At 45.0% G+C, this 72,089-nt stretch overlaps 3 protein-coding genes across 3 annotated transcripts; 1 reads left to right on the top strand and 2 right to left on the bottom strand.

Moving 5' to 3' along the window:
- Positions 1-37,678: 37,678 nt before the first annotated feature.
- On the bottom strand, positions 37,679-45,335 carry LOC308158123 (TIMELESS-interacting protein-like; the record flags this gene model as incomplete). The annotated part of the gene is made up of 6 exons (XM_080531720.1): positions 37,679-37,908; positions 38,101-38,164; positions 38,266-38,388; positions 38,611-38,686; positions 38,938-39,037; positions 45,143-45,335. 6 exons carry the CDS (start codon positions 45,333-45,335, stop codon positions 37,679-37,681), a joined length of 786 nt encoding a protein of 261 aa, XP_080387846.1.
- Positions 45,336-59,445: 14,110 nt separating this feature from the next.
- Positions 59,446-64,893, top strand: LOC308158122 (interferon alpha-1-like; the record flags this gene model as incomplete). Its single annotated transcript, XM_080531719.1, has 5 exons — positions 59,446-59,511; positions 62,332-62,418; positions 62,885-63,028; positions 63,609-63,701; positions 64,789-64,893. 5 exons carry the CDS (start codon positions 59,446-59,448, stop codon positions 64,891-64,893), a joined length of 495 nt encoding a protein of 164 aa, XP_080387845.1.
- A 1,601-nt stretch (positions 64,894-66,494) lies between these two features.
- Positions 66,495-68,456, bottom strand: LOC308158121 (interferon a3-like; the record flags this gene model as incomplete). Its single annotated transcript, XM_080531718.1, has 4 exons — positions 66,495-66,590; positions 66,807-66,881; positions 67,308-67,457; positions 68,316-68,456. The coding sequence occupies 4 exons, from the start codon at positions 68,454-68,456 to the stop codon at positions 66,495-66,497; spliced, it is 462 nt and encodes a 153-aa protein (XP_080387844.1).
- Between the last annotated feature and the right edge of the window lie 3,633 nt (positions 68,457-72,089).

The raw sequence follows: 72,089 nt of genomic DNA, 5'->3' as shown, positions 1-72,089 counted from the left end.
CGCCAGGACGGCGCCCTGCGCTGCTATAGCCAGGCGGTTTTGCTCTGCGTCCGCTGGGGGGTCCGTTATGGCTGGTCCTTCTGTAGTGTAGTACACACACACACGCACACACACACACACACACACACATACACACACACACACACACGCAGGAACACGCACACAGGCAGTGTGAGGCCACTGGAGAACCAGTGTTCGGTGTTGTGTGTTGGATGGATGTGTGTGAGAGTGTTTGAGCAGAGAGAGAGAGAGAGAGAGAGAAAGAGAGAGAGAGAGTGAGAGAAGACAGAGAGAGAGGGCAGAAAGAGAGAGAGTGAGAGAGAGAGCAGAGAGAGAGAGAGCAGAGAGAGAGAGAGTGAGAGCAGACAGAGAGAGAGAGGGCAGAAAGAGAGAGAGAGTGAGAGAGCAGAGAGAGAGAGTGAGAGCAGAGAGAGAGAGAGTGAGAGCAGACAGAGAGAGAGAGGGCAGAAAGAGAGAGAGTGAGAGAGAGAGAGCAGAGAGAGAGAGAGCAGAGAGAGAGAGGGAGCAGGCAGAAAGAGAGAGAGAGAGCAGAGAGAGAGAGAGTGAGAGCAGAGAGAGAGTGAGAGCAGACAGAGAGAGAGGGCAGAAAGAGAGAGTGAGAGAGAGAGCAGAGAGAGAGAGAGGGAGCAGACAGAGAGAGAGAGGGCAGAAAGAGAAAGAGAGGGCCACCAAGCCCGTCACACGGACAGAACCAGAACCATGCCGAAGCCCGCCGGACACGTGTTTGAGATGGGAGGAGGAGGAGGAAAGGAGAGAGATACACAGGGCTAGCAGGGAAGAGAGAGAGAGAGGGAGGGTTAGAGAGAGAGGGAAAGAAGGATGAAGACACCCAGCAAACCGGGTCACACCAAACGATCAAGTGGATGATCCCGTCTCAGAACCAAAGCGCCCTGACAGGAAGCTGTTAGAGAACATTAAGGACACGCGCTTGACGTTATGGTGAATTTGTATGTGTATGTCTAGAAAACATGAAGATAAAGATAAGCGGGAAGTATATTATTGTTACTATTATTATAATTGTATCATGTTGTTGTTATTGATAGTAATAATGATTAATATTATTACTTGCTGATTATCGTTGATTAATGTTGCTGTTGTGAAGGCCCACAGTTTAGAGCCAGTTTAGTTTCCCCAAACCAGCCCTATTTTGCCCCAGTTATTTCCTTTGTTATTTTTCTATACTATTCATATACGTTTCGTGAAGTGTATGTATTGTTATTGTAATGTTTATGTATATGTTTGATGACGTGGTATATCCGGGGTGTGTCCGTGACCCGGATGCTAGGTTCGGTGGTGTATATATAGGAACGGAAGTGCTCAGTGAGTCAGTGTGTGATGAGAATCAGAACGAGAGAGACCAAACGAGAGAGAGTAACGAGAAGTCAATCTAAGATGGCGGATTCAGTAACACGCACACCGTGCAGCAGCTGAAGACGCCAGGAAAGTGATTATTGCGTTTACCACTGTAGCCCAGTTTAGTTGTGTTCCCGTTAGACAGCCTTGCCAGCAGCCGGCTGTTAACGTTGGACCACGCGAGACGCCAAACTGGACAGAATCGTCGCCTCCACGAGCGGACTGCGACCGAACGCTGACTCCATCGGAGCTTCGACGTGGACCACCGGACCTGGGCCCTTCACCTCGTCGTGGACCACGAAGAAGGCCCTTTCCCTCCGCGTTGCTACGTCACCCCCCCCCTTTTGTCTGCTACCTTCCTCGACGCACATGCCATCCGACCAGGCCTCAACGCGCACCACAGTCCGGGACTATAAGCCTGTTCAGGCCAGATACTATGAGTGAGTGAGTGTGTGTGTGGCCGGCGGGGAGGGAGTGTATATATCGGGGGATGTATACATCAGTTATGTAAATAAATGTGTTTGTTCATATGTGATACCGTTACCGTGTGTTAGTTGTTTGTATGCTAATGCTAATTCCAAGGCTAATGCTAATGCTAATTCCAAGGCTAATGCTAATGCTAATTCCAAGGCTAATGCTAATGCTAATTCCAATGTTAATGCTAATGCTAATTCCCATGCTAATGCTAACGATAGTAACTGCTAGTCTAACGGTTTGCTGGCGCCCCCTGCCTGTATCCTCCTACACTGCCTATTTAGCTTAGAGTTAGTTAGATAACCAGCCCCTTCCTAAATTCTACAGTCCTTTTAGCTACTCCCTGGTTACAATTGGTCCTTCGAGCCGGATAGGTAGTGTAGTGATAGCATGGCTGAGCGCAGCCAACCAGACCAGACAGTTACCCCCCCTTCTCCGCCCCCTGAGCCAGAGCCACGACCACAGAGAGTCCCGCGGTTGCCTCCGAGGTTACAGGAGTATGAGCTTGAGCTCGAAAGCTCACTGAGTGGTAGCGAGGAGCGCACTCCACGGGATACAGTGGTCGGAGAGGCCGAGGTGTCCGCCGGCGCGCGGGTGGCTAGCACTGAGACAGCCCTCAAAGAGCACCAGCCTGAGGATGAGATGGCAGAACCGCAGGGTTTTGCCGTGGAAACGGAAGAGCAGGAAGGAGAGGCCCGGTCCGACAGCGCCTGCGGGCGGAAGAGGGAGGGCCTCAGCCTTAACGATCTGCCTCCCAGTACGGCGCGCTCGAGACCTAGCTCCTGCCGCTCAGTGGCTTCCTCCCGGTCCAGGGTTTCCGTGGGCAGTTCTGCCTCTGGGGCGGATAGCCTGCACTCCAGAGGGAGTAGTGCCGCGCTGTCCGAATGTATGCGCCAACAGGCCGAGGTGGCGTTAGAGCGAGAACGCCTCCAGTTCGAGCGTGAACGAGAGAGGGAACGCATCCATTTCGAGCGCGAGCGCCTCCAGATGGAGGCGGCGGAGAGACAGCGCCAGGAGGCGCTAGAACGTGAACGCTTCCAGATGAACGGAGCGGAACGCGCGGCGGAGAGACAGCGCCAGGAGGCGCTAGAACGTGAACGCTTCCAGATGGACGGAGCGGAACGCGCGGCGGAGAGACAGCGCCAGGAGGCGCTAGAACGTGAACGCTTCCAGATGGAGCGCGACCGCCTCCAGATGGAGAGAGAGCAACTGCACGCGGAGAAGATGGAGGAAGTGATGCAGACCATGCGCGACGTGTGCATCAGCAGAGCTCCGTCGGCCCGTAGCTCCAGAGCATCATCCGCACGGCCCTCTCGAGTGCCATCTCCTGAACCCCCCGCCGATGGCTCCATGACCCCCGCCATGACTGTCCAACTACAGGCCCAGCTGACCACCTGGAAGGAAGAGGACCAGGGACCCGACCGCTACGCGGCCCAGAGGGAGCCAGCGTCGCTGCCCGGGAGGGGAGCCATCCCCCAAGAGCGTAGCACACCCCTAGGTCCTCCAGTGCACCAAAATGCATGCAGGCCGGACACCCAGACCGTCACTCCAGCCCCGATCATCCACTACAGGATGTTTCCCCAGGTGGAGGGACCCAAGTTCCCCTTCTTCAAGGACGAGGACAGGAGCCAGTATGTGGAACTGCGCATCTGCCTAGACACGCTCTTGGACGACTCCTGCTCAGAGTCCTACAAATATGCGATTCTCCTTCAGCATGTGAGGAACCCCAGAGCCCACAACATGGTTCTGGCCCATGCCTCCGCACCGACACCTTATACCAGAGCGCTCGCCGACTTGGATGCCCGCTACGGTCGTCCCTGGAACCACGCCCTTGCTGAACTGCAAGCCCTCGAACAGCAGGCCCCCATCAAGGATGACCGGGCGCTGGATGACTTCGCGCTCCGCGTGCACACCTTGGTTGGAATGCTGAAGACGCAGGGCCCAGCTGGCGCCAGCGAGATCAACAGCACCTCCAACGTAGAGCGGCTGCTCCGCAAGATCCCACGCTTCCGGCAGGAGAGGTTCCGGCGACAGCAGCGCGTTCGTAACCCCGGGAAGTTGGGTCTGAGCATGGCTGCCTTCGCGGAGTTCCTACTGGAGGAAGTGCATGACACCAACGTAGACGCCATGGGTTACGCTGAGCCGAAGAAGGAGAGGGAGAAGGGAGACCGCTGGGACGGGCCGAGCTCGAACAGAGGACGCCCAGTAGGAGTGCTGCACACGGAGGAGGAGCCTCGGAGAGAGAGGAAAGCCCGACCTGAGGGAAAGGATTCCTCTCAACCCCATCAAAAGGGACGGAGAGGTCCACCGCCATGTCCGTACTGCACCAGCGAGCACTGGTTCAATGAGTGCAGTGACTTCAACAACCTGAGTACCGAGGCCAAGCAGAGGTGGCTCGAGGAGAACAAGAGGTGCTGGAACTGTGGGCGCGACCATCTGGCTAAGAACTGCACCTTGAGGAGAAAGTGCAACCGCTGTGAGGAGGTCCACCTCAACATCTTACACGAGGTCTCCCTCGCCAGGTCCACGGAGGGCACCAGAAGCCCTAGGTCCGGTAGCGCACCGGAAGAGGCAACACCTGTCTACTACCTAGACCCAGCCCGGAGCAGCGGCTCCAAGGTCCTACTGAAGGTGGTGAAGGTCCGACTTCACCACAACAACGCTGTGTACGACACGTACGCCGTTCTAGACGACGGGTCGGAACGGACCATCCTTCTCCAGGGGCCAGTGCGCCAGTTGGGGCTCCAAGGGACTGCGGAGAAGCTGACTCTGCGCACGATACGTCGCGACCTTAAAGAGGTCACCGGGGCGAGAATCAACTTCTCTATCTCCCCGGCGGGGCGGCCGTCGGACAGATATCGGCTTCGGAATGTCTTCACCGCAGACCAGCTAGCGCTCTCCCGCTACGACTACCCCCTGGAGAGATTACGCGCAAGATATTCCCACCTACGGCGAGTAGACCTACATCCGATAGAAGGAGCGGAGCCAACCCTTCTCATCGGCTCGGACAACGCTGAACTGATCGTGTCGCTCCGTCCTCCGCTGAGAGGACCACGAGGCTGCCCGATGGCTGTTAAGACTGCGCTTGGGTGGGCCCTCCAAGGCGCTACCGAGTGGAGAGATAGAGACGGGAGAGCTACGTCATCCCTCCATGTCCGAACCGAAGAAGTGCAGACCATCAACTGCCTTCACACCAGGGTGGACTCCATGAATGCGGCGCTACGGGATAACGTCCAGAAACCCGAGGGAGAGGGGAACAGCTTTGATTCCCTGCAGAAGGAATTCCAGGAGGTCCTCGATGAGCTGGTCGGAGAGAAGAGCCTGGATAAGTTCAGGGTTGAATATGAGAAGCTGACTAGTGCCCTGTTGAAGTCCCACGTGAGTGAGAAGCGGCTGATGACAAAATGCAGAGAGCTGAATGCGGAGACGGTGACCAACTCAGTGAAGGTTGCCTCTGCACTAAAGCTATCCCAGGAAGACCAGACTACTATCACGTCTCTGGAGAAGGAAGTGAAGCAGCTGCACACGGAGCTGGACGCCAAGCAGTCGGACATCAAAGTGCTGAACCAGCCGGGCCAGCGAAGCAGAAAGGAGCAGCAGAGGCTGGAGCAGCAGCTGCGGGAGCAGAAGATCAACAATGAGAGAACCACAAAGGAGCTGGAGCAGCTGCCAGTCAGAAACACCAAACTCCAGCAGGAGAACGAGCACAACGCCTTGAGTATGGAGCAACAGTCCCTGGACAATCAGCAAAGGGCATCTGACCTCAGGATTAAAGAGGAGGAGGTGAATCAGATGCGTCAGGAGATTGCCAAGCAAACGAAGTTGAGAGAGGCCACCCAGAGGAAGTTCCGACATATGGAGGATCAGAAGTTGGATGTGGAGCAGCAAAGGGACATGCTGAAAACCCAGATAGCTGGGCTGGAGAGAGAATTGGAGTCTTCCAGAAAGCAGATGGAGATTGACAAAAGAGTCAGGCAGAAGTGGACGAGGGAGAGAGACAACTTGTCCGAAGGTGCCGTGGTACTGGTGATCGACCAGTCCCTTCCACGCGCCGCCTGGCAGACAGGCAGAGTGACCAAGGTCCTGCCGGGTCCGGATGGAAGGGTGCGGACGGCCATCGTGGACGTTGGTGGTCGCACTTACACCCGACCTGTGGCACGCCTGATTGAGCTCCCTCAAATTACGAAGGACACTATCACCTCCTACCTCACGCTGCTAGAGCAGCCTAGCCAGTGTGCCTTCCCTAGTTAACTGAAACCGAGGGTTTCATGGGGCGGCTGTTGTGAAGGCCCACAGTTTAGAGCCAGTTTAGTTTCCCCAAACCAGCCCTATTTTGCCCCAGTTATTTCCTTTGTTATTTTTCTATACTATTCATATACGTTTCGTGAAGTGTATGTATTGTTATTGTAATGTTTATGTATATGTTTGATGACGTGGTATATCCGGGGTGTGTCCGTGACCCGGATGCTAGGTTCGGTGGTGTATATATAGGAACGGAAGTGCTCAGTGAGTCAGTGTGTGATGAGAATCAGAACGAGAGAGACCAAACGAGAGAGAGTAACGAGAAGTCAATCTAAGATGGCGGATTCAGTAACACGCACACCGTGCAGCAGCTGAAGACGCCAGGAAAGTGATTATTGCGTTTACCACTGTAGCCCAGTTTAGTTGTGTTCCCGTTAGACAGCCTTGCCAGCAGCCGGCTGTTAACGTTGGACCACGCGAGACGCCAAACTGGACAGAATCGTCGCCTCCACGAGCGGACTGCGACCGAACGCTGACTCCATCGGAGCTTCGACGTGGACCACCGGACCTGGGCCCTTCACCTCGTCGTGGACCACGAAGAAGGCCCTTTCCCTCCGCGTTGCTACGTCACCCCCCCCCTTTTGTCTGCTACCTTCCTCGACGCACATGCCATCCGACCAGGCCTCAACGCGCACCACAGTCCGGGACTATAAGCCTGTTCAGGCCAGATACTATGAGTGAGTGAGTGTGTGTGTGGCCGGCGGGGAGGGAGTGTATATATCGGGGGATGTATACATCAGTTATGTAAATAAATGTGTTTGTTCATATGTGATACCGTTACCGTGTGTTAGTTGTTTGTATGCTAATGCTAATTCCAAGGCTAATGCTAATGCTAATTCCAAGGCTAATGCTAATGCTAATTCCAAGGCTAATGCTAATGCTAATTCCAATGTTAATGCTAATGCTAATTCCCATGCTAATGCTAACGATAGTAACTGCTAGTCTAACGGTTTGCTGGCGCCCCCTGCCTGTATCCTCCTACACTGCCTATTTAGCTTAGAGTTAGTTAGATAACCAGCCCCTTCCTAAATTCTACAGTCCTTTTAGCTACTCCCTGGTTACAGTTGCTATTTTTACAGTTCCAAATGTTGTTGTATTGCCGCACAAAATGGCTGCACCGGCAAAAGATACACAAAATGGCTGATGAAATAATAAGGAGTTGGGGGGGGGGGGCTTGAAGGAGTTCAAGTCCAGAGCAAAACAACAAGTGGTATCAGTACATTCCTTACCCATGAGGGGTTCCACCCAGAGATGGGTCAGCTGAAGGGTCAGCTGGGTCAGCTGTGAGAGAGGCCCAGCCGTGACAAGACAGAAAAAACAGGTGAAACTTATCACTGGCCTGGAGCCATTCAATTGAATGGGAAAGTGTGTCCAAACTTTTGACTGGTACTGTACATATGGAGATTGACTCTCCATACATCACATCAGGAATGTGACTGTATAAATGTTATGTACCGACTTGTGTCCGGCAGTTGCGCCACGGACCGACTCCGCTTTTACACAACAAAGTGTAAAATTATTCAATGAGAGGAAAGATCCCTATCCCAGCATCCTTAAAAGCGACCAGTCTAGCCCTGTGTGTGTGTGTGTGTATGTGTGTGTTCACGCGTGTGTGGCGTTGGACTCACCGATGACCAGGGTGGTGACCCGGGCAGTTCCTGACCCCAGGCGGTTCTTGACCTCGCAGACGAAGGTGGTGTTGACATCCTGGTCCACCTTCCTCACCCGCAGCCTGTTACCCTCCACCTCCACCATGGCTGGCATTGGCCCCGACATACTGTACGGGGGGGGAGAGAGACTGGAGTCAGAGAGAGAGAAAGAGAGCGAGAGAGAGACTGGAGTCAAAGAGAGAGAGAGAGAGAGAGAGAGAGAGAGAGAGAGAGAGAGAGAGAGAGAGAGAGAGAGAGAGACTGGAGTCAGAGAAAAGGAGAGAGAGAGAGAGGCTGAAGTCAGAGAGAAAAAAAGAGAGTGAGAGATCTATCTATCTGTCTGTCTGTCTGTCTGTCTGCATGCCTGTCTGTCCATCTGTCTGTTTATCTATTAATCTATCGTCCAAAACCATCTTTAAACCTTTTCCAACACCAAAATAAAAAGGAAGGAAGGGTGGAAGGAGGAGGGGGGTGAGGGTGAGGGGGGGGGGGGGGGGGATTGGAGGGGGAGGGGGGGGTGAGGGTTGGAGGGCGGAGGGTGGGGAGAGAGAGTAAAAAAGAATGACTTAAACCCAGTGGAAAAGAATCCACCGAAACTCAAAGCAAACTGGAATGCTGTCTGAAGCTTCATCCTTCTGAGAGGATCCTGAAGAGGAGGAGAAGGAGAGGAGGAGAGGAGGAGAAGGCACTGAAGAGACGAGAGCCTTCCTTCCGCGACACCGCCGCCATCCGGCGGGGAGAACGCCGTTAGTCACCTCCGCTGCACAGAGGAGGAAGAAGAAAAGACAAAAAGGCGGGAAAAACAGCCGCCGGCTGCTCACCCAGCATCAGCAGGGAGGTGGTGCCTTGCTCGTTGCCTGAGGGGTAGGTGGCGTACTCGCAGGTGTAGCGGCCCTCGTCGGCCATCTTGAGCTGGCTGATGTGGATGGCGGGGTTCTCCAGCGTGCCCTGGATGAACGCCACCCGGCCGGACAAGGGCGAGTCCGGGAAGTTCTGGCCGAACACGGGGTGGAAGACGGCGATGTTGTCCCTCTGGCCCCCTGTGGGCTCCCAGATCCATGACACCTTGGGGAGGGAGGGGAGGGGAGGGAGGGAGGGAGAGAGGGAGGGAAAGGAGGGAGGGGAGGGGAGGGAGGGGAGGGAGGGGAGGGGAGAGGAGTTAGAGGCATCTATCTATCTATCTATCTATCTATCTATCTATCTATCTATCAATCCATCCATCCTGTGGTAGCGTACCTGGGTGAGCTGGATGTGGCCTCTGTCCACAAACTGACAGTGCAGGTCCACAGACTCGGTGGAGTACGCCCCCACCTCTGTCTCCATCCTCACCCGCTGACACAGCACCACTATGGGAGGGGGAGAGAGAGGGAGGGAGGAAGGAAGGGAAGGAGGGAAGGAGGGAGTAAGGGAGAGAGGGAGAGAGGGAGGGAGGGAGGTAGGGAGGGAGGGAGGAAAGGAGGGAAGGAGGGAGGGAAGGAGGGAGGGAGGGAGAATTAAACCAAATGAAATGATGAGAAAACAAAAAATGAATGACTTGACCCATTGAATCAAACGAAAAACAAAGCAAACTTGAATACTGTCTGGGCCTCACTCACCCATTCATTCCAGGAATACCAGGAACATTCTACTAGTCAACAAGGAGAATATAATAAACACAACACCACCCACTCGAAACAAGCAATGTTTGCTAACAAATTATAGGTATTTAGCAGTGGCGGGCGGTGCATTTCACACCTAGGCCTTCAGTGATGTCCTACCTGAATTATTCCACCTCTTAATACCATCATTATGACGCCATGGCTCTAGAAACTATACATTTAGACAGAAATGCAGTATAACCGGGCGTTGCCATTGTTATTATTGCGGCACCTTGTCTGGGTGTATTCAATTCATTGCATGAAAACGAAAGCGTCAGTTATTTCCCGAACTTTGCGGTCTGTCGATCTCGATAGGAGAACCGTTTCGAGGTTCCATTTAAGGATGGTTATCTTCCTCGTATTCATACGGTCACGGGGTGTGTCGTTTTCCATGGTAGCAGCCCGGGAAGTGGTTAGAAGATCGCATTGAAGCCCCACTTACTCACACAACTGAGCCAGGCAACACAACACACATATCTATGGACCCCAGGGTCGCTCCGTATGTCTACATCTCTTGCAGAAAACATTAAATGCTTTGTACTCACCAAAACAACTGATTATTTGAACACAAAATCCATCCTCCTTTCTTTCCTCAAGAAGACTTCAATGTCTCTGTTGTACAGTTGATCAGTTCCACCAATAAGTCATTTTCTACATGGATAGCGTCGCTAACGTCGCGGTTGGCCGTTCTCTTCTGATTTATGTCTACTTTTCTTAGAAGGTTCTTCTTTGTTGTTATAATATCTGCCACCAAATCTACCTCTTCTCCTCCTTCAGCCATTGTGGCTGCTTGTAGGCTCCGCCTCCCAATAGTTTGTATCCAATCAAAAGATGTGCAGGTGCTGATCAGGTGCTCCGCCATCCAGCAGGCCCCTTCGTCGGATTTGCTTGGATTTGCTCGCCAACTCGAGATCTGACTACGGCACGCCACAGTTCTTCTCTCGTTCACTTTAAATTACAATCTGTACTCGCGCCACTGTTGAATCTGCAGGCGGGCAGATGTCTTGGTACCCTGGCAACACAGGCTGAAATTATATGATTGGATAAAAGCTAAAGGCCAGCCCTCCAAATGTCTGGAAGCAGCGCAACCAAGAGGAAAGCTATGAAATGAAGAGAATAGACTACGGGAATAATGTAATACATATTTGTAGAAAAAATATATCAAAATTAAATGTATATTCTGATTATGTTTAGGCCAGCAGAGAAGGCCTTGCTGGCCCTGACGGCACACCACTGGTATTTAGTGATCCTACAACTGTTGTTTGTGATATTGAGTGGGCTCTTCAACACTTCAACTTTCGTAATATGTGACACATGGGTACTTTAAAACTTCATGTTGGTGTTATGAAAAAAAACTAAAACTAGATATTGTTGAGACAATCATTTTCACTTTCACTTTTCGACCCCTTCGAGTGAGTGTGTGGTTCGCACGTTCGCCAGCTGCCGTCACATAATTATGCAACAAAACTGGAAAACTATTTTTTCCCAAAAAAATATGTGTTTTCCTGATTTGCGGAGATTGAGAATTGCCCAGTTGCTGCCCAAATCACCAGACCATGTCACATACTACTGTATAAACATCACATAATAGCCTGGCCAAGGTTGATCAGTCCACCAGACCTGACACATGAGAGAGGACAGAACAGCTATAGACAGAACAGTTATAGACAGAACAGCTATAGACAGAACAGCTATAGACAGAACAGCTATAGACAGAACAGCTATAGACAGAACAGCTATAGACAGAACAGTTATAGACAGAACAGCTATAGACAGAACAGTTATAGACAGAACAGTTATAGACAGAACAGCTATAGAACAGTTATAGACAGAACAGTTATAGACAGAACAGTTATAGACAGAACAGCTATAGAACAGCTATAGACAGAACAGCTATAGAACAGTTATAGACAGAACAGCTATAGAACAGTTATAGACAGAACAGTTATAGACAGAACAGCTATAGAACAGCTATAGACAGAACAGTTATAGAACAGTTATAGACAGAACAGCTATAGAACAGTTATAGACAGAACAGTTATAGACAGAACAGTTATAGACAGAACAGTTATAGACAGAACAGCTATAGAACAGTTATAGACAGAACAGTTATAGAACAGCTATAGACAGAACAGCTATAGACAGAACAGTTAGACAGAACAGCTATAGAACAGTTATAGACAGAACAGCTATAGAACAGTTATAGACAGAACAGTTATAGACAGAACAGCTATAGAACAGTTATAGACAGAACAGCTATAGAACAGTTATAGACAGAACAGTTATAGACAGAACAGCTATAGACAGAACAGTTATAGACAGAACAGTTATAGACAGAACAGTTATAGACAGAACAGTTATAGACAGAACAGTTATAGACAGAACAGCTATAGAACAGCTATAGACAGAACAGTTAGGCCTATAGACAGAACAGTTAGGCCTATAGACAGAACAGTTAGGCCTATAGACAGAACAGTTAGGCCTATAGACAGAACAGCTATAGACAGAACAGTTAGGCCTATAGACAGAACAGTTAGGCCTATAGACAGAACAGCTATAGACAGAACAGTTATAGAACACTTATAGACAGAACAGCTATAGAACAGTTATAGAACAGCTATAGAGAGAACAGTTAGGCCTATAGACAGAACAGTTATAGACAGAACAGTTAGGCCTATAGACAGAACAGCTATAGACAGAACAGCTATAGACAGAACAGTTATAGAACACTTAGCCTATAGACAGAATAGTTAGACAGAACAGCTACAGAACAGAGAGAACAGTTATAGAACAGCTATAGACAAAACAGTTATAGACAGAACAGTTATAGACAGAACAGCAGGCACGTGCCGTGAGCTTTTAGATTGGGTAAGCATAAGATATAGAAATACACATAATTACACATACACGCTATCAGTGAACGCAGTTTCAAGGAAATGCAATTTTGATGCCCTAGAACCCGCTAATAAACTGTAGGGTCACTTTGTGATCAGATTACCAAAAACAAAAAAAACAGTTGCCAGTTTCGACTATATCAGGGGTGCTCATTGTTCAATCTTTTTTGAACCAAGATCTTTTCAAGTAGCCAGCCTGCTGAAATCTACAAGTCCAGTTTCAACATCGCAAACGCACACATGCACAACACAGACACACACCGTTTCCATCCTCCATAGTAAACTCACAACACACTTTCTTTTCACACTTTGTCACACAGGCACTTGACATCACATCACAAACCCTCCCTCTCAAAGTACTCAAACCATATAAACAAGCACAGATCGCCACCAGGAGGGGCAGATTTAGGATTGTAGGTGATCCGGGGCTTAGCCCAGAGGGATAATATAATGTGCGCGCGGAGCGCGCCGGAAATATTTGCCTTCAACCTTCAACTTACCACCACCTTAAAGCGGACAAAAGAGACTGGCACTGGAGAACACATATACATTCACACCCTTTAATGAAGCAAACTAATTGTGGTGGTTCTGGGCACAGAGAGAGATCAGCACACGTAGCTCCCCCTGCAGGCCAGAACGCGCCATGTCCCCCACACTAATGCTTTAACTCACTCAAATACAGTCAGCAGCTGGTTGAAGTGATTTCAGATCACTGATCCAGGGAACATGCCTCACATCCACTGAAAGAAGAACATATAAAACAAAAGGGGTATTAAGACTGACCATATCATGATATATAATATATATAATAACTATATCATGTAAAACAATAAAATAAAATGCATCTTATTCTCTTACAGTACATGTGATCCTGGCAGGCACCTCATAAACTTCAGATGTAAAAAACAAACATGAAATGCATCTTATTCTCTTACATGTGATCCTGGCTGGCACCTCTGCTGTCTTTTACTGCTGTGTTCTTCACTCCTTTCTTCTCACCCTGTTTTCATCTCTTCCTCTAGTTGTATCTCCTCCATTCTTTTCCTCACTGTGTTCTCTCTTCCTCACTCATTATACAGACTTTCAAACTATAACTATACAAACTATTAAACATCAACCTTATATCCATTCACGTTTTCTCATTTCTTCTTCAAGTTCTTCATTGCACTCCTTTCCAACTGCTATCCCCCCCACCCCTCTCTCCCATCCATTCTACTTTTCTTGTGGTGGCAAAATAAGGCTGTGCCGACGTGGCTTTAATTGAGCAAACCTGTCAATAATTTTGTCAGGTGTTATGGCATCGAGGTTGTTCTTCTCAGTTGACATGATTGCCAGGTCATTGAGCCTGTCTTGGCCCATCGTGCTCCTTAGCCATGTGTGCAGACGGCGTAAGGCGCTGAAGGAGCGTTCACAGCTGCAGCTGCTAACTGGCATTGTCAGGGCCACTTGGAGGACAGCCTTCAGGGTTGGGAACATGTCTCTGTCAAGACTCTGGAACACAGTGACTATGTAAGGGAATTTATTCTCTTTCTCCAGCGATATCTGGAAGAAACTTCTAGCCACCAGGAGTTCTTCTGGCTTCAGTTTTATTTTGTAATGCCTAGCAAGGCTTTTGAGAGCATATTCGGAGAGAAAAGTCGCTGAGGTTGGGTTGCAGGCTTGAATGCCTGACATCAGCTCTGCTCCCACATCTGAAAACCGATGGGTGAGTTCCTGTATCATCCTGTCCAGGCACGGATAAAAAAGCTGACCTCTGAAATCACCTGGGGTGGTCAGATTGGAGGTTGCTCCACAGGCTGACTCCACCACAAAACCATCCAATCTTTTTTGTTTCTGCCTGGGACCAACAGGTAGCTGAATGTGATGTTCCTCACATATGGTCATGGCGCTCTTGAAAACATCTTCAGCCCCAGGGTCTGTGCGGAGATCTGTCAATGTTTTAACAATTGCCATCTTGTACTGCGCTGCTCTGCCCAAGTCCAAACTTTCCCCCTGCAGGTACCGGTGAAGCCCTTCAGTTATCCCGAGGAGTTTGGCAAACATCACCAGCATGTAGACCGTCTTCGGCTTGCAGAGATTTGACAGGATCCCTTGGGCCGTGGCTGTCTTCATGGTCCTGAGACATGCAAGGATGGCAGGAAGGTTGTTCACAACAGCTTTTACAGACCTCACCTGGCTTGCCCATCGTGTTGTTGAGAGCTGCACTAGTTCAGATGGCTTTAATCCCAGTTGGTTCTGTATTTCTATGAACTTGTTATGATTAACAAGGGATTTGCTGAAAATTTTATACATGTTTTCCAGAAGGTCGAAGAATGCGGCAGCTTCCGGTATGGCTTTGCATGTGTGGCACAGGACTAGGTTGAGCTCATGTGCATAACAGTGTACATACACTGCTTCAGGGTGTCGCTCTCTGAAGCGGGCCTGGACACCCCCCACTGCTCCACTCATCACTGCTGCTCCATCATATGTTTGTGCAACACACATGAGGTCCCCTAGTTTGTGAGACTGCAGCACTGCCTCTATTCCATCTGCAATGGACTTCGCATCAAATTTGTCTAGCTTGTGTAGCCCAAGAAAAGCCTCTCTTGGGGTACCTTCCATTGTGACATAACGAACACAGACTGCCAGCTGCTCTGTGTGGTGATCTCTGGCTTCATCTGCCATCACAGAGTACATCTTGGAGGATGTAATTTATTTTGTGACATTTTCTGTTATTTCTTGTGCAATGCTGGTAATCATTTCGTTTTGGGACGTATGGGAGAGGTAGGTGGCATTTTTAGAAGGTGTATATTTTTGGAGAAATGGGTCAAATTGTTTGAGGAGTTTCATGCATTCATGGAAGTTGCCTGGATTCTGGCTAGCCTCCTGCTCATCATGCCCACGGAATGGGATTGATTGATTGATTGAAAACTTTATTAGAAGATTTGCAGAAGTAGGTACATGAAAGTACATATTACATACAAGGTCAACTAACAGGATAAAAACCCAAGAAAGCCACTGGCTTATTTCAATTGGGGTCCTTGATGCCAATTCTGGTCCCATTCTATGTCAGAGGGAGTTAGTGTCGACAAGTTTGTGACTGAACTCCGCCAGAAATGCAGAGACTGTGAGTTTGGTGCAGGTGAGAATGACACATTGAGAGACAAAATGGTGTTTAGCCTAACTGATCCTCGCATGAAAGAGAGACTATTGAGAGAGACATACCTAACCCTGGACAGAGCACTAACCATATGCAGAGCTGCAGAAGCTGACAAATCACAGCTGCAAGCTATGGGGACAGGGCACGCAGACGCCCCAGTTCAAGCACTGTCCAGAGGAACTACTAGCTACTCTGAGATGAGAAGAGGATACAGAAAACAAAGATCGTCAGGAAGAGCAAATGAGCAGACGGACAGCACAAACACATGCGGGAAGTGTGGAGGGACACACCCGCCCCGCCAATGTCCTGCCTTCGGGACCACATGCCACAAATGCAATAAGAGAAACCATTGGTCCAGTGTGTCCCATGCTGTGGCGCACCACAGCATGGGACAGTCACAGCAAGGGACGTCAGTCAACTTGAGAGCGAGGTAGATTCTTTATTTGTAGGCTCAGTGTTCTGTGTTAGGGTAGATAAGATCACGCAGCAGACAGACAACGCGTGGTACACCACAGTCAACCTCAGAGACACCCCGGTCAGATTCAAGCTGGACACGGGGGCGGAGGCGAACGTGCTTCCAATGTGCATTTTCGAGGAGATACCGGGGCCCCCACGACTAGAGCCTACACAGACACTTCTCATTGCCTATGGAGGAGCACGCCTGAAACCGAAAGGAACAGTGACATTCACGTGTGAGACACCCAATAGAGCAAGAGCAAATCTAAATTGTTTTGTGACTGCACAGTCCATATCATGGATGGAGACATCGAAGGAGTCCATATCATCGCAGACGATATGATTATCGCCGCCGCCACAGAAGAGGAACATGATGGCATCCTTCACAAGGTCATGGAGAGGGCACAGAGAGCCAACGTCAAGTTCAACAAGGAAAAAAATCCAGTACAAAATCAACACCGTCAGATACATGGGCCACGTCATTACACCAGAGGGAGTGAAACCGGATGACACAAAGGTGACGGCCATCAACAACATGCCGCCACCAGAGGACAAGACAGGGCTGCAGAGGCTGTTGGGGATGACGAGGTATTTGGCTCAGTATATCCCTGATGAAGCTTCAGTGACTGCCCCGCTCAGACAGCTGCTGAGGAGAGATGCAGCTTGGCAGTGGAACCATGAACATGATGATGCTTTAAACTAGGGCTGGGCAAACGATCAAAATGTCTTTTTCGATAATCGCAAGAATTAACGATCAATTATCGATTAATTGCTAAGCTTTTTTTTCATATAAAAAAATAATATATAAAAAATTAAAAAATAGGGCAGAAATAACAAGCATGGAACGTCGCGATGGAACAGGATATGCTGGCTTGACTATTTGCATCAGCGCACGAAATCCTCTACCCTTGACAAAACTGAGCGGCAGAATATCTGTTTCAATTAATTTACAGATGGCCATCGTTATTTTCTTTTCTTGTTGTGCATCACACCTCCCGCGTATAAGATGAGACATGATGGAGGGCTGAGAAGGTAGCGAAGGAGCAATCAGGGTGTACGGTTTGCAGGTGGTATTTCATCGGGGTCGTTGTCGTGTTGTATTTATAGGTCACTGCGCAGTGTTTGCAATGAACGAGGTCGCCTTTCAGATCAAAATGCTCCCACACCAAGCTTCGTTTCGCTCGCTTCGCCATTTTCCGAGCTTGCTCTGCTAACCTTTTTTTACAACTGTGTAATAAACTTAAACTTTTTTATAAGACGCTCTCAGTGCCTCTTTGTTGAGGGGAACCTGGAATTACTGGAGGTTACACTAACGTACGGGAACTTGTCGTTGCGAAATTCAATGCGAAGGCAAATACAAAGTTCATTTCTCACACATAACGTGGACAAACTAATTTCCATTATTATTATTATTATTATTTAAAAAAATAAAAATATTAATGATTATCGAGAAAAATATTTTATTTTTTCCAAGATCCTTATCGATCAATTATCGATCGTCGATCATTGATGCCCACCCCTACTTTAAACAAGCTGAAGTCAGCCCTCACCAACGCCCCTGTGCTGAAGTTCTATGACCAAGCCATGCCTCTCACCATACAGGCTGACACGTCGAAAGATGGACTGGGAGTTTGTCTTCTCCAGGAGGGGAGACCGCTGTGCTATGCCTCACGAGCTCTCACAGAAGCTGAGAGAAACTACGCCCAAATAGAGAAGGAGTTGCTGGCGATAGTGTTCGCAGCCAAACGCTTCCACCAGTATGTTTACGGCAACACTGTCACAGTCCAATCTGATCACAAGCCACTTGAAGTGATTTTTAAGAAACACCTGAGCAAAGCCCCAGCAAGACTACAGCGCATGTTGCTCCAGCTTCAACGGTATGATTTGAAAATAACATACACGCCAGGAAAAGACATGCACGTCGCCGACACCCTTTCCCGCGCGTTTGTCACCGAACAGGCCGACGGTGGAAAAGAGGACCTCTTCGAGGAGAGAGTGATCCACACGATGGAGGCTACTGCTGCCATGAGCTCAGACATGCTCAAGATGCTCAAAGAAGCCACAGCAGCTGACGAGACACTACAGGCAGTGGCTGAGAGACACCGCAGCGGCTTGCCCCAAAGACGACGCAGTGTGCCCGCCAGTCTCTACCAATACTGGCCTCAGCGGCACATTATCCACATCAGGGACGGACTACTGATGACCGGCGACAGAATTGTGATTCCTCAAGCCGCCAGACAGGTGATACTAGAGAGACTACACCTCGCACATCAAGGTATCCAGAGGACAAAGGCACAGGCCCGACAAGTCGTGTACTGGCCGGGAATGACTCGTGACATCGACAACGCAGTGGAGAGATGCTCTCCGTGTCAACAACTCCAACCACAGAACCAGAGAGAGCCCCTCATGTCACATGATATCCCTGAGCTACCATGGCTAAAGGTCGGGGCTGACATCTTTGAGCTCCAGGGCCAGTCATACCTTGTCGTGGTGGACTATCTGTCCAAGTACCCAGAGGTGCTCCATCTACTTGACAAGACCGCCCACACAGTCATCCGCAAGATGAAAGCAGTCTACGCGAGGCACGGGATCCCAAAAGAGCTGGTAAGCGACCATGTTCCTTTTGCAAGTGCAGAGATGAGGGAGTTTGCAGCCTCCTGGGGAATACAGCTCATTCACTCCAGCCCTGCATATCCTCAATCCAACGGTTTGGCAGAGAGGATGGTGAAGACGGTCAAACATGCACTCAAGAAAGCTTTGCAGACCAACATAGACCCCCATCTAGCCCTGCTAGCATTGAGAAACACTCCAAAAACAGGCACAGATGTTTCCCCAGCTCAGGTGCTTATGGGAAGTGTACTACGAAGCACGCTGCCCTGCTCTACAGCTGTTCTACAGCCAGCTACCCCGAGAGGAGTTCATGCCAGGCTGAAAGATCTCCAAACCAGACAGGAGCACTACTACAACCGCAACTCACAGCCCTTACCTGAGTTTGCTCCTGGTGCAACGGTTCACATGGAAACGAGACGTGGATGGATGCCAGCCAGAGTCCTAAACCAACGAGAAGAGCCACGGTCATACAACGTGAGAAGCCCGTCTGGTGTTGTCTTCAGAAGGAACAGACGTCATCTCAGGCGTATTCATCCAAGTCTGCATCAAGAGAGAGATCCTGAGCCACTGGAGCAGCCTGCACCTGTGAGCCCGCTGGGAGGACCCCAGAGTCACCGGATCATCCAGCTCAGCACCCGTCCTCCTGTGAGGGCGAGAGCTCCACTCCTACCTGCCGCACCAGAAGTGGCAGAGCTGTGGCGCTTCCGGCAAGGTATCAAGACTTTGAGATGGGCCAACGCTGAAGGTTGTGCTCCACCAGGGTTAAGTACTGGTGACCTCTGACCCTTAGTTTAGTTAGTTACTAGATGATAGTTGGACACATTTAGAAAGTGTGGTATGTTTTTTTTTTTTTTTCAGATGTTATCCCCTTTTTCACCCAATTTGGTAGCCAATTGAACCCAACCTAGCATCCAATTATCCCCTGCCTATTGCGTAGGATCCGCCGCACGACCCCGTGGCCGGCAGTCCCAGAGGAGGGCGCCAGGCAGACTAGCTGACTGGCTCCTCGAGCCCAGTACCGTTACTCCAGCACCAGACGGGGGCGGTGTTGCGCGACGGATCCTTGTCCGGAACTACTCCTATACCGCCCTCGGGAGCGGCCGCCCAATATGTCGCTCCCAGTGTGTGCCCCAGCCATATCCGGATCTGGCGAGCTGGGATACGATCCCAGTCCCCGATGGGCAACTTGCACTAGTGGCCAGTGCTTAGACCGCTACACCACCGCAGGGCACCCGAAAGTGTGGTATGTTTACAAGTTTGATTTTACTCCAAGTGAAAGTTCACAAGTTACTTGACAAGTTATAGTCAGGTCTGCACTGTTATTGTCTAGATCATATACATTAGTAGTGAGTACAGTGAGTACAGTTCTTAAAGAAGAAGATCAATCCATCGACTGAAGCCATAAGGCCCAGTGACACTTATTGTCTGTTTCATCTTTTCAGAGACTAATTTTCAGTTGACCCAAGAGAGACTTTTAATGCTTAAAAGGGGGGATGTAGTATATTGCTATGTTTAGCATAGATCTGGGATTGATTGCTATTGCCTCCGTAGCATTACATCTTGACAATGTTATCATCGATTGACTAGTGTGGTCTAGTTGTTGTTGGGATGCTGAATAAAGACGCTCGTTGAACGTTGCTCCAGAGACCAGAGTTATTATTATTATAAAGTGTATCTTGTAAGTCAGAGAGAACAACAAGACACAACAGTGGTCTAGTCTATTGCAAACTAAAGCTGTTAAGTTAAAGGTGTCACTGACGGTTACAGCTCGAAGTGGCGGCGAGGTCTGGAAAAATATTGACAAGGTCTACAAAAAGTCTTAGAAAGGTATTGAAATTAACCTCAAGATTCCTGTATATACCCTGACAACCCTTATGTGTCTAAAGTAAGTCCCAAAGCCAATGTCCCAAAGCCACTCTGACATGATACTATGACACAGTCGGTTTTATTTTTCGAAAACAAATCTGTCAGCTCAAGTGTGGGAAAATGAAAATGAAGAAGAAGTTGTTCCTCTCACCATTCTAAACATAATACTTGTGGTCGTTTGAGGAAGAAATTGTTTTATGTTAGGGTTAGGGCTATCTAGGATTGGTACATACATTTTTAGGACTTTATATAGCCATTGATTCTGAAAAAAATACCTCTAAAGATCAGTGTTGGTTGAAACACTGGGAAACGTATGTCTTCTATGTTTTCTCTGTGTGGAAAAGATTCTTATTGGGGATTGGAACACGGACATGCTCAGAAATGAAGCATCCGTCTTCAAATCCTTCACTAGGTTTTCTGAATTACACGGTCTCCGCCAACAAATTACCAAACCCACTAGGGTGTGTATTTCTACTCAAACCACCATAGATCTCATTCTAACATCGGATGAGTCCAAAATCTCCAAGAGTGGGGTTATTGTATGTGGGCTAAGTGATCATTACATGATCTTTTGCACTCGTAAAAAGCATAAACCCAAGGCTGGCGGTCATAAAACTGTAACCACTAGATCCCTTAAATCCTATTCTAGTGAGGCCTTAAACCATAAACTGGAGAATCAAGACTGGTTAGATGAACTAAAAAGCACACAGGTTGAGGAGGCATGGCTAGGTTTCAAAACCAAATTCCTAAATATTATTGACAGTATAGCCCCCATGAGAACCACCAGGGTTAAAGCCCGATCGGAACCATGGATGAATTCGGACATTCTAAATGCTATGAAAGTCAGAGACCTAAAATGCTCTGAAGTTCAAAAATGCAAATCAAAATTAGTGAAACACTTAAACGAAGATCTCAAAACCCACTTTGAGAAAATTAAAAAACAATGCAACAAACTATGCAATCAGGTAATTACCATGACCAAATCTGCTAAGAAAAAATACCTCGATAACAAAATCGAAGAAAACTTAAACAAACCACGTGACCTTTGGAAGCTACTTAATAGCCAACTAGGTTGCAGTCAAAAACTCAAAACCAGGTCCACAAACATCAGCATAAAATCTGGAGATTCTCTCTTTACAGACAAGCTGGATGTGGCTAAGTGCTTAAACACTTTCTTTACAACCATAGCCACTAAATTAGTTAACAATCTACCACCCCACTCAGGGCGTTATGGTGTAGAGCACATCCGTGCGTTCTACAATAAACTGGGTGTACGCAAAGATGATTTTAAACTCTCCATGGTGTCAAACGATGAGGTGTTTAAAAAACCGGGCGCTCTACACTCAGAAAAGGCCACAGGCCATGACAATATTCCAGCCAGATTTCTAAAAGACTCAGCTGCCTCCATTACCCCAATCATCACCCACATAATAAACCTCTCCATCAAACAGGGACACGTCCCCCTTGACTTTAAAATAGCAAGGGTAACCCCACTGTATAAAAAAGGAAGCAAATTAGACCCAGGCAACTACCGACCTGTTTCTATTCTTAATTCCATCTCGAAACTTATGGAAAAAATAGTTTATGAACAGGTTGATAGGTACCTTACCGAAAAAAATCTGATGTATGAATTTCAATCAGGATTCAGAACATCCCATTCCACTGACACATGCCTTCTCTATTTGAACGACCACATCAACCTTGAGGTGGACTCGGGCAAGTACTGCGGCATGGTCATGCTGGACCTCCAGAAGGCCTTCGACACAGTAAATCACCACATATTGTTAGATAAACTGAAAGCAATTGGGTTCGATAGAACATCGGTGAGCTGGATGCAATCCTACTTAGAGGGGAGGGAACAGGTGGTTAGTGTGAACGGAACACTGTCCCCCCCCCTCCCAGTGACCTGCGGCGTTCCACAAGGAAGCATATTGGGACCTTTACTGTTCCTAATATATGTGAATGACATGTCATCAGCATGTGATTGCAATTTGTTCCTGTTCGCGGATGACTCGGCTCTGCTGGTCTCTGACAGGGACATATTGCAGGTGGAAAAAGCGCTAAGCACTGAACTGAGTAGAATCTGCATCTGGCTAGCTGACAATAAACTATCAATACACCTAGGTAAAACTGAAACCATCCTATACGGATCCCCATCTAAACTCAGAAAGGCTGTAAATTACAATATAAAAGTGGGTAACATTACTATCACAAGAAAAGAGGATATTACATACCTGGGCTCCATCTTAGAGGCAAATCTTTCCGGAGATAAAATGGCAGCAAAAGTAATCAAAAAAGTTAACCATAGAACTAGATTCTTGTACAGGATATCCTCACTTGTCAGTAAAAACACACTGAGGACCCTATCAGGAGCTCTCATTCAATGTCACTTCGACTATGCCGTAACATCATGGTACTATATAACCACAAAGGCCCTAAAAACAAGACTCCAGACAGCCCAAAATAAACTGGTTAGGCTTCTGCTAGGCCTCAACCCTAGGACACATCTAACCGCTGCTCATTTTTTGAGCCTTGATTGGCTACGAGTAGTTGACAGAGTGCAGCAGCTTGCACTGGGCCTGGTCTTCAAGATACGCTACACCACAAAGACACCCAAGTACCTGTCAACATACTTCCAAAAAGTGAACAACGTCCACACATACAATACCAGAGGAAGCTCCACGAACCACGTTCAACCGCGTTGCACCACAAACAAGGGGTTAAACTCGTTTGCAAACTATGCAGTAAAAATGTGGAACGCCCTTCCTATAATCTTAAAGGAGTGCAAAACACTGCCCACCTTCAAAACCACTCTCAAAAAACATTTACAGGAGGCTGCAATCCGTAACTGGACCCTCTAAATCAAAAATCAAATTAAAAGACTACACCCTCACCTGGACTATACCCTCTATATATTCTTGTTATTTTGTTGTTATGTCTCCCACCCCCCCCCCCCCCCCCCCCCCCCCCCCCCCCCCACCTGAAATACCCTCTGCACATACTAGTTGTTTTGTCCCACCCCCCTACCTGGTCTACACTCTGAGCAAACGCAATGTTATTATCGCCCCCCCCCCTCCCCCCCGCCTAAATCTACTGGTGTTTTTGTACCCCCCCCCCCCCCACCATGACCACACACTGTACATACTTGTTGTTTTGTCCCCCCGCCCGAACTACCCATTGTACATATTATATGTCTGTCCCCCTGCCCGAACTACCCACTGTACATACTTTGTGTTTTGTCCCCCGCCCCCACCTGTGGTGTATGTCCCCACCTGTCCTACCCGCTGTACATACCTTATGTTTTGTTGTATTGTTCTTCCCATGTTGGATGTATGTTTATCTTGTAGATAGTACTAGTTTTTTGTCTGTCTTACATGTAACGATGAATTAAGTATCAAGGACCCCAATTGAAATAAGCCAGTGGCTTTCTTGGGTTTTTATCCTGTTAGTTGACCTTGTATGTAATATGTACTTTCATGTACCTACTTCTGCAAATCTTCTAATAAAGTATTCAATCAATCAATCAAGTCCCTGCTCAGGTGAAGGAGCTGGGAGCCGTGGTGTACAACTGCAGCTGCTTGGCTGAAGACCTGGGGAAGATCTTCAAGGCCTACTGGTATCTGGGCCAGAGTGACGTCATCAGTATCCCCTCCCCCTGGCCCAGCAGCTACTCCACCGCCTACAACAAGGACACGCCCATGCAGCTGCCACTCAACGGCACGGCCTCCAGCGTCTATCTATCTGTAAGACCTGAGGGAATGGATCTATCACGAAGCCACGTGACGCACCAGAATAGAAATTGTCCAATCATATCACAGCAAAAGTCACAACAGGGAGAAAACTCGGACAAACAACTCGCTAATATCTGATGGTGAAAAGCTTCGAGACTAAATATTCTTGTCATCTTCAAAAAACATGTCTATTACTTGCTGTGGTAAATCAGAAATCAGAAATTTGCCAACTCCCGCCATTGTAAGTCATTGAATGTCATTCAGTCACGGTCGGTCAGTCAGTCAATGCCAGTGAAGCGTTGTTTGTTTGTCCGAGTTTTCAAAGGGGGCGTGGCTTAGCGATAGGTCCATTCTGTGATTTAATATTATGATATTATTAATATGTATTTACTATAGTAGGCTATGTCTCCCCAACGCTATGTGTGGGGATAGTTCTTGCAAAGAAATGTTGCTGCTGATAATGTCTGTGTCGTGTAGTGTCGTGAACTATCCCTTTAAAACTAGCCACATGCTAACAACAATATCCTGCCTCCCCAGAGCTCCCCACCATCCTTCTGTGCCGCGGGGAGGACCGAAGACCTTCAGTCCATCCTGAGTGTCATGGAGGACGCACAGCAGTTTGTCTACATTGCTGTCATGAACTATCTCCCCACCACAGAGTTTTCACACCCCAAACGGTCAGTCAGCCTCCTAGGGAACTTCACTGCCACTTTAAGTTCAGGGAGACTGGGGAATTAGCCCTTATGCAGCCATCTAAAGTCAGTTTTGCTTACCGTTTTGCTTAGGATGCCCATGAACTCATTAACAGCTTCTTTTTGCAGTAAGTAAGTTTGCAGGCCTCAGACTCAGGAATGTTTAGTCTAATAAAGCCAAAATTAATAGATTGATATAAATATAAAAATGTGTGACAAACAATTGCCTAGTAGTATTGTTCAATGATAAGTGTTCTTGGAGGTAAAGTTGAAGTTTTGGAGAGGCAAAGCTGATGGAGAGTATTATTCTAGCTCATTAGTCTTACTCTAGCTCATTGGCCAGATGGCTCTACCTACCAGCATGTCTTGTAAAAAGTTTCCTAGAGCGTTTGTCTGTTATGGAATGAACAAAGCCCCATCTCTGGGCCCTAACCCTGTGGGTCTGGCGCCCTCTGCAGGTACTGGGCCGACATTGACACTCAGCTGAGGCGAGTGGCATATGAGAAGCGTGTGCGCGTGCGTCTGCTGATCAGCTGCTGGGCCAGCACACAGCCTATCATGCTGCCCTTCCTGCGCTCCCTCGCCTCCCTGGCCTCGGTCCAGGAACCCAAGAGAAGGCTGGACATCCAGGTAGTGAGTAGGCCTAGACTTAAGAGTTGCTTTCTTATTTTGTCACTTTACTGTACATTCGTTTTTAGACATAATCCTCATGTTGATGATTCATCGACATTGTTTTGTTTATGTTGTTAATAAGCTACGTCCAGAAAGGATGGAGGTGTTTGGGTGTTGAACAGTGTCTTCTTCAGGTTGTAAGCAGAGATGTATGTGTTGGTTGCTTGGTTGAGAGTATGACACATTTATGCACAATATGGGCAAGTCATTGGGCACAGGATGTCACATTTAAAAAGAGCTTATGGTATCATTTCTGCTTCTCTATTTTCCAGAAAATCTTTGTTGTGCCAGCCAATCCCAAGCAAAAGGAAATACCCTTCGCCAGAGTTAACCACAACAAGTACATGGTGACAGACAAGGTTGCCTACATAGGTAATACACCTCTCTCCTAGACTCAACAGTAGTGAGATATATCAACATATATATCAGTGAGATCAAAGTCATCCTTAAGTCATCCTTAGGAAGCATTGTGAATCATTGTTAGACCACTGATTCACTCTCTCAAAAACAGGGTTAAGGTCAATTTGAATTAGTGAAGTGATTTGAGTTCACAATTCCAATATTTGAAAAAACTTCATTTTTTCCAATTTATTGAGAGATCACTGAAAATTAATGCCCTTTTAGCAATCATTGATTTTTAAAAATAAAATAAAATGTACTTCCTGAATCAACTGCATTGAAATTCAACTGTCCCCAACCCTATCTGAAATAAAAACCTGTTTGCTCAGATATCATTTGAAGCATCACCCATTGTATCTCTAGGCATAGCTGTTGAGGGTATTTAATGTGTCGACTTTACACAAATAGGAAATTTTCATTTCATTTTTCATTTTACGCAGATTCTTTATTGAAATCCAGTGTAACAGATCCCATCTATCAGCTCTAAGGCATCTTGTTTCCTTGTGTTCTCAAGGTACCTCTAACTGTTCTGGTCTTGTGTTCTCAAGGTACCTCTAACTGGTCTGGTCTTGTGTTCTCAAAGTACCTCTAACTGGTCTGGGGACTACTTTGTGACCACTGCCGGGTCGGGGCTGGTGGTGAACCAAACTGCGTCCCAATCGCTTGGTGGCACGTTCCAGTCACAGCTGCAGGCCGTGTTCGAAAGGGACTGGGAGTCCTCCTACAGCAGCCAACTTAACCAGCACACTGACCTCAAAGACCTCTGTTAGACACATACACGTACAGAGTTAGATGAAGTACCACCACCACCACCACCACACTTCTCCTGCCTCTAACAGTGACTCTGACCTCCAATCCAGCAGGGGGTACTTACGATGTACATTTCGTCTCTGGGACGATTTTAAAGATTATAGCATCGTGTTAATCATTATTATTTTTTGATAAATGCTGATTTTTTAAATTATTTTTTTGCCATCTATCACTTATCAATGATCAAAAACTATCAACTAGTTTCTAGAATACAATAGATGTATGGTTTAAACTTTAAAGGGTACATTTTCACAGTAGCTTTGGGAACTCTAAATCCCAGTCAATCTCAGGGAGAAATGTATAGTATCTGTAGAGTTTTTTGATTGATGTTTCTTGGCATGCTGGTTTCTTCTTTTTAAAGGTGCAATTCTTAATTGGTTTTTCAGCCACATTTCTGACAGCTTCTAGTTTGGGTATTATACAGGGGGGTGGGCACCCCTAGTCAAAATGCCTTTTACAATTAATATCTAAGTGAAAAGAAGCAAACCTCTAAATGGTACAAAGTTAAACATGACATTTTCATCACATTTTTCATCACATTTTAAAGTAAGATACATTTTTATCTTACAGTTTCAAAATAATAAAACAAGGAAAAAGGCCTTGTGCAAAGGTTTGGGAACCGTGTCAGCTAGTAGTTTGTAACTCCTCCTCGGGCAACTATAACAGCTTGCAAACACTTCCTGTAGCCTAGTAAGAGTCTTTCAATTCTTGTTTTTTGAATTCTTCCTGGCAGAACACCTCTTGCTCAGAAATATTCTTCGGCCTTCTTGCATGCACGGAATGTTTGAGATTTCTCCACAGATTTTCAATAATATATACGGATACTTTAGAAGGCATGGAGTTACTTCAGAATATATAGTTCAACCCTAGAATTATATTCACCTGACTCATTGAAGCCGAGTAAATCACCTTGGAGTAAAACGTTTTTTATTATAATAAAAAAGAAACCTTGCTTTAAAATTGGCAGAAAGGTGTCATGTTTAACTTTGTAGCATTTAGTGTTCAGGTTTGCTTTCAATCACTTGGAGATTAATTGTAACAGACATTTAAACCAGGAGTGCCCAAATCTTTGCACCCCACTGTTTGGCAGGGGAAGGGTTAGTTAACTTTTGATTTTGGATGCTATTAAGATAAGACTATTCAGGTACTACGCTCATTAGACATTTATAAGTAATATTCGGCCTAAACATTTAAATGAAAAACAAAACAAAACCCAGGTTGTGCCTTTAATGCTTCATTTGTGTTTCTTGCTTTCCAATGCAGGCTGGATAATATGGGCTTTTAATTCATTTTAAATCTTCCCTTTTAAAACAAGTGGATGTTTCCCATAGGAATACATCATGGCTGAATTTACATCCTTGAATAATAATTGAGAAAGTCCAGAAATTCCCTTTAATTTCCACCATGTGGAGTGTGTCTAAAATATAAGTACAGTGGAGATAGTTGTTGAACAGCAGTAAAAAAAAAACAAAAAAAAACGAATGTATTGCATATTTGACAGCAAGCACTGGAATTAAATTCCTACACCATCACTCCCCTCTACCCTTTTTGGGTAATGTTCTTAAATTGAATTCATAAAGTTATAAACCACTTTATTGTTAGTGGTTTTATGCAGAAGTGTGGATAATTATCTTTCCTCCAATTTGCATGAATGAATAAAAACATGAATAAAACCATGCAACCTCTTGCTAATGATGAATTGATTTATTTCCTAAACCGTATTCACTGTGCTGTCAATCAAAACAATGACAAGAACACTTGTGTACTCATGTCATCTTTGAATTATTAGCAGAGTGTCTTGTGGCGAAAACATCACGTTGGATCAGAGAGACTGCATCTATGAGTTTCAATTCATTTTCTATCACTATTTCTGTGAACATCCATTTTCATTATGTTTACCGCCGCTATTACATTGCCTATAGGCACACTCTTACACAAGCAGCCTACACCAAAAATAACGCTAATTCACAGACTTCAAACCATTAATAGTTACTAACGTTCTGAGGAAATGAAGCATGTGAGTGAGGGATTTTTTAGTCTTGTAATAATAATAATAATAATAATAACTTATTTGTATAGCACTTTTCCTATATCAATTAGACTAGGTCTGCTAAAGGCTCTTGTCCTCGACCGCATTTTGAGAATAGACTCAGACCAACTGAGGCAAATATGCTCAATGACCAGCTGATGCGCAGGTGAGTGTATGTTAGTTAATAACTGTAATTAATTAGGGAGAATCTATTCAAATGAAATTGATTTGTAGACCCATGAACCGAGCGGGGGGCGTGGTTATGTCAGAAATTGGTTGTCAAAGAAAATGACGTGTCATTATCCACTGGCGAAATTGGATTATTATGACACATTAGAATTAGAATCATATTTCTGTTCTATTGTAGCCTACTGTGTTGTTATTCTTTGAGATCACTCTGTTGCAGACGAAGATCAGTTAGAGAGATAGAAAATATACTACTACTGTGTCATTACATATCTACTACAAGAGAGAGCATCATTTCTATGCCCCCTACTTTACAAACCAAGAAGACACAGCTGCCTTAGAGGAGGTGGCCTATCATGGATACCACTCCCGTGAGTAATCAAACCTCAAACACTATAAAATGGGGGATATATTACTTAAAATAAGCTAAATTACCTGCCAACAGAACAGGACAATTTAAAACTAGTGCAGTCGGACAGAAAACAAGCATATATTGCCTTGATTTAAGATATTTCATCTTACTTAGATGTACTTTTTGCAGTGTGGGGGAGGACGGTGTCCTGTTGACGGGCAAAGCAGAGCACGTAACGCTCAAAACCACAGGAGACAAGACGGAGGTAAGCATTACACACACTACTCCTGATGAGTCTTAATTAAGCATTATCACACGAGAGGGAGTGCTGATATTCAGTATAACAGCACGACCACAAGTGTGATATTGCTTTTATACTTGTTTTATTTTTAACAGTTCTACAGCGCAATTTATTAGTTAACAGTAATAAGCGACAACAGATTATGATTTGTTTGTTTCTTTAATCATTTATTTTGGCTCCGCCAACAAAAAATTGTTCCGCAACTGAACTTCAACTGGACTGTTGCCTAGTAACCTGAACACAAACATGGCGGAGTGATACATATCCGCTTGTTAAGTCTGACGTCAAAAGTGACGTTTATCCATTTCCGGGTTCAAACCAGAAATTCCCTCCACCAGAGTACCTCTGAACTACAGCGGTAGAATGACAGTTTAATCGTTTTTTAGACTCGGATCTATTCATACAACAAGGGACACAGCACTTTCCAGTTTTCTCCATATTGTCAGGGTATTTGAGCCTCGGAAAAGCGCTATATAAATATAATTAATTATTATTATTATTTCTCCATTTCGAAGACAGCGCCTCAGCCAACTTTGGCCCCGGAAACACGTCACGACTTAACAAGCGGATAGTTAAAAGTCCCAGTACTGTTATACTGTTTATCGGCACTCATGGAATGCCTCTTGTCCAATCAAATGACTTAGTCAGAACTAACTGTTATTATAATGTATAATGATTGATACCCCCTTATCTGAAGACTGAGTATCAACCCTTTCTCTTTACAGGGAGGAACCAATGTAGCCAGACTGGTGGCATCAACCATATCTATGGTGATCATACCATCATCAACAATCATTACCATTATTATTACCCAGTGGCCCCTGGGAATGAGGTACCGTCTGGCCAGCCTACTGGTCCTTCAGTCACGCCCCAAGAGTCTGGAGGACAAGCCTCAGAACATGGAACATCAGGGTTAGGGTCGATGCAGTACTTCAATTTTCTCACCTGGCTAAACACCCTTCAAAAGGTAGTCAGATGAGTCTCATACAGGATATGTAATTTAATGTAATGTCCTAATAGCCTGACATGTCAATAACAATGTCAATAACTGAGTGTAATTATCGTGGTGGTGATATTGATAATGGTGACATTTGTATGTATTGATACATTTTCGACTTCAAAATGGCACAAGTAATGTATAAAGTAAAAAATAAGATGCTTCCAGACTGTATCCAGAGACTGTTTCAAGTTAGACAGAGTAATTACGAACTCAGAGGAATATGTATGTTTATGAAAACAAAGATTAGAACAAATGCAAAACAAAGATGTATAACAGTTAAAGGAGTTAACTTATGGAATACTTTTGAAAAGGAAATGAAAATGTGTAGTACACTAAAAGGATTAAAGAAATTACTAAAAAATAAGATGATTAACAAGTATAAAACAGAGGTATAAATATAGTTTTTGTTTTGTATTTTTGAAAACATGCGTAAGTAAAATGTTGTTTATAAATGTTTCTATGTCTTGATTATGCATTCATAAGGGGAAAACCACTAATGTAAAAAGGTTAGGCGCATTAATATAGTTTTTTGTTTGGTACTTTTGAGTTTTCTGTTAAGATGCGTAAGTGAATTTTTGTTTATAAAAGTTTCAATGTTTTGATTATGTACTCATGGGGAAAAACCCATACATGTAAAAAGGGTAGGCGCAATAAGCCATGGCTTCAGCCTACACCTTTTTGGTCCTGGTGTTACGCATTGTGACTGTGTACATTTTTAATATCTGTATTATGAATTGTATAGGGACCAAAATAAACATTCTCAATCAATACAGCATGCAAATATTGTGTGCAGGTTTTTATCATAATATGAGTGTGTCACTTACTATGATATCAACTGTATGTTTCATTGTTTTGGACTAATTGTTCTTATTTTTGACTTTGACCAAAGTCTGTCTCAAATGAGAACCACCCACAGATAATCTCTCTAGAGAGGGATGAGCTGGAGCTCTCCTCAGAGCCCCTCTCCATGGTGAGGACGCCTCCGATGACAGGTGAGGTGAAGATCCCCAGTGTCCTCGTGGAGGAAATGACTCTCCACCAGACCCTCCAGTCTGTTGATGAGGCCAAGGCAGAGCCCCAGGACATCATGACAGCCCCTGAAGTTGTACCCCCTCCTCAGAGAGAAGAGGGCCCCAGGGCCAAAGAGGCATGTACCCCTCCACAGAGGGATGAGGTGGAGCTCCTTCCAGAGGCCCTCTCCATGGTGAGGACACCTCCCATGACGGTTGAGGTGAAGATGCCCAGCGTCCTCATTGAGGAAATGACCCTCCACCAGACCCTCCAGTCTGTTGATGAGGCCAAAGAGGCATGTACCCCTCCACAGTGGGATGAGGTGGAGATTCCCAGTGTCCTTGTGGAGAAAATGACCCTCCATCGGACGATGATGAGGGATGAGGTGGAGCTCCTACCAGAGGTGGAGATTCCCAGTGTCCTCCTCTTTACCCACAGGGATGAAGACACAGCACCGGAGGTTGTTACCCCTCCCCAGAGGAAAGAGGTGGAGCTCCTCCCAAAGGCCCTGTCAGTGGTAAACACACCTCCCATGACAGGTGTCAACTCTCAGGCCAAGGCAGACAGCACGACACAGTTTGCCTTCTATACAACATTTAATCCCCAACAGAGGGACCAGGGGGACATCCTCCCTGACGCCGACCCCCCATCAAAGTGGGATCTGGAGATGGGTGCCGTGGGTGTGGCTACAGGTGTGGAGGAAATAACCCTCCACCAGACCCTCCAGTCTGTTGATGAGGCCAAGGCAGAGCCCCAGGACATCATGACAGCCCCTGAGGTTGTACCACCTCCACAGAGGGAAGGTTGGGAGCCCCAATCTACCCCTCCACAGAGGGATGAGGTGGAGCTTCTTAGTCAGGAGGTTGAGCCTCCACAACAGCTTGACACTAAAACGTGCCTCTGGAAGGTGGAGCTCCTTCCAAAGGCCCTCTCCATGGTGAGGACATCGCCCATGATGGTTCAGGTGGAGATCGCCTGGACATCGCCCATGATGGTTCTGGATAAGGCAGTGGCCAAAAACACTGTGACCCCGACACAGTTTGCCTTCTTGAAGGCATTTAATCCCCAACAGCTCCCTGACACCAACCCCCTATATAAGTGGGATCTGCTGGAGATTGGCGCTCTGGGTGTTGAGCCTCCACAACAGCTGGGAGTTCGACCAAAAACCTGCCTTGAGGTGAGACCCCAGATTACTACACACAGGGGTAAAACATGCGCTTCATCAGAGGACAAGGGGCAGGATTTAGATCCAGCTACACCTTAAGGTCCACATTTAACTATCATCTTACAGCAGTCATATTCTAACTGTACAAGCATTGCTTTTTATCCAACTCATTCAGGTTAGTTTCATTGAGCAGATTTTATTTATATAATTATTTTTCACAGAGCATGCCCTTTCCATCACCTCCACCAATGATGGCTCCACCAACGACAGCTGCCCTTAAGATGGTTCCCCTCATGAAGCCTTACTGTCTGTGGGATCCTCCATCTACCACTCCAGGACACATACACTCTAGGAGTGCAGGTACGGTAATTACTGCTGTGGCTTAACTCCTTACACCCAGTCAGTCTGTAATGATTATAATGACTGTGGTGATGATGACGATAATTTGATCATGTTTTTTTTTCAGTCTGTAATGACTGTAATCAGTACTCAAGTTGTAAAAGAAAATCAGGGGGGGGATGGTGGATTTTATCATATGGGGACAATTTTAGCATCCCCACAGCGTCAGTGACTTGGTAAAAATGTCATTGCATGTGTGCGCGTGCCCCCTCGCCCACAGTATTTTACTCAATATGCGCAAAACTAAATGTTGAAATAGCAGTAATACCACGTTCATTGATAGAATGACATAAGGGGTGGAAAGGGGGGATGGCAGTTTTAGAAGGGGGGTGATTTTTACTGTTTTTATTTCAGAGGGGATGCCATCCCCCCTCATCCCCCCTCAACTCGAGTGCTGACTGTAATGACCGTGGTGATGTTGACGAACATTTTATCATGTTTTTTCCTAGTAACAATATGTCCAGTGAGGAGGTCCCCCGAACTTCTGAACCCCAGTGTAATGGCCTCCACGGGTCCAGGACAGGGACCTGGAGCGCTGCTGGACCCAATGGACCCCGCAACAATGATGGACCCCGCAACAACCATGGCGCCCATCCCCAAGACACTGGAGAGTCAGTACTTATTTGAGCCATTTGTTTTCTCTCTTCTGCGTTGAGTTACATTATGGTTATGACTGCTTTTAACAGACAGAGAGTAATGTGTTTTTTAATGTCTCTACAGCTACCAAGGAGAAGGGCCATGGTCTTCTGGGAAATGTTGTGTCCCATATCAGGAGAGTTGCCAGTTTAGGTAAGACCCTCCCAGCTATTTTAAGACCCGTTTTAGACATTTTCACCTTTGGTTTACTGCTTTCTGTGTAATGCAGAAAACATATATATATTCATTATTTCCTGAACTTAAAATGTGTTCTTTACAGTAACATGCAGCTTGACTGAAGAAACAGTGTAAATGACTTTTTTCTTTCTTTCACAGGCTATTATCCCCAAAGGAGTACCTGGGGCTCTGAGGATACCGATTATTTTAAAAAAAATAACTAAAAAAATTCCCAAAACTTCTCGGCATATCAAATAAAATAAAAAGCATTCCCACCGCTTCTCTCATTCATTCCTTAAATCAGATGGACTTGTGTGTTTTACCTTTTATCTTTCCATAGTGTCATTTGCTCTCTGAGTTTAGACAGGTATGTTGGAGGTGTACTACATTGAAATGTGCTATGAAGAGCTTTGCATTTTTTTTTACTGATTTATTTGCCCTGCAATCAACTTGTCAGTCAATTGTTGGAATTTGGTATTTTTGCTCTAGGCACAGAGTCACCCATATTCGGCACCCCTAGAGCAATTAGGGGTTAAGTGCCTTGCTCAAGGCCACATGCAAGCTCCCTCCTGAGGCAGGGATCAAACTAGCCAGCCAACTGCTAGCCAGCGTCTCTAACCATAGGCTACCTACCAAAGCATTGATCCTTCCCAATGTGAACTGGATCTACTCTGACCAGTGTCAAACATCAAATTGAGCAAACACCGCAACATAAGGTTGAACTAACCCTTATCTTCTTTGCAAGTGGCATAGATTGTTACCAGGGCCGTTACCAAAACGTATAAGAGGAAGTTACTGTAATTTAGTCGCTAACACGCTCGCGACGTTGCAAGCTAAACTCCAAAATGCTAGGTGACAGAGCAATAGACCCAGATTTTTTTTTAAAGGATTTTTAAAATACTTTTATTGACAACAAGAAATGTTTGATGGGAAAAAAAAGAAAAAAAAAAGAAACACATGAAAAAGCATAATCAAAGTTAGCTCTTTGCGCAACAGCATCCTTACACATAAGGACAAACATGGTTTGAGGAAACATCATTAAGGCCCCTTCAAGTGAATTGTCAAAACAAACAGTATATCAACTCTTCAATCCAACATGGTGTTTGGCTTTCATCATGGCATTTTTGTAGAACAGGAAAAAACATCCGTAGCTTGGTTGGTAGTCCTCTCAAGGTACCTTGATGGTGTGTGTGTGTGTGTGTGTGTGTGTGTGTGTGTGTGTGTGTGTATGTGTGTGTGTGTGTGTGTGTGTGTGTGTGTGTGTGTGTGTGTGTGTCAGTCGCTGTGTTCCTGGCTGTTGCTCAGTTCAGGAATAGGGTTGTTGCTGGTGTCTCTCCTCTCACACACTGGGGAGTCTGGCTCCAGCAGAGAGCCTTTGTCTAGGGGTCTGTTCTTTGGGCTGCGGTCCAAATCATCATCATCATCAACATTGTCTTCTTGATGGTTCCTCTGAGAAGTGTGATGAGGAGCTGGTGGAGGGTTCCTCAGCTGACTGACTCAGAGTCGCGGTCTGGGAGGCCTCTGAGGAGGGAGGGAGATCTTGTTTATTTTATTTTTTTACAGATTTATTGCCATGCAATCAACTTGTCAGTCAATTGTTGGAATTTGGTATTATTGCTCTAGGCACAGAGTCAGCCATATTTGGCGCCCCTGGAGCAATTAGGGGTTAAGTGCCTTGCTCAATGGCACATGCAAGCTCCCTCCTGAGGTGGGCATCGAACCAGCGGCCTTCCGAGTGCTAGCCGGCCTCTCTAACCTCTAGGCTACCGCCGCCCCAATTAATTAATTAATTCATAAATAATTAATTAAGATTAACCAATGCATAACTGTATTCCTCAACATACCCTTTCCAACTGAGGTCATTTGGTTAAATGTCTGCAATTCAATCTCTATATCGGGTATGGCAAAGTCAATCAAGTGTCGGCAGAGGAATTGAGATATTGGATGAGTTCCCTGTAGCCCGCTGCCCACATTAACCCAAGATGATTTTAAAGGTACAACAGCTTTCAGGAAAATAACCCACTGGTGTTTTTTATTTTATTTATTTTTTTACTGTTCCGACCTACAAATACATTTTCTACCCTGTCGAAATGTCCTTCTGGGTGTGGTTGGGTGACTGACCTGTGTGCTGTTGCATACGCGCCAGTCTCAGGGGAGGCTGGTTCATTAGGGGCAATTGGACAATGCCCCACCAAAGGGAGAAGAGAGAGATTTTTTTCCTATGACTTCTAGACAGTGTTGCTTCTGAATATCATAGTCCAATCAGCTAGTGTTCTGTGGAGTATAGTCCAATCAGCTAGTGTTCTGTGGAGTATATCATAGTCCAATCAGCTAGTGTTCTGTGGAGTATGTTCCAATCAGCTTCAAGTCCCGCCCCTTTCAGGGCAACTTTCAATCTACTCGAAATTGCACTAGGCTGTTCTCGTAGACTTGCATGTAAAATCTATTTTGGTAACTTCAGGCCATTCGGTCATTTGTCTATGGGGTTTTGGGACATGCACAAAGAATCGTACGTGCTTACGTCATGTCATACGGCCGGCGTAGCTTTCAGATCACGTTCGTTCACCTGCTTCACCATGGCTATGGCGGCTAGTAATGTTTGCTTCGTGTTTTTATTTGTTTTGTTCGTTTTGTGTTTTGTGTAATATGTCTATTGGCAACATTCTACTGCTGGTCTTAATTATCAGCGACCGTCTCCGCTGCCGTGCGACCAACACGCAGGGGGAATATGGAACTATACAGCAAATCACACAGCAAACCACTACCGGACTTTGTAAACAAATTGAACAAATGGATTAGAAGGAGGCATCTTTTGTTCCCAACTTGATGATATTGCAACTGGACCTATTACCGAAGTCAAACTTGTGTAAGTAAGTGAATCATCTGTCCTTCAGTCATGATAGGAAAACCAAATCGATGCTGGGAGAAGGAATGGCAGACTGTATTCTGATTGTATCTTCTATGCTCTTTGTATGTTTCTATGCTCTTTGTATGTTTCTATGCTCTTTGTATGTGTCTTGGTGTAGGAGAAACGTAGGACCACGTTGGAAACAAGTGTTTCGGTACACGTTGACGTGTAGAAACTGTAGAGAGAAAATTTTAGAAATTGTAGAGAAAACTGGGGGGGTAGAGGTGATGAAGAGGTCTGTACAGGGGGGGGTAGAGGGGATGGAGAGGTCTGTACAGGGGGGTAGAGGGGATGAAGAGGTCTGTACAGGGGGGTAGAGGGGATGAAGAGGTCTGTACAGGGGGGGTAGAGGGGATGAAGAGGTCTGTACAGGGGGTAGAGGGGATGAAGAGGTCTGTACAGGGGATGAAGAGGTCTGTACAGAGGGGTAGAGGGGATGAAGAGGTCTGTACAGAGGGGTAGAGGGGATGAAGAGGTCTGTACAGGGGGGTAGAGGGGATGAAGAGGTCTGTACATGGGGGTAGAGGGGATGGAGAGGTTTGTAGAGGTGGGTAGAGGGGATGGAGAGGTCTGTAGAGGTGGGTAGAGGGGATGAAGAGGTCTGTAGAGGTGGGTAGAGGGGATGAAAAGGTCTGTACAGGGGGGTAGAGGGGATGAAGAGGTCTGTACAGGGGGGTAGAGGGGATGGCGAGGTCTGTACAGGGGGGTAGAGCTATTCTCATGCTAAAATTGACTGTAAATCCAGATTTTAAAGTTGATATTCTTCCCCGTGGAGCATGCCCCCATAACCTGTGCCCCACCCAAACATTTTAGCACCAGCCGCCACTGGCCAGTCTTCTCTCCAGGGCCAACTGTTTGTTCAGCTCCATACGTCTCTGCTGCTCCTCGGTCAGGGAGGGGAGGGCCGTGGGAGCGGGGGCGGGGGCTTGGGTGGAGTGGATCAGTCTTGGGGGTTCGTCAGCGAAACCTCCATCTCCGAACGGGTCTGGGTCGTCATGGATAGGGTCTTCTCTCCGTACTGCTTCCTCCCCCTCCTCACCTGGATGAATTGAGAAAGTCACTCAGCCTGTGAATCACTACGTTTGTTTAGGAACATGACAAGTCAAGGCTCTTCTGTAGTAATAACATTATCATACCCGTGGTTACTTCAAAAAGACACTTCCATTGTTTTCCACCTAGTGTTTGGTGTATTACTGTAAAGATGCCCGGGATAGTGACATTTGTATCTTACCGTCTTTGCCTATGAAATCGTCATGTGTCAACGGCATGTCCAATCGTATTCGCTTGAGACAAGTCTGATGGAAATAAAGCAAGAATTAAGGTTTCACACATGTTTTTTAAACACACTAAAGCCATTGAGGATCATATGGGGGAGGTTTTCCTTTGTTTTTCTCACCTGCACTTCTTTTTTGCCGCCTAATGTCTCTAGTTTGCCTATGAAGTCATCAAACTGCAGTTTGGGGTACAGTCTGTGAGCCCAATTCTCCATAGTCTGCATCAACACTTTAAGATTCTCAGTCTGGACACGGATGGACGGACATGCGCACAAACACACACACACACACACACACACACACACACACACAACACACACACACACACACACACACACACACACAGATTTTTGAGCTTACAACAAAATAAATATAACAAAACATTTAGACGTCATGGATCATTAATTTGATTCCTTTATGATAAATAACAGCCTATCCCTACAGGACCTGACGACAGTTCAGATTACCTCATGTCCTTTGCCTTTGAAGTGAACATTGTCAAACAGGGTGCGTAGAGCCGGAAGTCCTCTTTCAGAGCACAGCCTGCAGGAAAAATAACACTGACCATCATCAAACATTTCTGCAGCAACATATAGCATACCATTTGATTTCTTCAAAAGAAAGTTCAGAGTTAAACAAAGTAAGCTAAGGGGAACAGTATGCTACACCTTCTATGCTACACAGTTTCAAAACACAGACATCGTCTACGAGTTAAAGCCATGTTACAAGTTACCCTGTATGGATCAGCTGGACCAAGAGCAATGTCTCCCTCTACACATGCAAACATTGTGTACCTCTGAGGGTCCAGCCTGGGCAGGGGCCAGGGCCTCTTCACTCCTCTCCTTTTAGCAGCAGGTACATCTGCTAACTTGGAAATCTCTCCCTCGTCGTCTTCTGAACATCACCAAAAACATACCAACCAGATTATGAGGCACACAACTCAAACACATCACAGGATTTGAATACTGAAGCTGATGTATTTGTTACGGTACATGTGGGAAAACTAGTGGTTAGGGTTAGGTGCTATGTCGATTTGGTACATGCTGGCATGTGTGGGGGTGTGGGGGTGGGGGTGGGGAGTGGCAATGCAGATACCCTGATACCCATATCAGATATGTCTGACCATAAAGACCAATACCGTAGACAACGTAGGCTATATATATATATTTATAACGAGTGTATATTAATAATCATCGGATCATGATGATCACTTTTCTTGACTTTGCACACCCTACTTTTTAAACCTTATCATGGATGAGTCTGTTCGGAGGCGCCTGTCCCTGCTCATCACCAACGTGGAGTTTGATGATGATAATAATAGCCTAATAATAGCCTAATAATAATAATAATAATAATAATAATAACCTTTATTTGTATAGCACTTTTCCTGCAAACGTTGCAGCTCAAAGTGCTTTAATCATTATAATCATAATTTAGTTATTTAAAGGCAATATTGAAAAGTTGGCGGAGAAGGAAGAGGAGAACATGGAGGCCCTGCTCGGGGCTCTGGGGTACCAGGTGGTGAAACACAGGAACCTGTCTGGCCCGGTAAGGTTACACGCAACTAAACAACACCTGCAAATCTGGTTTTGTACTGTACTGTAACTGGTACATTTAGTTGGATAACATCAGTCTTTTCAGGAATTTCTGGCAATCCCTGACCCTGTGTAGCAATGTGTCTGCGTTGTTGTGATCTTGCAGGAGATGGACGATGCTGAACGCCAAGAACAGCTTCAGCCTGCTGGGCAGATGAGATTGACAATTTCCTAGCCTAACCACAGTCTAAAAAACCCGCTAAATCCACCAAAAACTAGCCCAAAATGATCAGAAAACCACTATTACTAAACTGTATTTCTGTTGCCAATGATGTTTGTAAAATAAAAATAAAAACCTGCACATTGTATGTCGGCACTGACATTTTGATACCACCTAAATGCAATTTATCCAGCCCAACCCGCCCAAATGCTTTTTTTCCGTTTGCAGGAAAAGTGCTATACAAATAAAGGTTATTATTATTATTATTATTATTATTATTATTATTATTATTAGGCAATTATTATCATCATCAAACTCCACGTTGGTGATGAGCAGGGCCAGGCGCCTCCGAACAGACACATCCATGATAAGGTTTAAAAAGTAGGGTGTGCAAAGTCAAGAAAAGTGATCATCATGATCCGATGATTATTAATATACACTCGTTATAATAGTGTTTTATTGCATTTAGGAAAGATTTCTTCAATAGTCTAAATTACTTAAATGTTTTATTATTTTTGAAATGTAGGCTACTTTAGAAACTACCGACCTGGAACGACGAATGGAAAAGGGGAACGAAGCGGGCTGACCCGGGTCAGCACCAGGTCAGCACCGTAGTGGAAAAGCCCCATAAATGTGATACAGTAGGCTCAGTGGCGGCTGGCCAATAGAGGGCGCTAGGGCGCCGCCCCCACCTTCCAAAGCGCCCCCACTTCCTAGTTGCGACTTGTAAACGTTTTTTTTTAAAAATAAACATTGTTTATTCATAAAATGCGGCTGATATTCTGTCGGCGCCTATCAGCATTCATTAAAAATCCTCCAATACAATAAACTTTTTATCTGTGTGTGTGTAAAATTCACTGTGAAAATACATAGGGGAGGAGTCGGGGCGCCGGCCGAATGGCAGTCTATGGCACTGCAAATACTTTTGGCTTACACGTGAGCTGTAGCAGCGCTCCAATTGGCTGTCTCCTATTTCTCGGTCGGGGCGCAAAAAATGCGCAGATTATAGGCTTACCTAGGCTGCAGCCTAGGGCCACTACCACTAGGGGTAGTAAAAATGTAAAAATGCGTGAGACTTGAGAGCCCTGAATATCCGGTTGTTAAGTCTGACGTCAAACGTGACGGTTTGCAATTTCCGGGTCTAAACCAGAAATTCTCCGCACCAGAATACCAGTGTACTACAGCGGTAGAATGACAGTTTAATCGTTTTTTAGACTCGGATCTATTCATACAACAAGGGACACAGCACTTTCCCGTTTTCCCCATATTGTCAGGATATTTGAGCCTCGGAAAAGCGCTATATAAATATAATTTATTATTATTATTATTGCGGCATTTCGAAGACAGCGCCTCAGCCAACTTTGAACCCGGAAACACGTCGCGACTTAACAACCAATATTCGGACAGACAACAGGAGAGGAGAGCAACAGAGAGACAGACAACAGGAGAGGAGAGCAACAGAGAGACAGACAACAGGAGAGGAGAGCAATAGAGACAGAACTGAGGTGAGGTGAGCAACAGAGATAGTTCAGGATGATAACAAACAGTTCAGTATGACAGAGACAACTAATAGAAAGACAACTGTATGATTATAGAGTTTACATGTTCAAGGAAATATTGTATGATAATAGAAAGGTACACTTTAATTTAATTAAAGAAGTAACAAAGAACACATTTATTATCACAATTGCATTGTGTTCCATGTCTTTCTCCATTGAATAAATAATGCCTATAGTTGAATGGCTAAACAAGACAACTGTCTGGACAGTACAATCCATTTGAGCTGCTAGAATTATTCACCTTACCGCTGCACAGATAGACAAAGGGTATAAGTCCATTCTGTTAACATTAGGTCTACTCTGCTAACAAAGACTATTCCAGTTGATTTGTAGTTGTTGTGCATTATATTTTTGTTGTGTTTGCAGTTTGCCCTTTAATAAGTTATATATAAAAAGAATTAAGTTATATATTCTTATGCTAAAATCGACTGTAAATCCAGATTTTAAAGATTATTTTGATATTCTTCCCAGTGGAGTATGCCCCCATAACCTGTGCCCCACCCAACATTTTTATCACCAGCCGCCACTGCGGCTAGTACACTTCTTGTAACGGGTATACTTCTTCCGCGGGGCGCTGTTGGTTGGAGCCTGGAGGGGCAGCAGGTTTTGATTGATTGATTGAAGACTTTATTAGAAGATTTGCAGAAGTAGGTACATGAAAGTACATATTACATACAAGGTCAACTAACAGGATAAAAACCCAAGAAAGCCACTGGCTTATTTCAATTGGGGTCCTTGATTCTCAATTCATCGTTACATGTAAGACCGACAAAACAAACTAGTACTATCTACAAGATAATACAGACAATTAACTATTACTATCTACAAGATAAAAATACATCCATCATGGGAAGAACAATACAACAAAACATCAGGTATGTACAGCGGGTAGGACAGGTGAGGACATACACCACAGGTGGGGGCGGGGGACAAAACACAAAGTATGTACAGTGGGTAGTTCGGGTCTTTTAATCTGATTTTTGATTTAGAGGGTCCAGTTACGGACTGCAGCCTCCTGTAAATGTTTTTTGAGAGTGGTTTTGAAGGTGGGCAGTGTTTTGCACTCCTTTAAGATTATAGGAAGGGCGTTCCACATTTTTACTGCATAGTTTGCAAACGAGTTTAACCCCTTGTTTGTGGTGCAACGCGGTTGAACGTGGTTCGTGGAGCTTCCTCTGGTGTTGTATGTGTGGACGTTGTTCACTTTTTGGAAGTATGTTGACAGGTACTTGGGTGTCTTTGTGGTGTAGCGTATCTTGAAGACCAGGCCCAGTGCAAGCTGCTGCACTCTGTCAACTACTCGTAGCCAATCAAGGCTCAAAAAATGAGCAGCGGTTAGATGTGTCCTAGGGTTGAGGCCTAGCAGAAGCCTAACCAGTTTATTTTGGGCTGTCTGGAGTCTTGTTTTATGGGCCTTTGTGGTTCTATAGTACCATGATGTTACGGCATAGTCGAAGTGACATTAAATGAGAGCTCCTGATAGGGTCCTCAGTGTGTTTTTACTGACAAGTGAGGATATCCTGTACAAGAATCTAGTTCTATGGTTCACTTTTTTGATTACTTTTGCTGCCATTTTATCTCCGGAAAGATTTGCCTCTAAGATGGAGCCCAGGTATGTAATATCCTCTTTTCTTGTGATATTAATGTTACCCACTTTTATTTTAAAATGTTCAGCCTTTCTGAGTTTAGATGGGGATCCGTATAGGATGGTTTCAGTTTTACCTAGGTGTATTGATAGTTTATTGTCAGCTAGCCAGATGCAGATTCTACTCAGTTCAGTGCTTAGCGCTTTTTCCACCTGCAATATGTCCCTGTCAGAGACCAGCAGAGCCGAGTCATCCGCGAACAGGAACAAATTGCAATCACATGCTGATGACATGTCATTCACATATATTAGGAACAGTAAGGGTCCCAATATGCTTCCTTGTGGAACGCCGCAGGTCACTGGGAGAGGGGGGGACAGTGTTCCGTTCACACTAACCACCTGTTCCCTCCCCTCTAAGTAGGATTGCATCCAGCTCACCGATGTTCTATCGAACCCAATTGCTTTCAGTTTATCTAACAATATGTGGTGATCTACTGTGTCGAAGGCCTTCTGGAGGTCCAGCATAACCATGCCGCAGTACTTGCCCGAGTCCACCTCATGGTTGATGTGGTCGTTCAAATAGAGAAGGCATGTGTCAGTGGAATGGGATGTTCTGAATCCTGATTGAAATTCATACATCAGATTTTTTTCGGTAAGGTACCTATCAACCTGTTCATAAACTATAGTTTCGAGATGGAATTAAGAATAGAAACAGGTCGGTAGTTGCCTGGGTCTAATTTGCTTCCTTTTTTATACAGTGGGGTTACCCTTGCTATTTTAAAGTCAAGGGGGACGTGTCCCTGTTTGATGGAGAGGTTTATTATGTGGGTGATGATTGGGGTAATGGAGGCAGCTGAGTCTTTTAGAAATCTGGCTGGAATATTGTCATGGCCCGTGGCCTTTTCTGAGTGTAGAGCGCCCAGCTTTTTAAACACCTCATCGTTTGACACCATGGAGAGTTTAAAATCATCTTTGCGTACACCCAGTTTATTGTAGAACGCACGGATGTGCTCTACACCATAACGCCCTGAGTGGGGTGGTAGATTGTTAACTAATTTAGTGGCTATGGTTGTAAAGAAAGTGTTTAAGCACTTAGCCACATCCAGCTTGTCTGTAAGGAGAGAATCTCCAGATTTTATGCTGATGTTTGTAGACCTGGTTTTGAGTTTTTGACTGCAACCTAGTTGGCTATTAAGTAGCTTCCAAAGGTCACGTGGTTTGTTTAAGTTTTCTTCGATTTTGTTATCGAGGTATTCTTTCTTAGCAGATTTGGTCATGGTAATTACCTGATTGCATAGTTTGTTGCATTGTTTTTTAATTTTCTCAAAGTGGGTTTTGTGATCTTCGTTTAAGTGTTTCACTAATTTTGATTTGCATTTTTGAACTTCAGAGCATTTTAGGTCTCTGACTTTCATAGCATTTAGAATGTCCGAATTCATCCATGGTTCCGATCGGGCTTTAACCCTGGTGGTTCTCATGGGGGCTATACTGTCAATAATATTTAGGAATTTGGTTTTGAAACCTAGCCATGCCTCTTCAACCTGTGTGCATTTTAGTTCATCTAACCAGTCTTGATTATCCAGTTTATGGTTTAAGGCCTCACTAGAATAGGATTTAAGGGATCTAGTGGTTACAGTTTTATGACCGCCAGCCTTGGGTTTATGTTTTTTACGAGTGCAAAAGATCATGTAATGATCACTTAGCCCACATACAATAACCCCACTCTTGGAGATTTTGGACTCATCCGATGTTAGAATGAGATCTATGGTGGTTTGAGTAGAAATACACACCCTAGTGGGTTGTAAGGTAAGTTCCCATGTTCTCAGACATGTTGAACCTCGGTCGTTGTAGAGTTCTAATACCAAGTAACACACAGGGCAGTAGTAATCCGAACTTGACTCAGTGGAGCTGTGGACCTGGAATGATGGAGTCCCAGAGCTCTGGATATATGTCCATCTAGATTCTTATTGGGGATTTGAACACGGACATGCTCAGAAATGAAGCATCCGTTTTCAAATCCTTCACTAGGTTTTCTGAATTGCACGGTCTCCGTCAACAAATTACCAAACCCACTAGGGTGTGTATTTCTACTCAAACCACCATAGATCAGCAGGGATTCGATGGAGAAAGAACTGCTGAATTTCACCTCGCATCGCTTCTGCGCAGCTGTGAAGACTGGCGTTGGAGAGTTGGCCGTTGCGCAGCGCTCTGACGGTATGTACACCTGCATTGGCACTTCGGAGGACAACTCGGGGAATTGGTCCAGGACGTCCTTGAAGTGGCGTCGCACCATCTTCGCCGTTATTTGACTCTCGTCGACACGCCAAAAGTTTTTCTTGGCGTTTGGCATGTGTGGACTTACTGGAACCTGGAATAAAGAAGCGCGTGTTAATCTTTCTGTTGAACTCTCTCACTTTCTGTCCACTGTAGACCAGGTAATGTCATAAATCTAGAACGTATCGAAGCATGTGTATGGAATATGTCTTAGGGAAATACATACCTTGACAAAACAGTTGTTGGTTGATAAGCACACTCTGGTGTTGTTCTCAAGGCCCTTTCTGTCTCCTGAGACAAACGCTACCAACTTGTCCATCAACTGCAAAAGAAAAGTTCACATCAGTACTGGGAATTGCAGTTCCACATCAACATTGAAAAGTTAGTCGTATTACAATATATGCCATAATACATTACACACCTGACTAATAAAAAAATGTAAAAAAATTATAATAATAATACATTTAAAAAGTAGCCCTCACAAGCTTAGAATGGGAATTTTTGTTTGCTTTGAAAGAGTTGAAATTAATATGAAAACTTAAGCCATAAGTACCCATGGGGGATAAGGTAACAGCATCTGTGATTAACTCCTTTTCTGACCACACCACAGTTACTTCTCAACCCCAGGAAAAGACAGAAGCCTTTTTTTTTACTAAAAAAATTGCTGCCGCACCCTCTCAACAACAGTGAGGTCCAAGCTCAGAAACCTTGGTGTTATTTTTGACCAGCAAATGCACTTTGATCATCACATCAGGTCACTGACACCTACCTGTTTTTTTTCCATCTGCGCAATATTACCAAACGTCGGTCTGTGGTATCCCTGTAGTATCCCACGCTTTTGTATCATCCTGCTTGGACTCTTGCAATTCCCTGTTCATCTGCCTCGACGCATCCACCCTGGGCAAATGCGTCCTTACAGCCCCAGTCGGTCTCTCAGGTCCACTGACCAGGGTTTGTTGGTTGTCCCCCGTGCCAGATTCAAAACCAAAGGTGATCGAGCATTCCAAACTGTGGCTCACAAACTTTGGAATGCTCTTCCCTTGGATCTTAGATCAGCGGTCTCGATCGAAGCATTTAAAAAACAGCTCAAGACTGTCCTGTACAGACAGGCTTTTGGCTAACCCCAAAAGCCTGTCTTTTTGTGTCTTGTTATTATTTGTTGTACTGTTATTTGTTTCTTTTTTAAAAATACATATCGATGTTTCCATCGACCCAGGTGCAACTAATTGTCTACCTAAATACACCTGGGCCTATCCTATCACCTCACCACATGACAACCAATTACGAATAAAAAACAAATAATTCTATAACCCAAAAAACATAACAACAAAACATTATTCATAACATAAATGACCAAAAACATAAGATAAACAGTAATCATGAAATATAAATATATCTCAAAACATTAAACACAAATCATCCAAAGTAAAAATGGCCATAGCACAAGGTCTGTGCTGTCCATGCAAACACCCCTCCAACATTTAATACAATATCATTGCATTCCATTTCTTACTCATTGTATATTTTTTATTTTCTTATTAATGTTATGCTGATTGTATTCGACAAGTGATCTTTCAAAAGAGAGTGCAGTGTGATGAGTCTTCATTTGAAAGGGGTCCACAAAACAAGCGCTGTACAAATTGTGTGATTCTTACTTGATCAAAAAAACAAAGCCAGGACACAGAAGATGAAATAATAGGCCATTTTATTATTCAGCCGTCATGTCATAATATCCATGTCTCCAAAAAAAGCACAGCAGGCTACAACTGTTCCATATCATACCAACCTACCAGAGTTAGATAGCATATAAAAACACTGTTTCAATACACTCCTAGGATAGCATAGAAAACATTGTTTATTAGCATAATGTACTTTCTATCAGACAACCAGTGATGGTAGCATACAAAAGACAGTTTGGTTAACCCATCAGTGTAGCATTATAAAACACTGTATGTATCTGATATAACAGCCGCACCACCGCAGCACCTCTGCCCGAATCCCCGGCCAATAGAATCGAGCCATTATCCGGTTGAGTGTTTTATCGTATCCTAAGTGGCCTGCCATAGGGTTATGATGCGCCGCCTGGAATATAGCTTCCCGGCGGCTCCTAGGTACCAACAACTGGGTCACTTCCTCGTCCCTGCGAGTTTCACGACTCACTCTATACAGTCTGTCCCTAATCACTACAAAATACGGGTGGCCGTACCAGCACACCATCAATACTAATGACTTGGTCATAGGGCTGCCAAGTTTAACCAAAAGTTTGGAGTGAGATTTTTTGGCGGTGGAGCGACCCAAAACTGTGCACGTTTTGGCAGCGGCGGCCCCTCTCTCCCACCCAATTATTTGTGCTAGTTTCCTGCAATTTTACATGTTGTTCATAATAATGGCGGCGTTGAACACGGCGAAGTTATTCGCCGCCGCCGCTGTCTGCGCACCGAGAGCGTAGCTCTTGTCTACCAGGGTGGCGTTAAACCTGTCATGCTGGTTGGGCAGCATAGGTTTTTTAGGCACCGACCAGGCGCTGGACCCCGGTACCAAGTAGGCCGCCAGCGCTGGTTCGAGCGGCGGGGAGCCGTCGGTCATCCCCTCCGCGAGCCCCTCCACTCTGGTAAAGGGCAGGAACGCCTTCACCGGCGCCCTACCTGCGAGTGGTTCTCCCCACGTGTCCTCCACGAACTTATCTAAGTCCGGGAGGACAGCGTTAGGAGGTTGGCCCTGTCGCTTCGCCCTCTTCCCGTAAAACAGTTCCTTCTCCCAGAAGGACTCAGTCGTTGGGGGAGGGGAGGCGGGACGGGGAATCCCCAACACGCCTGCCGCAGCTTCCAGGAGGCCCTGGAAGTCGTGGTGGAGTGATGGGGGGGCGAGGGCGGGGAGCTCGTGAGCCTCTACCTGCCGCTCGCCCTCATCAGAGCTCTCTGACCCTGACACCGACACCGACCACTCAGCTGGGTGAGGGCGGCGTGATGCCAGGGCCGGCTGAGCGGGCGAACGCCGCTCTGGGGCCTGTCCGAACGCATAATCGGCAGAGCTATCCGAGTCGGATAGCATCCCCGAGATAGCGTCCGCCAGGGGAATGCTCTCCTTGAACCAGGCCATCCTCTTCCGCCTTTCCGCGACGGAAAGGAGAGAGCAGGGGAGGCAGCTGGGGGAGGCGACCAACGCCGCCTCGGCATGTTGGGGGCCGAGGCAGACGTGGTTGTCGTGCTTGTCCTCCGCTGCTAGGAAGTCGCAGCGGCAGGCGTCCCGGAGGAACTTCTTCGTGGTCGGCGGCGGGCGATCCATCACTGAAGGGAAGTGTCTGGCGGGTTCTCCAGTCTCTTGTAGTCGTCCTTCTTGCAGTCTCAGATGTAAAACCGTGCTGAAAATTTTGGGAGAATGAGGTACGATACAATAGTTCTTGTTCATGATTGGACAGCTCAGGGCTTGTGCCCTTTTCTATCCATCGTTTCGCTTGGATGTGGAGGTGTAGATGGAGGGGAGGAGCGGTAGCTGAGCCAATGGTAGATGGAGGGGAGGAGCGGTAGACAACAGGAAAAAGGCCAACATTGCTCAATAGTGCTTATGGGTGGATGCATGGAGGTTATTATCTAGTAAATGAAATAAAAATATAAAATCATAGAATCATAATATTGTCAGTCAGGATGTTGATGGTTATGGTGGATTGTTTTGCAGGATTATGGAGAGAGGTGTTCCGGTGGTCCATTGTGCTTCTTGAATTAACTGCGTCAGTGATGGATTGTTGATTGCTCGTTGGATATATTTCTGAGTGAGAATGGTGTTTCTTTGTTTGATGGTTTGGAGTCCGGACATGCTGTGGATGTATTGAGTGCTGATGTACATCGGGAGTCTGTATGCCATTTTTATTGCCTTGTTTTGGATGGTTTGAAGTCTGTTGAACTGGTGTTGTGAAGCTGTGGTCCAAGCTGGTGCTGCATATTCGAATAGTGATCTGATGTATGATTGGTAAACTTTGAGGATGATTTCTGGTGATGCTCCGTGTTTGTGTCCGCTGAGTGCTTTGAGGTGGTTGAGTCTTTGATTTCCTTGTTTTTCCAGGTTATTGATGTGAGTGGTCCATGACATGTTTCTTTGAAAAGTGACTCCTAAGAACTTTGCCTCTTTGGCCAGGGTGATGGGGGTGTTATAGAGGGTGAGGTGGACGACAGGTTTGAGATGGGGGTTTTTGGTGAATAATATGAGCTGTGTTTTGGTGGGGTTGAGTTTGATTCTCCAGGTGTTAGACCAGGTTTCTATTGTAGTGATGCATGATTGGAGTTTTTTGGCAGCAAGTGGAATGGATTTTGAATGAGTCCAGTAGCAGAGGTCGTCGGCAAATTGTGAAACATGTCCAATGGTGGGTGGGGGGTAGTAGCAGGGTTTCCGTTAGAAAAAATTGCCGCCGGACATCGTGTCCGGGAAGATTTCGATTTACCGGACAAACGTGATATATTCCGGACATATTAAAATATAATAAAAATATATTTTTTAAAAATTATATATATTTTTTTCCAAATCTAATATAGCTGTTTGTCGCGGTGATTACTGTTGTGTAGCGGCCTATATATGCCATTTAATGTCTATTTCTCATCCGATACGATTAGATGCGAGCTATATAATATATAATAATATAACATGATTCGCATGCGCGCTATATGTCCAGCGCTGAACGGGCGCCTCTGGGAACTGAACAGACAGCATCGATCAATGAACGGACTCCACATTACGTTAACTGAAGTTTGTTAAATTGTTTGGGATTAATGTGTTTTCTATTTTCTCTTTCCAGTTTGACCCTTTTTTTATCAATAAAACAACGTCATTTCTATAACCAGGTCTCGCTGGTTGGGAACGCATTTCGTTTAGCTGATATGTTACGCAACCGAACAGCTTCGGGAAAACGAGTAGCAGCGCACATAGTAGTGAGCAAATACTGACTTCCACTTTTAGTCCTAGGCAAAGGTCCAACACAATCAATTATTACACGTTCAAATGGCTCCCCTATAGCAGGAATGGGATGCAATGGTGCGGGTGGAATGGATTGATTAGGCTTACCCGCCATCTGACAAGTATGGCAACAGCGGCAGTGCTTGGCAACATCCGCCTTCAGTCCGGGCCAAAAGAAATGTTTCAATATCAGCTGATAAGTTTTAGTTATACCTAAATGTCCTGACCACTGGCTCTCATGTGCTACAGATAACACCTGTTGTCTATAACCCACAGGCACAACCACTTGTTTTACAGTATTCCACTCACAACCATTTGCATTAGGAGGAGACCATTTACGCATTAATATCCCATCGTTAAGGAAATAAACTACGTTGCCCCCTATTTCAGATTCCTCACTAGCTGCATGTAAAAAACATTTGTTTAATGACTGATCAGCTACTTGAGCGACGCGCAATCGCTCGCCGGTTACCGGGAGAGATAGGCTGTCAGCGGATGGTATGGTAGGACTCGGGGAGGATGGTAACTCTACCACTTTCTCCCTGGGAGAAGCTGAAACAATCGGGTTCTCATCCCTTTCAGAAAAGGCTTGCATAATCACACTATCACAGAGAGAAACATCGCTATCCTCCTCTCTGCCTCGACTCGATTGTGCACGAGTTATAGCGCACACCGGAAACAACCGCTGTTTCGCATAGGCAGCCTACACATTAGGAGACATCATCATGCCGGTGTCAAATCATATCATAATAAAAGAAATACATAGCCTATATATTCGTCTTTTTTAAAATAGAAGGAATCAGAATGTGAACTTTAGCGAATTGTATTCAAATTGTGCTTAGAGGGAATTATTTTCACCGGACATAAATGTCCGACGAGTTTTCATTTTGTCGGACTTCAATAAATTTTGTCAAATGCCTTTTCTACATCGAAAAATATTGCCATGGTGAATTCTTTTTTGGTGAAACTGCGGGTGATTGCTTCTGACAGCCGGAGGATATTGTCAGTGGTGGATCTGTTTTTGCGGAAGCCAGCTTGGAGAATGAGGTAACGGAGGACGCCCCCTTTATAGCACCCCAGGGCGGGCGCGGACATCGAAAAATTCAGTCATTTGCTACTTTAGGTAGCGGTGTAAACCAATAGGAGCAGAGCTCCCCTATGGGGCGGAGCTCCACGATATAGAGCGGGCCGTTCCTTGCTATCAGGAAACGGTCATTGATAATACAAAATAAAAAAAGCTTTAGCGACGTTACGTTGATGGAATACCATAATACTGCTGCTGGGGTTGTGTCAATGTGTCTTTACCTACTGATGTCAGCTGCAGACTGTAACAGTAATTGTCACCAGGGGAGTCTCCGACTCTCCGACACCACCTACTGGTGGCTGGACTTTATTGAAACTAATTGCTAATACCTGTCACCTGTTGTATGTTTGTATGGGGCTATTTAGGTTGTCCCTTTTCCCTGTTCCCTTGTCAGTCGATCACTTGTGTTACCCCGTTTGGAATGCTTCAGTATCCTGTGTACGTATTACCACTTCACGTATCCGTTACTCGGAACGTGATTGAGCCTTGACTTTGTTTGCTTGTTTGAAGCCTTGTACCTCCTTTGGAGCCCTTTGCTCAAACTTTAGTTTCCGTGTACTTTATTATTGACCTCAGTTCCTTAGTTATTATTGCATACGTGCTGAGCCCTACTGCTCCCCTTTTTGTTGTTCCGTCTGAAAGTTTATGTTTGTACCTGCGAACTATACGTCTCAGTAAAGAGAGTCTTTATTTTATTATATCTCCGTGTCTTTGTTTACTTACACCGCACCTGGACCCGACACTATTGTATACATACCGAACCTTTAGAGAAACGTAACAGATCGACTGACCACTATGGATCCAGCGGATGTAGTACAACTTTGCACCGTACTGGCCACCCAAGGTGCCATGCTGACCCAGCATGAACGTCTCCTCAGGGAGATGAGTGAACATCTCAGCCAGCTGTCCCTCACCGTCCAGAGCCTGGTGGACCGCCAGGACAACGCTGAACTGGTCGCCGCCGCAGCCAACGCCGCAGCAGCCCTACCTCCACTACTGGTCCCTACACCTCCGCCTACACCTCGTGAGCCTCGCCTTCCACCTCCAGAGAGGTACGACGGACGTCCAGAGGGCTGCCGAGAGTTCATCACACAGTGCACCTTAGTGTTCAACCTACAGCCGACCTCCTTTCCCACCGAGCGGTCCCGGGTGGCCTATATCACCACTCTGCTAACGGGACGTGCCTTGTCCTGGGCGACGGCAGAGTGGGAGAGGGAGACTGCGATATGCGCCAGTTCCCAGCTCTTCATAGCAGAGCTGCGTAAAGTCTTCGATCACACCCGGGTACTCTCTACCGAGGCAGGCAGGAGACTCACCGCCTGTCGACAGGGTCATCGCACGGTGGCGGACTATTCCGTGGAGTTCCGCACCCTGGCCAGAGAGACCGGGTGGGAGGAGCGCGCTGTGGTCGTCCTGTATGCTCAGGGGCTCTCGGAGGTCATGAAGGACGAGTTGTCCTTCCGAGAGCTGCCTGAGCAGCTGGACGACTTAGTCGACCTCTCTCGGCGGGTGGATAATAGACGCCGGGAGCGGGACCGCGAGAGAGGCTCGGCTAGGGGCGCGCCCTCCCACCTAACGCCGGGTGTGAAACCACCCAGTGGCTTCATGGAGGAGCCAACCTACGATGAGCCAATGCAGTTAGGAGCGGCACGCCTTTCCCAGACCGAGCGACAGCGGCGTCAGAGAGAGGGGCGCTGTCTGTATTGCGGGCGGGCTGGACACCTAGTCGCTACGTGCCCGGAGAAGCCGGGAAACGGGAGGGCTCGCTAATGTCGGGAGGGGCATTGGTGAGCCATGAATCACCTTCTGCAATGGGCGATCACCGGACTTTTTGGGGGGTAACGTTAGAGGGGGGACGCCGCATACGACGGGTGTGGGCGTTGGTGGACTCAGGGGCGGCGGGGAACCTTATGGACACGGGCTTAGCCCACGAGTGGGGACTAGCTCTCAAGGACCTTCCCGTTCCATTACCGGTCCGCGCCCTGGACGGCCGGCCTCTGGGGACCGGCTTCATTACCCAGTGCACACCACCTATTCGTCTCCAGGTGGAGCGAGAACAGTGGGAGCTGATCCAGTTTTTTATTATTGAGTCTCCTGACTGTCCTCTGGTCCTGGGGCACCCCTGGCTGGCGGTGCACAACCACAACATTAACTGGTCCACGGGGCGAATCACCAACCCTCCCAGAACCCCACTCCATTTCCCAGTCTCGTTGCCAGCCGCATTCCCAGTCCCATCCCACTCCCTAGCTACAGCCCCTAGACCCTTTTCCACGCTAGCGGAAGTGGAAAACAGCTTTTAACACCCCCAGAGGACATTATGAGTACTTAGTAATGCCGTTCGGCCTTGCCAACGCGCCAGCGGTATTTCAAGCGCTTGTTAATGATGTCCTACTAGACCTCCTCGACCACTCGGTGTTCGTCTACCTCGACGACATTCAAATTTTTTCCAAGGACCTAGCCCAACACCGAATACATGTGCGGCAGGTGCTCGAACGCCTTCTCCATCACAAACTTTTTGTTAAAGTAGAAAAGTGCGAGTTCCATGTGGACACTGTCTCCTTTCTGGGCTTCGTGGTGGACAAGGGGAATTTACTGATGGATCCCGGAAAGGTCAGTGCGGTGTTGGACTGGCCACGACCCTCCTCTCTCAAGCACTTACAACGCTTTTTGGGTTTCGCAAACTTTTATAGGAGGTTCATTCGCGGGTTTAGCGCCTTAGCGGCCCCGTTGACAGCCCTCACCCAGACTAGCCTACGCCCCTTTTCTTGGTCCCCGGAGGCGGACACCGCTTTCACGGCATTAAAACAGCGCTTCACCTCAGCGCCCATCCTGGTGCACCCGGACCCGTCCCAACCGTTCGTAGTGGAGGTGGACGCTTCGGACATTGCAGTGGGGGCGGTTCTCTCACAAAGGGTTACTAAAGACAGTAAGACTCACCCCTGTGCCTTTTTTTCTCGCAGGCTGTCCGCGCCGGAGCGCAACTACGACGTGGGGAACCGCGAGTTGCTTGCCATCAAACTCGCGCTGGAGGAATGGAGGCACTGGTTGGAGGGGGCCGTGCATCCTTTTATGGTTTGGACGGACCACAAGAACCTGGCCTATATCCAGGGGGCCAAGCGCCTCAACTCCCGACAGGCCAGGTGGGCGTTATTCTTCACCAGGTTCCAGTTCACGATCTCCTATCGACCGGGCTCTAAGAACACCAAGCCCGATGCACTGTCGAGGCAGTTCGATCCTGTGGACCTGGTGGAGAGTACGGATTCGATCGTCCCCACTGGCCTGGTCGTCGCCCCCGTGTCCTGGGGAATCGACAGGGTAGTGAGAACAGCGCTGAGGCGGGAGCCTGACCCGGCGGGGGTCCGCCGGGGAGGCGTTACGTTCCGAGGACTGCGCGCGCACGACTGCTGCAGTGGGCGCACGCCTCCTCCCTCACCAGTCACCCAGGGGCCACCAGGACATTGGACTTCATACGAAGGAGGTTCTGGTGGCCCACAGCGGAGGGGGACACGCGTGCGTTTGTGGCAGCCTGTGCCCTATGCGCGCGCAGTAAAGCCTCCCGGCAACGGCCGCCGGGACTCCTACACCCCCTGTCCATCCCCAAACGTCCCTGGTCGCACATAGCCCTCGATTTTATATCGGGTCTACCCCCATCTGATGGGTTCACCGCCATACTCGTGGTGGTAGACCGGTTCTCTAAGGCGGCGCACTTCATCCCCCTCCCCAAACTCCCCACGGCCCAAGAGACGGCGGAGCTAGTGGTCCAGCATGTCTTCCGGGTGCACGGTCTACCCCTGGACATGGTATCCGACCGGGGTCCTCAATTCGCCTCCAGGTTCTGGAAGGCATTCGCCACCAGCCTTGGCGCCTCCGTCAGCCTGTCCTCCGGGTTCCACCCCCAATCCAATGGGCAGACGGAGCGCGTCAACCAGGACCTGGAGGGGGTCTTGAGGTGCTACGTCTCCAGCAATCCGGCGACATGGAACTGGCGGCTGGCGTGGGCTGAATACGCCCACAACACCCTCCTCTGCTCCTCCACTGGCCTCTCCCCTTTCCAATGCCAGTACGGGTATCAGCCCCCCCTTTTCCCTGAGCAGGAGGAGGAGGCAGCTGTACCATCGGTCCAAGCCCATGTCAGCCGCTGTCGCCGTACCTGGAAGCGGGTGAAGGCGGCGCTTGTGCGGGCTTCGGACAGGTCCCAACGCCAGGCCAACCGCAGGCGCCGTCCTGCCCCGGTCTTCCGACCTGGTCAGAGGGTCTGGCTGTCTACCCGGGATCTCCCCCTCCGGGTGGAGTCACGCAAGTTGGCTCCTCGCTTCGTGGGGCCGTTTAAGGTGGTGCGGCGGGTCAATGCCGTGGCCTACAGACTGCTACTCCCACCCTCCATGCGAGTTCACCCCACCTTCCATGTATCACTCCTCAAGCCCGTTGTTTTCTCCCCCATGGCCCCTCCACCCCGCCCCGCCCCCCTGCCCCGTCTCATTGATGGACAACCTGCCTACACGGTCAACAGGATCATCAACTCCCGGAAGGTGGGTAGGGGTGTCCAGTTTCTTGTGGACTGGGAGGGATATGGGCCGGAGGAGCGTACCTGGGTGCCTCGGCGGGACATATTGGACCCTAGTCTTATTTCTGACTTTCGCCTGCTCCATCCCGAGGCACCCGGGTGATCGGCTGGTGCCGCTCGTCGGGGGGGGGGCACTGTCACCAGGGGAGTCTCCGACTCTCCGACACCACCTACTGGTGGCTGGACTTTATTGAAACTAATTGCTAATACCTGTCACCTGTTGTATGTTTGTATGGGGCTATTTAGGTTGTCCCTTTTCCCTGTTCCCTTGTCAGTCGATCACTTGTGTTACCCCGTTTGGAATGCTTCAGTATCCTGTGTACGTATTACCACTTCACGTATCCGTTACTCGGAACGTGATTGAGCCTTGACTTTGTTTGCTTGTTTGAAGCCTTGTACCTCCTTTGGAGCCCTTTGCTCAAACTTTAGTTTCCGTGTACTTTATTATTGACCTCAGTTCCTTAGTTATTATTGCATACGTGCTGAGCCCTACTGCTCCCCTTTTTGTTGTTCCGTCTGAAAGTTTATGTTTGTACCTGCGAACTATACGTCTCAGTAAAGAGAGTCTTTATTTTATTATATCTCCGTGTCTTTGTTTACTTACACCGCACCTGGACCCGACACTATTGTATACATACCGAACCTTTAGAGAAACGTAACAAGTAATAGCTCAGAGGAATAAAACGGTGCTCAGAATAAGAATCAGAATTGCTTTTAATAATAATAATAACTTTTACTTGTATAGCACCTTTCCTATACTTTTATAGTTTAATAGTATAGCACTTTTTATTACATCTCAGTGTACAGAGTACAATTCCTTGGCTTAGGTTCCTCAGCCGTGGCATTGCAGCCAGATACGAAATCACAATAATAGTGTAAAGTATAAGAATAAGTCAAGTGTGTTATGTTATGTTTATGATTTCTCTGATTTGACCAAGGACTATGGAGGACCAAGTCTGACAAAAAAAAAAAAAAAAAAAAAAAAAATGTATATATATATATATACGACTATATATACGACTATATATATATATATATAGATAGATATAGATATAGATATAGATATAGATAGATATATATAGATATAGATAAATAAAAGAAGGAATAACACCTGTTACTTTTTGGGTTTTTTATATTGTATAACTTTTGGGGGTCGGGGGTTGATTTTTACTTGGACAAAAATCAAACCCCCCAAAAGTGGGACAGATTTAAAGAAAAACTTAACAAAAAAAAACTGTAATCAAACAAACTAGTACTCGGTCAAACAACATTAACATATTAAAACATAGAATATAAGACTTGAACACATAAAGTATATTATGAACACAACAGCCAGGAGGAGGAGGAGGCTTCAGGAGGGACAGCGGAGTTCAGAGGTCTTCAGTCTAGATGGCAGACAGGAGTGACTGCAGTCCTGACGGAGTTTGATGGTTGTGGTGTGACTCTGTTATGTTTATGACTTCACTGCTTTGTCCAGGGCTGCCAGGCAAGTGTGACACCTGGTATTGGTCTTTGGTATTTTGGTTTTTAATTATCAAATAGGCTATAACATGTACAATTGACTTTTTCGTGGGTTTATCTTCAGTCTTGGAGAGCGACGCGCCCGCGGTACTATAGAAGTTCTATACAACTAATTATTATAGTAATTGCGGGTGGCCTAGTCACAAGCCATCTATGTCACAGATAAATACATAAATAATGAAATACATCCTGATCTCTCAGCAACAGTGATATTGAAAAGCGTTACAACATTCAGTACCATGTCGCAAATAATGACACGAGAAGAATAGTGATTTAGTGTTTTGAAGAACTTGCGAACATTTCAGCTATTTCATCTAATTTAAATGTTATTATTTCAATTATGTATAGGCCTATATAAACTCCTCAAAAAAAATCCTCCCCTTTAATAATACCAATTGGTACCAGTTGGTACCAGTTGGAAAGCCTGATTAGTCACCTTTACAACGAGGTACAACTTGTAAGGATCATGAATTCGTGGAATGAGCAACACAGCTAAAAGTGTGGGTAGCGGCCCAAACAAATCCCCTATATTCTTCTGCTGGAATTCACTCTCGTTTTGAGTTGCTTGGTGGATTGGATGATTGCACTCTCCCACAGTAATAAGGAAAAAACAACACATATTGGCCATTTTCACACTTAATTCATTTTACAGTCAAGGACCTCAGTAGCGTGTGGAAGATCCATACGCAGTCACAACAGCTTGCCACCTCCTCCTCATGCTGGTCATTCCTCAACCAGGATTTGCCGCAAGTCAGCCAACATGGTTGCGTTGGTCACTCTGGCCCAAGCTGATCCTACAAGTGTTCAATTGGGTTGAGGTCTGGACTCACGGCAGGCCATTCCCTCTCCACTCCCAAATTCTGGAGGTGCTCTGATGATCCTGGCTCTGTGGGGGCGAGCGTTGTCATCCTGGAGGATGGAGTTAGGTCCCAGATTCTGGAGATATGGGATCACTACTGCCCCCAGAATATAATTCCTGTAAATTAGGTGCCATTCAGGTGCCAGTCACACACCTGTGACTGACATACATACACCTGCCAGCACTTGAAGGTCAAAACGAGAGTGAATACCAACAGAAGAATATTGCAGGGGATTTTGGCACATTTTTTTGGGCCGCTACCCACACGTTTAGCTGTGTAACTCATTCCACGTTACTTACACGTATAAGTTGTACCTCGTTGTAAAGGTGACTAATCAGGCTTCCCAACGATATAAAATACAATACCAATTGGTATTATTAAAGGGGAGGAAGAATCGATTGAAATAAAGTTTCCAAACTTTTTTGAGGGGTTTATAATATATAAGTACATACAGTAAACATGCAGGGGTCTGTCTAGCTTACACACAGTGAATTCCGCCTATGATGGCTTGCCTATTAACCCTAACTAACCTAAACAAAATGACAATTAAACACAACCCAAGCTGTCCGCTACCCGGCATCACTGCTCTAGAAGTAAAACAGAACCAACTGTCAAAAAGACCCGTCGGGAAGTTACCCAATCACAGGGCCGCCCTGCCCAGATTCATCTGAATTCACCAAGAGAGCGAAAAGGGAAATGCACTAATGCCCTCTCTCGTTCTTAGGAGGGGTATAATAATAATAATAATAATAATAATAATAATAATAATAATAATAATAATAATAATAATAAAATAAAATAAAAAAATAATAATGCATTGCAATAATGCAATAATGCATAATTCATTTAGCATAGTGCCTTTCTCAGTAGCCTACACAAAGACAATATTGAGAGAACAACAATAGGCCTATATAGCCTAGATAAATACAAATTATATTTTATATCGAGTTATTAATTATAAACATTCGTTTGATTATTTAATACTTCATGATTGGAATTTCAAGTAGCCTGTTGTGTCATAGCGGCTTAATATGTAGGCTATTCATCTATCCACTCATCCACTCATCCACTCATCCATCCATCCATCCATCCATCCCAAACTCTCTGTCCTCTTCCATTCAGCGTGAGGACGCCTGGAGAAGGGGGAGGGGTTAACATGACTGACGTCAGAGTGTCTCTCAAGGCCTACTTTGACCAGCTGGACAGCTTCCTGAAAGAGAAGGTTTGTCCCGAAATATCATATTAATGTATATGTCATATGTCATCAAACTTTCCAGATGAAAGAGTAAAGCTGATTCTCCTTTTAATCACATAACGGATGTGCATGTTGCTGCCACAGAAACTAGGAGTTTCCAGTGTTCGGTGCCGTGGTGCGGTCGCAGGTGGCTCAGCTGACTGACAGCTCTCTATGCCCTTCAGGAACACAGCGCATGCGCGTGGGAGACGGAGAGACGAGGTTGGACACCACGTGGTGCAGCTGAAGAGGTTCCTCAACTGCACAAGCGAGCAGTGAGGAGCCACGAGCACGGATGTTGAAAATAGTTCTGTTATAAATGTCTTTATTTATTTATGTATTGCATTCTTTTCTACATTCATTAGAATGTGTAATACATTAATACACTTTTCTAAAGGAATTGGTGCTTGTTTTTTAAAGACATCTTGTAGCGTTTGATACTTTTTATGGCCATCTTCAAATTAATTCGAAGGGTAAATAAACAACCATGAAATAATCTGCCGTTGTGGCGACGTCGTTGACATGTTGATGAATTAAAAGTTTAAATATTTCAAAACTATTGATGAAAAACATACATCTTCATTCATGAGACTACAGTTCACAAGACACTCTGTGTGTGTGTGTGTGTGTGTGTGTGTGTGTGTGTGTGTGTGTGTGTGTGTGTGTGTGTGTGTGTGTGTGTATGTGTGTGTGTGTGTGCGTGCGTGCGTGCGTGCGTGCGTGCGTGCGTGCGTGTGTGTGTGTGTGTGTGTGTGTGTGTGTGTGTGTGTGTGTGTGTGTGTGCGTGTGTGCGTGCGTGCGTGCGTGCCTTACGATCACTTTGGTAACTTGAATATAATAATGACATTATTTGGACAAATACATGTAGCACAGTGAATTACATTTACATTTGTTACATTTAGTAGACGCCTTTATCCAAAGTGACTTACAACAAATACATGTGTCTACATGTGAGTCATCTATAGTCTACATCAGTCATCATAAGAGATACAAACATGCTAATTACATGTTTCCTCAAATTACAGAATTACAAGGATTTGACAAACAGACAAAGACAAACAGGCCTATCTACTACTATACTATATATCTATTAGGCTATATATCTATTATTATAGGGTACTATATATCTATTATACTAGATATATATTATTGTTAACTTCAATATCATATTGTTGATATCTATTAGTTAGTGGATTATAGTATTAATTAATCCATAATTAATATTATTCCCGATTAAACTTTGAGAGGTTGTTTTGCAAAAACAGATATCTCCGTTTGTATTTATTATCCAAAGGGGGGGTTATTCGATTAAATTCAACTTTATTATCATTGACAGAGTACAAGTACAAACACAACGAAACGCAGTTCGGCATCTAACCAGAATTCAAATAGTGGATTATATGCCTATGTACAGTACCAGTCAAAAGTTTGGACACACCTTCTGATTCAATAGTTTTATTTGTTTTTATTATTTTCTACATTGTAGATTAATACTAACATATAATACTAACATATAAGACATATGAAAGAACACATATGGAATTATGTAGTAAACAAAAAGGTGTTAAACAAACCAGAATATGTTTTATATTTTAGATTCTTCAATAGCTTTGATGACAGCTAAAGGTGGCTACTTTGAATAATAATAATAACAAGAATAATAACAATAACAGTAACAATAATAATAATAATAATAATAGTCTAATAATGAACATAAATATATAATATAATAATAATAACCTTTATTTGTAGGCTATAGCACTTTTCCTGCAAACGTTGCAGAATCTGAAATATAGGTTTGTTTAACACTTTTTTGTTTACTACATAATTCCTCACGTGTTCTTTCATAGTTTGGATGTCTTCAGTATTAATCTACAATGTAGAAAATAATATATAAAGAAAGAAAAACCATTGAATCAGAAGGTGTGTCCAAACTTTTGACTGATAACATTCGATGTTTGACAGATGTGTGTGCAGGCTTTTGACATCAGATCTGAATACATTGTTTAATTTATTCATCACCCGGATGTGATAGTTCAATATCAGAAATTCATAATTGATCATCATTATATATCATCATTACAACCACACACACACGCACACGCACGCACACACACACACACACACACACACACACACACACACACACACACACACACACACACACACACGCGCGCGCGCGCACACACCATGAAGCTTCTTCATGCCACCTGCGACGTGTAGGCCTCGTCCCGTCTTCCGTTACCATTCCACAAGAGGGGGAACTAGGGGGATTTGAAAAACGGAAATCCTGCCTTGCGGTTTGAGCTTGTCCAAAACTTCCCAAATTCATTCATTTTAATTTCGCTCCCATTTTCACTTTTTATACATTCATGAATCCTGCCTATTTAAACCGCAGTGATGGGAGCAGGAGACACATTCACCTCAGAAGACGATCCCATACGATATACGCTCCAAACAGGTGAGTCGATAGGAATCCATTGGATCGCTGCTGCTTGAGGCTTAAATGAGGGAATCAGAGCTTTTATTGAACCAACCACGTCTCTCTGTTGTAGATCTTGTCTCCAGATAAACGACCATGGTCTCTCACGGTACCGCTGCTTGGACGTGCGCCTTCCTCCTCTGCCTCGCGCAGGTTGGCGCCGCACCCGCGCCTTGTCAACTCCAAGGGTACCTCGTGCAGATAAGCCACACCCTCCTCAGAGACATGGTCAGTCTGCTGGACTTGAACTGAACCTGAAGAAGAAGAAGCTTTCACTCCCGGTGATGTTTGTGATGCTGAGTAACTTATTCTGACTGTTCTTTCAGGGGGGAAACTTCCCCGCGCGGTGCCTGCAGGATAATGTCGTCATCGCGTTCCCCGCCGCGTCTTTCGCTACCTCTGCCGCGCCGCAGGTAAGTGTTATTATTACATTATAAAACAATCGTTCAAAACTCATCTTTTAAACTGGCATTTAATCTTCAACTATTTTTATTGTTGTTTTACTGATTGTGCTTTTGTCGTACTTTTTATTTATTTTTATTTCATTTCTCTGCATGAAATTAGTGGCTTTGAATACAATGCTACTGATGATGATGATGGTGATGATGATTATATAATAATTATAATTATAATTAATAACAATAACAACAATAACAATAATAACAATACTACTACTAATAATAATAATAATAATAATAATAATAATAATAATAATAATAATAATGATAATAATAATAATAATAATAATAATAATAATAATAACAATATCAATAATAATAACAGCAACAGTCTCAGGACGGTAGAGTCGCTCTGCGCTGCGTGTTGGATTGAATGCTTCAGTAGGCCTGAGGCCTCGTCATCACGTCCTCTCTCCTCCAGCGGGACGTCGGGAAGGTGGTCTATGAGAGTCTGAGCAGCATCGACTCTCTGCTGGGAGCCGACCACCTGCCAACCGAGTGGGACCAGCAGAAGCTCGACGACTTCCAGAACATTGTGTACCGGCAGGTCGAAGAGAGCAGATGTGTGAGTCACCATTATGGGATGTTTATGGGATGTAAAGTGGGGATAGGGTTAGTTAGTTAGTTAGTTAGTTAGTTAGTTAGTTAGTTATTAGTTAGTTGTTAGTTAGTTAGTTAGTTCGTTTTTAGTTAGTTATTTGTTAGTTATTAGTTAGGTAGTTAGTTAGTTGAATGTGTGTTTTGTTGTATTTGTAAACTATGTGTATTTCTAATGTGTCAAATATCGTAATTCAAAGTCAACTATAACAATTGAGATGGCTTCGTTTGGATACAAGATAGAAGGCATTATTGAGTTTCATGGACCATTGTTAATGTGTGTTGTTGTAACAAGCGACATGGCGTCGTTGTTTAAGTGTCAGAGACGTGAGAGATATATAAATATAATATAATAGAATTTATATATATATATATATATATATATATATATATATATATATATATATATATATATATATATATACAGGTATATATATATATATATATATATATATATATATATATATATATATATATATATATATATATATATATATATATATGTGTGTGTGTGTGTGTGTGTGACTGAGATCTCGTGACTATTTCAGATGATGAGCGGGGCGCGTGGGACTGATTACTCCGTCAGAGCGCATGCGCTGAAGACGTACTTCCAGAACATCGAGGCTGTTTTAAAAGAGAAGGTAAGCTCTAACTGAGAACATGAAATAAAATAACATTAAATACTAATAAAATGTATATTCGTATTTATAAAACGGATGGGTGAAATCAAGCAATCTGATTGGTTCATAGCCGTGGTATATTGAGCGTATACCACAGCTACGATTAGTAGAGCCTCATCACAGTTCGAAATGAATACGCCTGTTTCACGGTCAACATTCCAAATATAACAGACTTTTAATTCAATCTCAAGGACATTTTATCAACTTATTTTTAAAAAATAATAATCCTACGCAAAGTAACCATGTAGATTCCCAATATGTGGTCTGTTTATCAAAATAAAGCCTGTTTGAAAATGTGTCGAGACGTTTTCGGAGTGCCCTGCCTGCGTCCACTACAGCCGCGCGCTGTGACAACAGCACTTGTCAGCGTTCCAAATCCGTTACAAAATATCAAACACATACCATACTACAATCCGTTACAAACTAACAAACGTTTCTGAAGCTAGGTAAAAGATATGGAAATGGAAACATTTCAGGTGAATTTTGACCTCCTGGGTGGCCTAACTATGGAGGAGTGGTTAGAGTGCTCTCCAGGTAAAGTTACACATAAACGCCGACATACCGCTTGCTTAGCGACCAACTGCAATAAGAGGAACTATTTTATTTGAGGGGAACTATTTAAGATGATTAATTACAAATAAAAACTATTTGAATTTGAGTGTGCTTTTCTAATTCATATTGACAGTGTTGGTAACCGTTTTATAAAAGCAATAGCTCACTTCAGGCCAGTGGTATATGCTTATTATATCACAGCTAAGGGGGTTGCCGTCCCTCCGCTTCGCGTCGGGCCGAACAACGCCCCTTAGCTGTGATATAATAAGCATATACCACGGCCTGTCGTGAGCTATTGCTTAAATATACGAATTAACTGTCTGTCTCTCTCTCTCTCTCTCTCCCTCTCTTTCTCTCTCTCCCTCTCTCTCTCCCTCCCTCTCTCTCCCCCCTGCACACTCTCTCTCTCTCTCTCTCTCTCTCTCTCTCTCTCTCTCTCTCTCTCTCTCTCTCTCTCTCTCTCTCTCTCTCTCTCTCTCTCTCTCTCTCTCTACAGAACTATAGCTACTGCGCGTGGGAGGTGGCGAGGAAGGAGGTGCTGCTCACCCTCCAGTCCATCCTGCAGCACCACTCTGACAGCCTCGTCTGGACCAGGACATAGAACCAACACCATCTGGACCAGGACATAGAACCAACACCATCTGGACCAGGACATAGAACCAAAGTCATGATGGCAATTTTGTCCATCTTTTAAATTTGATCATATTTTTATGATAATGTTGACTACTGTGCGATATCTATCTATTTATTTATTTAATTATGTATTTATTTATCTATATATATATATATATGTTTTATATTTATTTAAAAATATATTTCTGCAGAAAAAACGTGTTGTTCTTGATTAAATGTTTTGCAAATAAACATCCGCACTGAAATTGAGTTTGTGCCATGGTCTAGTTGGTCCACATGGCAGCAACTAGGCTAAACAAAATGTTCAAAATGACTTTTATTTTGAAACATGGACATCCATTTAAATGTTGTTGAAAATCACAACACAAACTCACTCAAGCCAAAATACTGCAACGCAATAGATTTGGTGAGTAATCCCCGCTTACCTAATTACATAGGCTATAACACGACTTTACATTAGTAGCAGGCTCGCAAAACAAGCTATTTTAATTGACTAACAACACTGAAATGTTTTTTAATTTTTCAAAAGAAAAAAGTGAACATTAAATCGGATGACGACTTGGACCAATCGACCAGACCACAAGGCTAGTTGGTTGGCAGCGCGTGTCTTTTTGTGTTTTAATAACAGATTTGGTGTTTTGTGATGCTGTACATTTGCATGTTTTCATTGTAGACATTTAGCAGACACCTTTATCCAAAGCAACAAATCCAAGCGGGGGGAGGAGGTCTTTATTACCCCTTCCACCAAGGCAGTTTGAGGGCCGGTGCTGGTGCCAAATCTCCAACCAGATCTTTGCATTTCGACAGCAAAAGAACGAGCTCCCGGCCAGGAAAACTGAGTGGCACCAATACTGAACACATTTCAAAGGCGAACATTATCATCTCATGTTTAGTGTTAATAATAATCAAAACGTGTACTGACCTTTCTTCTTGAACATAATCGCTGTCCCAATCAGGGAGCAGCACAAATACGTTGGACCAGTCATCTTACTGACACCCACCTTATGAATCTCTAAAAGCCCCTGGGTGGTTGGGTTATACTGGCTGAGTTTCAGTTTAAGTTAACCAAATGTTTCCAAATTAACAGTTTTCATACAGATGCAGACCTACACGTCATATAAAATTGATTATTTGGGGGTACATGTCCTGCCCACCCCTGTACTTAGTTTTCAATATTAATAATTTAAAATATCTATATCCCTGTGCTATAATGTTACATCCACTCTCAGTAACACAAGAACAGAATGAGAAGATGTTCACAAAAAGGTTTTATTCTCGTTTGAGTTTTTTACACTTCCAGTGTAAAGCAATGTAGGCAACATAGTTCACATTCCACAGGAATTCCATAGGCCTCAAAAGTAAATACAACATATAAATAAATATACTAATACATCATAATATACATAAATACATAAATAAATATAATAATACATCATAATATAAATAAATTATTATAAAAAATGTGCAACACAATTATACATATAAATAGAATAAATAAATAAAAAATGTAAGTAACATTACAAACAGTATCAGTTTGATGAACGCTTTATAAACTGGTTTGGTCAGAGGTCAGGGCCTCCTGGTTTGAGCTGCCAGGATGTCCAGCCTCAGGAGGTGATCTCTGGTCTCCTTCCTGATGAGCTCCCACGCCTGAGCACTGTACTTCTGCAACAAACAATACATAACACATATTATTATTATTATTATTAATATTACTATCATATTATTACTATTATTATTATTATTATTATTATTACTATTATCATTTTTATTATTTGTATGATTGTTATCATTATAATTATTATAATGATGATGTTATATGATTATGATTATTATGATTGTGATTATTATGATTGTTATTATGACTGGAGGTGACCTCACCATCTTCCTGAGGACCCTGTGTTTCAGCTTCCTGAAGTAGCGTTCCAGCCTCTTGTCTGGCTTCCTGTCTGACACCTGCACACCACAACAACACGTTAGCCTCTGAGTTACCTGAACGTAAGATAAGAACAGCTAGAATACAACACCCCACACCACAACACCCCACACCACAACACCCCACACCACACACCACAACACACCACACACCACAACACACCACACACCACACCACACCACACACCACAACACACCACACCACAGCACACCACACCACACCACACCACACCACACCACACCACAACACACAACACAACATAATATAACATAATAGAATGGAATGGAACAATAGAACACTTAACCAGTATAACCAGTAGGGTTAGGGTTATAACCAGTAGGGTTAGGGGTATAACCAGTATAACCAGTAGGGTTAGGGGTATAACCAGTATAACCAGTAGGGTTAGGGTTATAACAGTAGGGTTAGGGTTATAACAGTAGACTCACGCAGGCTGTGAGGTTGTCAGACTGGCGGTGGAGGATGAGGAGGAGGTGCTCCAGGCGGGTCTGGTCCCAGGTGACGGCCTCCGTGTTTCCCTCCAACAGATCCCTGATGTGGCGGATCGCCTCGCTCAGGAACCACACTCTGTCTGAGTACTGGACCAAGAGAGAGATACTGTTATTAACAACAACAACAACAACAACAATGATAATAATGCATTTATTTTGTATAGCGAATAATTTATATTTTCTCAGTCCTCAAAGACACTTCATTCCATGGAGAGAACAAGCATAGATAAGATAGATAGATAGATAGATTTAAGATATATATCTTTACTTTTTACAGTTTCTGATCTATCGATCTATCGATCTATCTATCTATCTATCTAGCAACATTATTTCAGAATGTCAGATGTCTCTTACCTCAGCCTGATGGATGTGTCTGTACAGAGAATACGGGAAAGGTACCGGCATGTGCTCCTGGGTGTACTCTCCTCCCTACATACACACACACACACACACACACACACACACACACACACACACACACACACACACACACACACACACACACACACACAGATAAAAATGTTAAGTCACAGATCATCTCAGTCAGGCAGCCTGGTCTAAGACAAATGCTTGCGGAGTGTGGAGGTCATTCACAGACATCAGACGTTGTTAAATCTCTAATAATAAACAAGACTTTTAAACTTGAGTGTTACTTTGACAGTTAATTCTCTCCTAGATTATTATTCAGACATTCACATTGTCAATATCAAATCAAATCAAATCAAAGTTGATTTGTCAACATAATACAGCCGTAGACGCTGTAATGAAATGCTCAGGGCAAGTCAGCTCATCAGCAATGCAACGAAGTGACAATAACAATCACAACAATAACAACAATCACAACAATAACATAAACCTCGTTGTATCTCAGCACGTGAGGCTGAGGTGTGTCTGCAGAAGGCTGCCTTGTGTCACCGTGCAGAGCTCCAATAACCGTTAACTCACCATCGTGTCCACGAGCGACAACGACTCGTTGCTCAGGTACCGGTAGTGGTGACGTAGCCAGTCGCATCCCTGACACGCCGTCGGCGCGCTGCAGAGAATAATGAAAACACACGTCCAGGTCTGCATGGTGCTCGTGTACATGTCGAGATACAGTAGTTTCCCAGCGGGATGTGAACATGGTACCTACCTGTGCTGTTTATATGTCTGGAGTTAGGAAAGGGAAAACGGTGGAGAAATTCCCAACTCAGGCAGCGGGGGCGGAGACTTTCACTCTCCCCGGTTTCCCCCGGCCGGTGGCGCTGCAAGGCGGCAGGAACACCGTCCGCGGCCCGTCCTCTGGCTCCGGACCGGGCGAAAGGAACAAAACTACATATTCCCACTGAAAACATATTTGACTGTTTCCACATCTGCTTTCAGTAGAATTGTGGTGAGATAAAGACGGTAGTCTCGCAGCTCGGTGTTCTCTGGTTACAACCACACTTTCACATCTCATTTCTCATTCCTCTTCTGGAACAAGACGACAACAAAATCCTCCTCGAAGTCGATTCTCCGTTTCACACTTCAGAAGAATGCGGTTCGGTTTAGAGATGATTTAAGCGGGTTTCGTTCAGATTTCAATCCACAATCGGCGCGTGTCCCCGCGGTGTCGGAGCTGTCCGCCGCCTCGCGCTGCAAACGAAAAGTGAAAGAGAGACGTGACGTCAGAACCGCTCGCGACTTTCTCTCACCTCTGCGTTTTCTATTTCGCAGTGACGTCACTCACTTTCACGGCGCACCTGTCTGCTCTGGGTAGGTGTCTTGTCTTGCGTTTTGGGGGTCTCTGGTTTGGTGTTACATCATAATGTTGTTTGTATTGCATTTATTGTTCATATTGTTTAGCAAATAGCCTAATGAATAATACTAATGTATATAGTGCGTCTCAAGACACCTGTGCTTTACTTGTGTATCAGGTGGCCAAACAAATATGAATAAAGCTGCATGAACCAAGAATGTCATGTTCTCATCAGCAGTATCTTATCATGTCCCCCCCCCCCACACACACACACACCCACACACTCCCTCTCCCTCTGTCTTCCTCCCTCTCCCTCTGTCTCACTGTGGGTCTTTGTGACTGCAGGTGCAAAGACGGCCTTGACTTCCTGACACAGACAGGCTGGTGGAGGAGTAACTCTCATACAGGGAGGCACTGGCCTCTCAGCCTCGCCTCTCACTTGCATGACTGGTTCCTGGTACCCCCACCGCATGCATGACATATAGCCTGTTGAACCGTGTAACCCGTATAACCCTAACCCTACCTATAATGTACTCTGACTCTTCTTACGCTTCTTACTCTTCTTCTTACTCTGAAGCTGCGTCTTCAGACATGTGCTCTACCGACTCTTAGACTCTGACCTCAGTTTTGTATCTGTCTCTTGCTTGCAAGCAATAGCCTACAATAATCACTCGTGTACTCATATCTTTATTTCTTGAACTATGTCTCTAAAGAGCCAACATTGCAGTGTGGTTTACCCTAGAATATTTACCATAGGATTCATCAGCTTTAACTCTATCACTGCTGATTGCATAATTTAGAACGAGATTCCTTGAATTCAGGGAGCAGCATTCTGATTCCAAGCTACTGCATACATCATCTGCTTACAAACTCTCTGGTTGAATAAAGAGAAACCTTATTTCTACACACGTTCCCGTCTCGTTCATTTTGATCTGCGCCGCAGATCTTGCATCTTGACGCAACAGAAACACAACACCATCTTAATAGCCTATTGAACCAAGAGTCAATAAATAAAGATATAACATCTTTTTTTACAATGACCTGGCAATTTACTTTAAATCAACAGATTTACAGATTTTCAGAAGAGAACAAAGTATTAGACTGACGCCAGGAATATAGGCTATGTCTGAGAATATTATGTTATACAAAGTAGAGGAAAGTTTTGTTTTCTCTGTATTTGATCCAGTATTGATGCAAGTTGTGTGTGTCTGCGTGTCTGGTCTTTGTTATTATTAATTTTTTGGGGTTATAAAATAAGAAAATGACAAACATATTGTGGGGGGGAGGTGGGGTTGTTTGTTTGTTTATTTGGATCCCCATTAGCCATTAACCAATGGCTACTATTAGTGGGGTCCACACAAAATCAATACATTACAGTATAATACGATACAATTCAATAGCCTAATAATACATTATAATACAACAACAACAAAATACAACATATAGATAAATATAGGCCCTATCTATATTTCAAGCAACCATATCCAGACAAAATAACAAAAATCACAATTTACATTATCAACATGAATAGTAGGCCTATTTTATTTGTATTTGATCCAGTATTGATGTTGTCTGTATTTCTGGTCTTTGTTGCGCTGCTTCTCTGGTACACAGGCTGCTCTGTCGAAGAGGCAGAAAACAAACAGTCAGCTCGTGTAAAATATGATCATTACGTCATGACATTTACAGGCAATGCATCGTACATATTGAGAAGTTAAGTAATCAATGATAGCTTACAGATGTAATATTGAACAGTTATCTGATGTGTTCGCTCTGTGTTTTAATGACGTTACTGCCGCCGTGGGAACCTCAGAACTACACCATCACCATGCTGGAACTAATGGTAGGGTCACACACACACACACACACACACACACACACACACACACACACACACGCGGAATATGAATTATGGTATTGTGTGACGTCTGGGGCCCTCTCCTGGCGATCTTGTGTATGGTTCTGTCTCAGTCATTAGTCTGCACATCTGTGTCTCGTTACCTCCCTGGTGGCTATATGCTGCCTATAATACTTATGATAAATGTATATTACATTATTATTAATGTATATTTTAATGTTATTTGATGAATCTTCATATTTGTATATATTGTAGGATTTTTGTATTTATTTGTAAGGATTTAAACAACTAATTAGAATAGCAGGTTCAATTTAACAGTTGGAGAGACGACCCATAATGAAGATTCATGGAGTAGACGGGTGGTATATGGAAACACGCCTCTCGGGGAGATATTGAGGTGGCTTTTAAAAGAGCCTTTAGGGATTTATTCAGATCAGGGTGGTCATCTTAGGTAGGGCTGCACGATTTGGGGAAAAAAATCGAATTGCGATTATTTGGACAGATATCGCGATTGCGATTAATTTGCGATTATTATTTTTTTAAATAGCAAAAAAAAAAATAGGGAGTTTTTGTAAAGTGTGGCCATATCTCCGGCTAGGAAGGTCGTATCAACGTGCAGTTTGTTTGTACGTCTTCAGGGGACTTAGAGGCTCCCTCCTCTAGCACCCCCACAGCCCGAGCTACGAGTGAAAGAACTAAACTTACATTGGGTTGCTTTAAAGTTGGGTTGCTTTAAAATCAAGCTTCAGATTAAAACATGTGATGGAGCATTACTAACCTGACTCAGGTGGTTTGTTTCACACAACCATCTAGGAAAGCTTAATTGGAAGCTGTTTGGAAAAGGGCAGGTACTTTCAAAAAATACTTGGCAGGTGATTGGATGAATCTATCTATCACCTATTTTCAGAGAGCATTACCACATGATACCATCAAACTATTAACTGCTCTAATTCTAATGCAAGGATGAGAACTTAAAAGATATGAATTGGGACAACATATTTATTTATGTTTTTTTTAAACAGCAACACCATTTTGTTTCTCTCAACAAGTGTCTTTTTTTTTTACGTTCATTGACGTTGAATCCGACGCGCTGTATGACGTATCCCATACGGGTAGTGGTGTTTCTCAACCCTCTCCTCGGGGC

This window comes from Nansenia antarctica, assembly GCF_963989245.1.
Source record: "Nansenia antarctica genome assembly, chromosome: 5".
NCBI lineage: Eukaryota > Metazoa > Chordata > Actinopteri > Argentiniformes > Microstomatidae > Nansenia > Nansenia antarctica.
The sequence above is the reverse complement of the archived record's forward strand: the minus strand, read 5'-3'. Positions and strand labels throughout refer to the sequence as shown.